The sequence below is a fragment of the Xenopus tropicalis genome, chromosome 1 (genome assembly GCF_000004195.4).
Source record: "Xenopus tropicalis strain Nigerian chromosome 1, UCB_Xtro_10.0, whole genome shotgun sequence".
In the NCBI taxonomy this organism is placed as follows: domain Eukaryota; kingdom Metazoa; phylum Chordata; class Amphibia; order Anura; family Pipidae; genus Xenopus; species Xenopus tropicalis.
The window spans coordinates 37,704,165-37,776,253 of NC_030677.2; the positions used below are offsets into that span (position 1 = coordinate 37,704,165).

The 72,089-nt window shown below is 38.8% G+C and overlaps 2 protein-coding genes across 5 annotated transcripts; one reads left to right on the forward strand and one right to left on the reverse strand.

The window, feature by feature from the left end:
- Window positions 1-401: 401 nt before the first annotated feature.
- On the forward strand, window positions 402-15,021 carry gnpda2 (glucosamine-6-phosphate deaminase 2). Of its 2 annotated transcripts, none has more exons than XM_031901152.1 (7): window positions 402-507; window positions 1,944-2,110; window positions 3,714-3,815; window positions 5,080-5,262; window positions 6,413-6,597; window positions 7,857-8,031; window positions 9,881-10,406. In XM_031901152.1, exons 2-7 carry the CDS (start codon window positions 1,987-1,989, stop codon window positions 9,967-9,969), a joined length of 858 nt encoding a protein of 285 aa, XP_031757012.1. In that variant the 5' UTR covers window positions 402-507; window positions 1,944-1,986; the 3' UTR covers window positions 9,970-10,406. The 2 variants fall into 2 exon arrangements, with proteins under 2 accessions (XP_031757012.1, NP_001096324.1); NM_001102854.1 differs by lacking the exon at window positions 9,881-10,406 and adding an exon at window positions 13,485-15,021 and having other exon boundaries at window positions 472-507.
- Window positions 15,022-15,699: 678 nt separating this feature from the next.
- On the reverse strand, window positions 15,700-38,055 carry guf1 (GUF1 homolog, GTPase). Of its 3 annotated transcripts, none has more exons than XM_012955693.3 (18): window positions 38,034-38,055; window positions 36,061-36,349; window positions 35,037-35,148; window positions 33,400-33,548; window positions 33,098-33,178; window positions 31,855-31,932; window positions 30,548-30,631; window positions 27,521-27,585; window positions 25,580-25,783; window positions 24,191-24,330; window positions 22,759-22,882; window positions 21,705-21,837; window positions 21,480-21,623; window positions 20,639-20,772; window positions 19,833-19,934; window positions 19,601-19,720; window positions 19,019-19,055; window positions 15,700-16,226 (listed from the first exon to the last, which is right to left on the reverse strand). In XM_012955693.3, the coding sequence occupies exons 2-18, from the start codon at window positions 36,244-36,246 to the stop codon at window positions 16,089-16,091; spliced, it is 2,031 nt and encodes a 676-aa protein (XP_012811147.1). In that variant the 5' UTR covers window positions 36,247-36,349; window positions 38,034-38,055; the 3' UTR covers window positions 15,700-16,088. The 3 variants fall into 3 exon arrangements, with proteins under 3 accessions (XP_012811147.1, XP_002933495.1, XP_004911270.1); XM_002933449.5 differs by lacking the exon at window positions 38,034-38,055 and adding an exon at window positions 37,805-37,994; XM_004911213.4 differs by lacking the exon at window positions 38,034-38,055 and adding an exon at window positions 37,707-37,789.
- Between the last annotated feature and the right edge of the window lie 34,034 nt (window positions 38,056-72,089).

Consider the following 72,089-nt stretch of genomic DNA (forward strand, 5'->3'; position numbering starts at 1 on the left):
AGTTGTATGTAACACAAATCTTGCATTGCAATACCTGTATTAAATTGTGCCTTCCTAAACACCATAAAAAAAAGTTCGTTTAAAAAAGGCATAACTTATAGGTAACCTTTCTTTCATATTTAGAAGAGCAGCTTTTTTAGTGTATGTATTTAGTTTATGTATTATTTTTCTTTTTACAGTACTACTAAATCAACCACTTTTTCATATAAGTTTATTAATGGATAATGTGTATGCCCACAAGTTTCCTATTAAACCCTGGTACACTTGGGTAAGTAGATTTCCACTGTCAAGTGTTAATTAAGGCAGGCGGCTGCACTGACAGCATTTAATTCACTCTATATCTGTATTCTCACTTCCGCCATCCAAAAACATGGCGGCTGCGTAATGACTACGAAATACGTTGTAATGGGCGAAGGTAGAATGTAAGTCACATGACAGCTGTCAGGTGATCTTCTGGAAGCGGCTGGTCGAAAAAGAGTTGCTGTAGCTGCCGTTCCTTCCATGTTGGTGGGTCAGACTTCGCTATGTTCAATTTCATTTTTTTTAAATAATTTAACTTATAATTGTAAAATTCCAATCTGCAGCAGCGTGGTTTGATCGGCTGGTGTTAATTTACAATTGCTAGCGATAATGGGATTTGTAGTTGCGGAATTACTAGAGAGCCGCAGTGTGAATAAAGCCTAGTTTGCAGGGATGTTGTGGGTCATATCTCATTACAGGGCAACTGGTACATAGCTGAGCTATCACTCCTGCCAGGCTCCCCATTGCACAGCAGCAGCAGCTGGCCTTTCTTTACCTTACTGCAGTGCTGCAAAGTTCAAGGCAAATGACACCTTATCTTTGTTTGCATTGGTGTCTTGTGTGAATCTATAGAATATGCTATTTATATTCATTATATTTGGTGAGAGCTTTTTTTGTATTTATATTTATATAGTGCTTCTTATGCAAGCAGCTCTGTAAAGCAGATAAATACCATAGGAGAACAAACAAGGGTTATTACAATAATAAATGTTACAGGGTAACCCTTTTGAAATAAAAAATAACAAAAGTGGTATAAAGGTGATACCTTTATTGGCTAACTAAGATAACCATAGCAAGCTTTCAGAACATTCTAGTTCCTTTTTCAAGCTGATTAAAATGAAGCTGTGCTGCTTTCTGATATATATACAACATTCAGCTCATAGATCAAATAACCAGAAAAAAAGAATATCTGTGTGGAAGGTGTTAACAAAGTCATATAAAGAGACACCGTAGGAGGGAGGTTGCTGCACCATAGAGCTTACAGTCTAAGTGGGTGGGTAACTTACAGAGGAGGATATTAGGTGCTGCATCTTTTTATTTTAAGAAATTATTTGTCTCAGCATTGGGAGTACAGGGATGAGACCTTTTATCCCAAAACCTATTGTGAGCACCAGAATGCCAGCAGTGCCATGTCCCATAGAGTCCAATTTAATAAATTATTTGTTTTAATGATTTCCTTTCTACCGGTAATAATAAAACAGTACCTTGTATTTGAGGGTAACTAAGCTGCACGAATCCATATTGGCGGCAAAACAGTCCGACTGAGTTTATTTAATATTGAAATGATTTTTAGCAGCCTAAAGGTATAATGTTCTATGTTCCCAGTGGCCTCAAAGTAGGTGCTCATTTTTGAATTTCTGGCTTGGAGGCAAGTTTTGGTTGCATAAAACCCAGTGTAAAGCCAAACAGAGCATTCTATAGGCTGCCAGTCCCCATAGGGGCTATCAAATAGCCAATTATAGCTCTTATTTGCACCCCCAGGAACTTTTCCATGCTTGTGTTGCTCCCCAACACTTTTTCCTTTTGAATATGGCTTACGGGTATAAAAGGTTGGGGACCCCTGATGTAGGGATATATTCTGGAGGGTACATAGTGCCTGTACACACGCAGTTCTTAATTTATTTTTTTCTTCCCCCCTCCAGGTTTGAGCCTTATGTTGTACTGTCAAAGAGATCTATCAGAAGAATGAGGCTGGTCATTTTGGATGATTATGCGCTTGCTAGTGAATGGGCAGCAAAGTATATTTGTAACCGTATCATTCAGTTCAGTCCTGGTCCAGATAAATACTTCACATTAGGTTTGCCGACAGGTACGTTCAATTAGACTTTTACTTTTTTTTTTTTTGATTATTTTTGATTAATCCCTCTTACTATAATGCACTTTGTAATGTCACAGTCCTACCATGGCCATAACTATAAATGTGTGTGTATGCTCTGCATGTTATATGTATACTGTTACTTTCTCTGATCAGATTCAGGAAGAGCTGTAATTGCATTAGAGGAATGGATGGATAAACCAGTGTAATGGAGAGCCATGGTCTTGGTGTACTTTGCATAGTAAATTATGTGGCCTTTGTCTAATGATTTCAGGTTGTGTCAGTGATGTATAAGGAGGTCTGTGGGTACATTCCATACTGAACTATCTATCTCTGCAAATCAATTCTTCAGAAGGACCATTCATATATCTGCCGTGACCAGCCTGCTTCCCTAATTACTGTAGCTCAGCCCTTCTCTCTATCTATTTCTTTCCTGAGTGAATGCTGACTCTGTAGAAAAGTCTGAACTGATTACAATTATGTCTGCCAGTAATTTTAGTCCAGTAACATTGGATTATTTTCCTTTTTATTTATGTATGTATGTTTTCATTTATATAGCATTACTTGTATAAACATCACTGCATTACATGATTTTATTCTTTGATCTGACATTCACACAAACAAAATATATCTATGCAGAGAATACAAAGCATTATAGATATTGCCACAGTATCGGATACTGCATGGAATAGATACCATATGGCCCCGTTTTAGATGAAGTGTACTTTAGTAAGAACCTCTATATGGCATGTATCAGTGGGGCTGGAACACCTAGCTGTAGCCTTAGGGATTTGTCTCATAAATGATGTATTTAGATGCTTGGTGGCATGAACTGTCTGTGGGATGCTGGGTATTGTAGTTCAGGTGGAGAGTAACCCCTCAGCAGTGTATAGTTTTCAGTACAATAGCTTGCAGTAAGTATGCCATTCATGACTGACCCATTTAACTGTGAAAATACATGCAGCATATCTCTCAATTAGTCACACGTTTGGGACCATACTTCTGTTAGATGTAAAAGTATTCATGACCCCTAGGGACAGCACACCATATCTTCTGGCTTGCTAGCCCAAGCCTCCCTTCTTGTCTTGTAAAGGCATTATAACACAATAGGAGGTCTGTGGGTGGCAAGCTATAAGCAGTGTCGGACTGGCCCACCAGGATACCAGGAAAACTCCCGGTGGGCCCAGGTGTCAGTGGGCCCTCCTGCTCCTGACCATTTGGCCTGCTTCATGCTCATTCCCTATTTCTGAATGGGAACAAAGAAGAGAAATAGATGGAAGAATAGATGCTACCATGTAAATAAAAGACTAGGAGAATAAAGAGGTTGGGCGAGGAAAGGAGGAAAAATAGTTTGGAGAGTGGGCCTATGGTCTAAAGATCTCCTGGTGGGCCCCTGGGGTCCCAGTCCGACACTGGCTATAAGACATTGGCTGCATAGCATGAATCTGAGCTAGTAACATCAGAACAGACGTTAGGATTAAAAAGCAATAGGAAACTAATTATACTGTATATTCGCCCTGCAATATTGAAGTGACGCAAATGGCAAAATTAGCACTGAACTCAGCGTGTATCTTGTCATTATTTTACATATTTGCAGGCAGCACACCCCTAGGATGCTACAAGAAACTGATTGAGTATCACAAGAGCGGGGATCTGTCATTCAAGTATGTGAAAACCTTTAACATGGATGAGTATGTTGGTAAGTATTGACTGTCAGAGGTAGGCCTTATGACTTTATATGGTCATAGAACTCCTCAGTGACTTATACAGGAGGTACATTATTCACTTTATATTAACATGGCATCTGTAATGTTGCTGCAGAGTGCTTACCCATCTTTGCATTAACCAGTTTTCTAAAAACTCATTAACTCTACTTAGATATTTCTCCAATAATGATATTATTCAGTGCCGGTCATTTCTTCTTGCATGCATAACTGCTGCCCTGTTTCATGCAGATATCCCCAGTACTTTGTATTATTTAAAGGAACAGTAACACCAAAAAATGAAAGTGTATAAAAGTAACTAAAATATAATGTGCTGTTGCCCTGCACTGGTAAAAGTTGTGTGTTTACTTCAGAAAGTCTACTATAATTTATATAAATAAGCTGCTGTGTAGCCATGGAGGCAGCCATTCAAAGGAGAAAAGGCACAGGCACATAGCAGATAACAGATAAAACACTATTGTATTCTACAGAACTTATCTGTTATCTGCTATGTAACCTGTGCCTTTTCTCCTTTTTTCCAGCTTGAATGGCTGCCCCCGTGGCTACACAGCAGCTTATTATATAAATTATATTAGTGTTACTGTAGCAAACACACCAGTTTTACCAGTGCAGGGCAACATTGCATTATATTTTTATTACTTTAAAGCTCTTTTATTTTTTGGTGTTACTGTTCCTTTAAGGCTAAGGCTAATCGTAATGCATTTTAAGAATCCCTCTCGTTCATACTGCAGGCTGCTATGTATTATTCTTGGTTTAATTGCCCAACGTTTGGATTTTCGCTTTATATGAGCAGAGACAAAGCAAACGTGTGCGCTGTAGCGTTTGTGTTGAGATGCTGGGAAATCTATATTTATTGACTGCAAAACACAGTGTGTTGGAGGCTTTAGACATGCTGAAGCTCTTCCGCAGCTATTGATCCAAAGGCTTCTGAGGCTAAGCTGTAACAAGAGGTCTTGGCCCACTAAATCTTCTGCTGTGGGATTTATAAATATGGATCAATTGAAAAGTACAATCCGATGTACGCGTAATGTTATCTTCTGGGACATGTGATCCTTTCTAAAAATAGTTGTTCTTAGTGAAAACTGAAAGTATTTAGAAATGCATTATTTTTGGTAGGGATGAACCAGCTCCTGTCATTTTTTGATTCAGCCAAATACTAAATCCATCACAAAAAAAAATAATTTCCGTGTCAATTAAACTTATCCATCATGTGACATGTTTCCCTGTATGTGTGCATAGGACTTCCCAGGGACCATCCTGAAAGCTACCATTCCTACATGTGGAACAACTTCTTCAAACACATTGATATTGACCCCAGTAATGCTCACATCCTTGATGGCAACGCGTCCGATCTGCAAGCGGAGTGTGAAGATTTTGAAAGGAAAATCAAAGAAGCAGGAGGGATTGAGCTGTTTGTGGGAGGTAGGGCCCCTTATACAGCTTGTCAGTGGCTCATTTTGTTTTCTATATAAGTGCCCATTCATACAGGTTACAATAGGCACATAGGTTGGTGCATTTCTTTATCCCCTTGCCCTTTACCTGACTGCATAACAAATGACATATTAATAACTTTAAAGGGGTAGTTCACTGTTTAAATATCTTTTGTATCATGTAGAGAATGCTATTGTAAGACAATTTGCAATTGGTCTTCATTTTTTGTTATTTGCATTATTTGAATTCTTTAGCTTTTTGTTCAACAGCTCTTCAGTTTGGAACTTCTGGGGTCACTGAGTGTGTAGAGGAAACAAAAAAATGAAGACCAATTGAAAAGTTACTATGAATAGGTCCTTCTATAACATACTAAAGGTTAACTTGATGGTGAACCACCCCTTTAAGTGCACTGACACAAAATGCTGCTGATCACTATAGGTCGTTTTCATACATTTCCAAATGTTTTTCCATGCAGAGCTTGTGTTTGTAGCAGTTATGGCCAGATCAGTGGCACTTTGCCTATAGCCTCTTAGTATCAGTACTAGTAGTGGTATGTCATTGGCCTTCATTAAATAGGTAGAGTCAGACACATTGCCAGACTGTTGTGCCAGGGACAAGTTTTTTTCCAAGGATTTGGACACAGTTACTGTGCCAGGTCTATGCAAGTGCAGTCACACCTCCAGCAGATCTGCTGTGCTCCCATCTACTGCGAGTAAAGTGATTGGCTGTCAGGTGGTGGTGAAGTTGTCCATTGCTTTATTGGCAAGGTTTGGTATGGTACTAGTGCAAGGCACAAGTATATATTTGTATATATACTTTTTAAAAATGTTTTAAAATGTTGCCTCTTTAACCCTTTCCCTACCAACAACAGAAGAGATTTAACATGGCAGGTTAAGCTAACGATGTAGTGCCTATATTTTCAGATTTAAAGTTATATTATGTGAAAAGGTTAAAGGAATAAGGCATTATACATCTTTACAAAGAAAAAGAATCATGTTTGGATTTGATCAAGCCTTTTTTATCTAATGTACAGAAATAACAACTTTGCAATCTGCAGTAGTCATGTCTTTTGATTGTGCCAAGGGCCTGTTTTTATTGCCAAAAATTCTAGGTTCTGATTCTTTTAATGGCTCTTTCCTAGGTATTGGTCCAGATGGACACATTGCTTTTAATGAGCCCGGTTCCAGTTTGGTATCTAGGACTAGATTAAAGACTTTAGCTATGGACACCATTTTAGCCAATGCCAAGTATTTTGACGGTGACCTCTCAAAAGTTCCAACCATGGCACTGACAGTAGGAGTGGGAACAGTAATGGACGCCAGAGAGGTAATGTCTTTATTCCTTCTGCTTATGGCTTCACCCTTTACAGTACATTATAATCATTTAATGATGAGGAAGTCATTAACATTATATAAAGCTAGGGTTCATTGCCAAAACTACAACTTGTCTTTCAGCTAAAAGATCTGGTAAGTTTACTTACTCGACTAAATAGTAAATAGAAATCATTGGGAACCTCACACAACTTTCACATGATTGTGAGACAAATAAATACCTGCAAAGCCATGACAAACATAGAGCATATCATGTTTTTCCTGTGCATCTCCAACTCCCAGTTACTGATACACCATATCCAATGCTTGCTTAAGGTTTCTGCCTAATCCCAAGATTTGTTACCATGTTTGGATTGGCTGAATCCTCACCACAATAAATGCTACCAGCCTAGAAATCCAGAAAGGCTTAAAATTTAAGCAGCACTCAAATAAAATCCTATAAAAACCTCCTTTATTGCATGTTTGGTCAGTGCTCCCAAAGCAGTATTTCAGGCACTATATGGCCCTCAAGTCATAACCATAATATAGTCACATATTTATAGCCTGTTGTACAGCGCCACCATGTGGCAGCTACACGTTACATTGTTTCTGCTGTTGGCTGCACCATATGCAATTAATGTAGGTTTCATCGATTTAAATGTTGTTCAATTTGAAGGGAAACTATAACCTTGGACATTAAGCAAGAAAGTAACATAAGTTAATAGTAACATAGAGCAACATGAAAGAGGAACAGTAAGGTGCAATGCAGTGAATATTCAGAAGTTATAGATCAGAAACTAGTTGATTCAGACCATATAGCTAAGGTGAATCCATACCCTTTCAGGCAACTGGAGGCACAATATTTTTGCTTATAAAGTCTGGATTTTGGCCACAGCCAGTAGTAATGTTTTCAAATTTCAATCAATTTTTTATTTGAGTTGGGTTGGCTACTCAGCCAAAAGGGATGCACAAAAATATTACGTTCAGTTTTGGGCAAAATTTGAATTCTCCCCAAACAGCTCATTTACTTATTATATTTTGAGCGCAGTTATTTTAAGGAATTTTCATTATATATAAGGCAATATTTCCTATATGCATCAGTTTTGAGGTTTCATCTGAATCCAAATCTTGCAAAAAAAAAAAAAGAAAAAATCTTTTGCATTCCTTTCAGTATCATACACTCATTTTATATGTGGATTTTGCCAAAAATCATTACTGCTCATAAATAAAATGAATGGAATGTTCATGTTGAGACGTGTCCCTTTCTTCCCTTAGGTGATGATCCTTATAACCGGTGCACACAAAGCCTTTGCCTTGTACAAGGCTATAGAGGAAGGTGTGAACCACATGTGGACCGTATCGGCGTTCCAGCAGCACCCTCGCACTATTTTCGTCTGTGATGAGGATGCCACTTTAGAGTTACGAGTAAAAACTGTTAAATATTTTAAAGGTGAGCTTAAGGTGTTGCAGTAAACCTCCTATGTGCCTTTCCCCAGACTCTGTATCCAAATGTAACATCAGGAATATTTGTTATTCATATTAGCTATGTGATAGAGCTGCTACTGGAACCCAGCGGCTTTGCCAGTTTCATTAATAGTCTGTATGGGAAATTGTCATGCAATTTATTATACTATTAAGGTCTATGGTTTAGTTGGTGCTTGTAAACTAAAGGGGAACTCCGGCTTCCAAACCAACATTTTTTTATGAGCCCCACACTACACAGAAACCCTTAATATACCTTCTGCTGTAATGTTTTTTTTTTTTTTAAAAAAAAGGTATGAATACCATTTTTATATGCTGAAATCCAGCTGCAAAATAGTTGTTCTCCTTCTGCATCATTTGAAATCCTGGCAGGGGAGGAGGGACTAAAACATTGATTATACGAATTGTAACAACTTCTCCACAGCTTACAGACAGCATGCAGGTGCTACATAACCCACAATGCATTGCGCTGTGATGTTCCTTTCCCTTTGTCATGACATGTTCAGGAAATTGTGGGATTTGAAGGACGCAGGCCGAAGATAGTGGACTACTGTCACATTTTTTTTAAATCTCAAAGTAGTCAGCCAGATCAGCAGGAGAACAGGGGGCCAGGCTTAGGTAACTGTCCCAAACCATATTATTACATTAAGAATCATTAAAAGGCGGCATATTTTTTAACTGATGTATATTGCTTGAAGTTTTAAGTTGTGTTTGGGTGGAGCTCCCCTTTAATATAGATAAAGAGAGATGATAATATCCCTTTTAAACTAAACACTACTAGTGAGTGCGTAGTAAGGGTTGAAAGCACAGTTGTGGTTTGGGTGTGACACAGTTAGGGATATAACTTTGCCACTTTGTACTTTATAAGGAATTGTTTAGGCTTTCAGCACAGTGAGTGAGGAGGAGCACCAATCCTAACTGCTAGACAGTAGGGGACTACAGCTAGACTCAGGTCAGATATACACAGAATGGGCTGTGCATACATATATAATGATGTTTATACAGTTCTTATTGGTGAAATATGTATTATTGTTGTGTATTTATTAAGTGCAAGCATATTCCACAGCTCTGTGTAACAGGTGTAAGGTGTATGTATCAAACAAAAAAAATATACTGACCAGTGCAGGAGGTAAGGAGGACCCTGCTTAAAGAGGCAGTATACCCTCTTGTTCAACATGAATGCAATTGCTTGTTCTGAGCAAACTTTTTGCCTTGTGTTTTAATCACAATAAAATCAAGGGTTAAAGCTACCCCATGTGAATTAAATTCTCAGTGCACAGATAATCCCCCTGCTAACAAAACAATTACAACGAAGGCAAAAGGCAAAAAAGTCCAGTCCAGCATAAGCCCTATTGATAGCACTCATGTTAAACAAGGGGGTATGCTGGCCCCTGAATATAGCGCAATATAGCTAACATTGTTTCCTATTCCCATTGCGTATAACAGCCTGTCAGTTTGTGGCACATGCATTTTAGCTTGTAGGAATATTATAAAGCTATAAAGGGTACCTCCCAGTCATAACTTATATTAACCTAAATATCTTCTACATACATTCAAGGGGGGGCCCTTCTGGCATTACCTTATGTCTAACACTTTAGCCTGGAACTGCAGAAAATCTTTGTGTGCCTTATTATGAGCATAATGTCGGGAAATGACACTTCCCATCAGACCAGGTAGTGGCCAGACACTGTATCTTTTACTGTACATATAATCTCACTCCCCAGAAGACTGTGCAGAGTAAGTTTAACATAGAATAACACCCAAATGTTGTTTTATTTGTTGCTATTTTCTGTCCCTGCTCCCTTTGGTGGGCCAAGCTTTAAATGGTAAGATCTTTTACAGCCTTTGGAGAGCAGCCGCCCATCTCTGTCAGGCCTATATCCCTATTCTCTCCTCCTATCCCTAAATGACCCCCTGCCTCACACATTGCACGTCCTCCCTGCCAAAAAGCATGCAGCCAATGCAGTCTACTCACTTTCAAATCCGACTAATGATACATATGTAGGAAAACTCTCTGGGTCAGCGAAACAAAAAAGAAAACCTTGGGCCAAAACAGCTCCATAGCATTCCCTTACCTGCCTGTTAGTGCTGAACTATACATTCCTCCCACAATTGCAGTTTCCTTTTTATATTCCTATAACCAGGGGGGTTATTTGTAGCTCTAGGAATAAGCAAGTAGTGTGAAGAAGCTGTGTATGTATGGCTGCTGGATATGGGGGTATTGCACACATAGAGGGAAGGTTCTGTGCGCACACTGACCCCTTATGCTTTGATGTAGTTAGGAAATGTAAAGAGGGGATAAACTTTATATAAGGGGTGGAGATTGGCCTTTACTCTTCTTAACTGGATGTTAGAGTTGTGCATGCTGCCTCGAGGCTTCATCCTGCTTTTACGCTGTGTGCATCTCTTATATCTCTGCTAGGAAACTCGCTATATCTATATACAGTGGTGTGAAAAACTATTTGCCCCCTTCCTGATTTCTTATTCTTTTTACATTTAACTATTAGTCAAAGATAACACAAAATGTAGTTTTTAAATGAGGGTTTTTATTATTTAGGGAGAAAAAAAATCCAAACCTACATGGCCCTGTGTGAAAAAGTAATTGCCCCCTGAACCTAATAACTGTTTGGGCCACCCTTAGCAGCAATAACTGCAATCAAGCGTTTGCGATAACTTGCAACGAGTCTCTTACAGCGCTCTGGAGGAATTTTGGCCCACTCATCTTTGCAGAATTGTTGTAATTCAGCTTTATTTGAGGGTTTTCTAGCATGAACCGCCTTTTTAAGGTCATGCCACAACATCTCAATAGGATTCAGGTCAGGACTTTGACTAGGCCACTCCAAAGTCTTCATTTTGTTTTTCTTCAGCCATTCAGAGGTGGATTTGCTGGTGTGTTTTGGGTCATTGTCCTGCTGCAGCACCCAAGATCGCTTCAGCTTGAGTTGACGAACAGATGGCCGGACATTCTCCTTCAGGATTTTTTGGTAGACAGTAGAATTCATGGTTCCATCTATCACAGCAAGCCTTCCAGGTCCTGAAGCAGCAAAACAACCCCAGACCATCACACTACCACCACCATATTTTACTGTTGGTATGATGTTCTTTTTCTGAAATGCTGTGTTACTTTTACGCCAGATGTAACGGGACACGCACCTTCCAAAAAGTTCAACTTTTGTCTCGTCGGTCCACAAGGTTTTTTCCCAAAAGTCTTGGCAATCATTGAGATGTTTTTTAGCAAAATTGAGACGAGCCTTAATGTTCTTTTTGCTTAAAAGTGGTTTGCGCCTTGGAAATCTGCCATGCAGGCCGTTTTTGCCCAGTCTCTTTCTTATGGTGGAGTCGTGAACACTGACCTTAATTGAGGCAAGTGAGGCCTGCAGTTCTTTAGATGTTGTCCTGGGGTCTTTTGTGGCCTCTCGGATGAGTTGTCTCTGCGCTCTTGGGGTAATTTTGGTCGGCCGGCCACTCCTGGGAAGGTTCACCACTGTTCCATGTTTTTGCTATTTGTGGATAATGGCTCTCACTGTAGTTCGCTGGAGTCCCAAAGCTTTAGAAATGGCTTTATAACCTTTACCAGACTGATAGATCTCAATTACTTTTGTTCTCATTTGTTCCTCAATTTCTTTGGATCTTGGCATGATGTGTAGCTTTTGAGGTGCTTTTGGTCTACTTCTCTGTGTCAGGTAGCTCCTATTTAAGTGATTTCTTGATTGAAACAGGTGTGGCAGTAATCAGGCCTGGGGGTGACTACAGAAATTGAACTCAGGTGTGATAAACCACAGTTAAGTTATTTTTTAACAAGGGGGGCAATCACTTTTTCACACAGGGCCATGTAGATTTGGAGTTTTTTTTCTCCCTTAACGTAAACCTTCATTTAAAAACTGCATCTTGTGTTCAATTATGTTATCTTTGACTAATAGTTAACAGTTTTTGATGAGCAGAAACATTTAAGTGTGACAAACATGCAAAAGAATAAGAAATCAGGAAGGGGGCAAATAGTTTTTCACACCACTGTATAAGTCTAACAAAACTCTAAAACCAGTCTGATTCCATACCTAAAGCTTAATCGTTTACACTCATGAACCATTTCCCAGCATCCCTTAGCCTCACAGTGTGATGAAACCCCTCCCTTTCCTTCTTCCAGTGTGAAGTGATTCTGGGTCTTAAATATCCATCTGCTTTCCATAGTGGGTGGTGCACAGACTCTCTGTAAAGCAGAGGTATTTCCAGAATCCATCATGTCCCCAAGGGAACAAGTAAAGGGAGGGACTGCATTACACTGTGAGCCTAGGGGGCTGGTCCCATGGTGCATGAATGCAGAATTTGTCGTCCGTTTACTAAAGTGCGTTAAAATTGTCTATGACTTTCCGCAGGTTAACGCAGAGAATATTCTTGCCCCAGAATATTCGCCGCATCAAGGTTTACTAAACAGCGATGTGTGTGGAAATCACTGTGATCATTTGCGTTAATTGGCCAAATGTACCAATTTACGTTGGCGTTAATTTTAGTGACTTGCGAATATTCTGGTGACAAAATTAGGTTTGCGCATATATCTGCTATAAAAAAGTTTTGTTTTATGGCATTTATTATGCCAATTTCTAATGACAAATATATGGGCAGATATGCTTCTTCAAAACTTAAGCAACTTTATTGAACTTTACAACCTGCCAATAAAATAGAAATCAAAAACAAAAATGTTTCTTAAAAACTTTAGAAACTTGACTATCTAAATGCAAAGTATAGCCAATCACTATGAAACCAACCCCCCCCGCCAATAGAATCATACACATAAATACACACATACATATAAAAAATAGTGAGTTATGGGATATTTCCTGTCCCCACTGAGAATTTTCTGGCGAAAAAATAAATTAACACCACTACCTTATGGTGGCGTTAATTTTTTGCAAATATTCTGGCAAGAATTTTGTCTTTAGGCGATTTCGCTGAATAGTAAACCTTGCGTTAATTAGTATGTAGCATATTTCCTGCCGAATGTGATAACTGGCAATCATATATATATTTGTGCCAGAAAAATCGCAAATTTATTTTTGTCGCCATTTAGTAAACTGGCGATAACATATTTGGCGTTAATTTTGTCTATAAATTGTTCGACTAATTTTAACGCATTTTAGTAAACGGGTGCCTATGTATGATTTCCTTTCTATTCGGAGAATTGGGTATGTCAGTGTATAAATTTATATATTTAGTTTTGGAAGTTCAGACACTGTTTATGGACCTTTCTAAGTTTAATTAGAAGAACTAAAAAAGGAGGGGGGGGGGGGGGGGGGCATATTTTCCTTTTAAAAGGCATACCAATGGAATTAATGTGTGTGTTTCAGACTGGGGGTTAAGCATATGTGCTGAAATACTCTCACAGCACAGGCAAACTTATTGCTTTTCTTTCTTTTCTCTCACAAGGTTTAATGCATGTACACAACAGGCTGGTGGATCCGCTGCACAGCATGAAGAAAAACTAAAGTGGAATTGATGGTGCAATGCTTTGGGAACCAGGAACCAATGTACTAATTGCTATGCAATGTTACTGCATAAGTACCGCACAGTCCAGGTCCATATGCACTGAGCAATTTAACATTCCACCTAATATATAGTCTGTATGGTTTCTATAAATTGTGTACTGTAAGAATTTACATGAATAGCCTCTCACTGCAGCTCTGCAGGGGACACCAGCCTATGGCCTGCTGTGTAGGGGTAACACTCCCTCATTAAATAGAGAGCGCAGCACTCCTGCACATTTATATACTCCAATGTTGAGTACCCATGTTGCTCAGGGTATGTGTCTGTGAGCCCTGCTTATAGAGACATGACCCCTGAAATACCCGGCTACAATAGTAGCTACAATAGAGCAAGTAATGAATGCTAAGCCAGTTCTGCTACACTAAGTATCAATGGGCTGTACTTGTACTGCCTTGCTAGGGCATGGGAAACAGTTATTACAGTATTGATTTCAGTTTATCAGATGTCATTTTTCATGTTGATCACTAAGTACTTCTATACTGTGGCCATTCCTCCATCCCCCATGAAGGTGGTTGTGTAGTCTTAAGATGGCTTTAATGAAGATTATTCATTTATTTAGTGTACAGTAGAGTAAGTCCAACTCCCTGCAGAGGTGCCGTAGATGCACCAGTAGTGGGGCAGTAGGCCCAAAGGCCAGACTGCTCACCATATTACCATGTATAAGGTGGGGCTTTTGCCCAGGGTGGTCTCAAACAATAGAAGGTGGCCCGAGTGCTTCCCATTGATGGCAATGGAAAGTGTAGCAAGTAGCCCAAAATCCCTACAGAGTCCCTTGGTATAAACTTGGGCTGACTGTCAGGGCCCAAGATCTCGCTCCTGAGAATGGAAAATGGTTTTTCTCAGACCATGAAATTGGACCAGCTTAATAGAACATTATGCACCAACAGAACCAAGTGCCTGTGTATCAATAGAATTGTTGCAAAATTTTCTGGTCTACTTGGTCCCAAACCAGGTTTAAGTTTAGAATATACTGCCCTTTAAAGCTAATTTACATGAATATGTATATTATTTTCATTAGTAGATGTTGGTTTCCCTTCATTTATGAGGCAAAACTGACAAACAGGCTTTACTGATTTAATTTTTTTTAGTCAAAAAGCACCAGTTAAACTTGCCAAGCTGTAGTGAGCATTGTATCCTTCTATCTGTTTACTTGTGTTGGATTTTTTTGCAGTTCTTTTCCCAGTAGGGATATTCCTGAATGCAGCTCATAAGGAAGAATGAAGGGGTTCTTTGGCATAGCCGTTCCTCTTGTGTGCAAGACTTTGGATAAGGGACATGGTGAAGGAGATGTTAAGCACATCTTTTCCCTTTTTCAAATTCTGCATTCTTTAGCTGTTTTCTTAAAATAATACCCAAGAATGCAATGTACACTAATAAACAGGTTCATATTAAAAGCATTTTTTTTTTCATTTGTCCTTAACATACAGCATGATCTGCGTCATTATTGCTTTCCAAAATGCCCAAGGCAGCAGTGTAAAAGAAAAGGAAAGTGTAAATGTAAGGCACCCCCAGTGATTCTAATCACTTACCTGGTACCCCTAGGAACATACACCTTTCTGACACTTGCTCACCAGCCATCCTTTGTCTCAACATGTCGGTTTAAATAAGGTCTTTCTGGTTTGCTGAACAGGGACCAAGAACAGAAAGCTAGATACTGACCTGTTTCATGCAAAAGACCACAAAGATGAATGTGGTGATAAAGTGGACAGGGCAGTTTGTAACTCTGTTTTAACAGAATCAAGTGAAATTATTGAATCATCTAACAGCAATCTCTGGCACTATTCCCAGCCTGGGCATGGTGCTAATTCCAGGCTTCCCTTGCATCAGTAGCCTCAACTGATTTGCCCCATGCAAATTGGATGTTGTTGCCACTATTAACGCAGTACACTGAAAAGGTTTCCACCAAAATGGCAAGAGAAATAGCATGCCCACAATTGTAATTCTAAGGAAAAACACTGCATTGTGGTGGGTAGTAAAAAAAAAAAAAAAAAAAAAATCTTTAGCCTGAATGTAACAAGCACTTGAGGTTCATACCCAAGCACATGGCGCTGTTCATCCCCACTTGGCAGATCTTCATTAACACACAGAATGCTGTATATTAATTAAGCCCACTGAATGTACTACACACCTCTGAGAATAACAGAAAGGTGTGTCATTTATTAGTAAAGATAAAAGCGCATTTGGTATGTAAATAATAGGGTATGTACATAATAAAGAGACCTCTTTTACAGATACTGTACAGTGCAGCGGCCTTCACATATTAAAAAAAAAAAAAAAAAACATAAAAATTCTAGAACGGCTCTGAAGATGCTTCCCATTACGATATGCAATTATTTGTTCTCCTTTCTTTCCTGTTGCTCAATTTAGAACCGGATTTACAAAGAAAGGATATGATAGATAAGTGGTTATTGATCCCCTGGTTACTTTTGTTTCAGTCCATATGGCAGTTTCAGTATCTGGAGCCACTGAGGCGAGTGGGTTGTACGGTCACTTGTCTGGTTTTCGTTTCAACACACTGATAAAAGCATCTTTTGGCACTTCCACATTGCCGATTTTTCTCATTTTCTTCTTTCCCTCAGCTTGCCTCTTCAGCAGCTTCATTTTCCTTGTGATATCACCTCCGTACTGCCATGAGAGAGAATCACCGTCACAATATTGTTTAATCATAACGCCAAAGAAAGTTCTTCCAATAATTATATACATCAGAAACCACAAATGGACAACATTCACCTTGTTGTTTTATCTTTAACAGTGTATTAACATCAACCATGCTGCCAACCAAGACTAATATAGGGATCAGAGACATTATGGAGAGCAAGGTTGCAGTGGCTCAAGAAGTGGACACTGTCAGTCAAAGGGGTTTAGGCTGATGTCAGACGTGGCATATTCTCGGCAAGCGAATACGCCCCGCTACTGTAAATGTGCCTGTACCCGAATGAATGAGATACGCTTGGGTGCAAACACATATAGCCGAAATACGCATAAAAAAGCAACCACAGCCCTTTAGCAGAGAAGATCTGTACCCCCCTAAGATGCCCCAGTAGCCCCCCCCCCCATCATCTTTTCTACTGATTCCCTGCCCATGCTCTGTGCGGCTGGCACTTACCTGAGCTTAGGGGCCCACTCACACTATACTGTATATATAGAATATAAATGTCACAATATAAAGGAAGATTAGTAAATAATTCAGATTATTACTAAATTGCAGCTCTGAAACCAGTGCAGTTAGCATCAGAATTTAATAGCCAGACCTTTAGCTTCAGCTTATTTGACAGGCGAACCTCATTTTCTGCTTTATAATTTGCTACGACACCTAAGCTCAGCTTCTCAACAGCTGCCCAGAGCCCACTGAGCATGTGCGTGTCACTGACACTTTCCAAGATGGGGAGTTCCTGTAACAACTGTTATGATCTATATCAGTGCTGTCCAACTTCTGTGGTACCGAGGGCCGGAATTTTTCTTGCCTACATGGTGGAGGGCCGATAATGGAAGCCAGTTTTGACCACTCCCCTTTTTTAAACCACACCCACTTCAAACTACACCCATGCTATCACAAGAGCTTTTAAGACCATCCCCACATTAATGGTGGCAACACAGCAAAACCCCAATGGTTGGTGCTCACTCAAGGGATATCACCCTTCATTTATATATGAAAGAATTATATTATGTCATACACTTAAATCGATATGCCTCCTCCTCTTCTGTGGATAGCACAGCAACCCCCCAGCATATCATTACACCCCTTGGGGACCATATAATGACTATTTCCAAATGCCAAACTCCAGGAACAAACCCCTGCCAGGTTCACCTTCCACAGGCAGCATAGGGCAGGGAGAGTATGGCACACACAGGCAGCATAGGAAAGGCAGAGTATGGCACACACAGGCAGCATAGGGGAGGCATAGAGCAGGCAGAGTACTGCTTGCCCTACCCCTCCTGTGTGTGCCATACTCTGCCTGCCCTCCCCTGCCTATGTGTGCCATACTATGCTTTCCCTCCCCTTCCTATGTGTGCCATACTATGCTTGCCCTCCCCTGCCTATGTGTGCCATACTATGCTTGCCCTCCCCTGCCTATGTGTGCCATACTATGCTTGCCCTCCCCTTCCTATGTGTGCCATACTATGCTTGCCCTCCCCTGCCTATGTGTGCCATACTATGCCTGCCCCCCTGCCTATGTGTGCCATACTATTCCTGCCCCCCCCCCGCCTGTGTGTGCCATACTATTCCTGCCCTCCCCTGCCTATGTGTGCCATACTATGCTTGCCCTCCCCTGCCTATGTGTGCCATACTATGCTTGCCCTCCCCTGCCTATATGTGCCATACTATGCCTGCCCCCCTGCCTATGTGTGCCATACTATTCCTGCCCACCCCTGCCTATGTGTGCCATACTATGCCTGCCCTATTGCACACACAGGCAGCATACAGTGACACAATGCTGGATGTGTCAGAGGGAATGTCTGAGGTGTGAACAGGGGAACAATGGGGGTGATTACAGCCTGAGCCTGAGGTGTGAACACTGCAGGGGGAAAACAATGAAGGCATTAAAAGGTGTGAACAACACAGGGGATTACATGATTAAACAATACAGGGGGATTACAGCCTGAATCTGAGGTGTGAGCAATGCAGGGGGGCAGTTAATCTCAGTACTGATACCATTTAAAGGTAATACACAAAGGTAAGCCATCAAAGCAGCCAGACAGGTGGGGGGCCACAAAGAGGGGGGCCCGCGGGCCGCCAGTTGGACAGCCCTGATCTATATCATTACTACTATAGAGATGCTGAAACTTTAAGTTAGTACAGTCAGTTTAGTATATAAAATATGGCATAGCCATATTTATCTTTAGGATTTAGTTCTCCTTTAAATAAAAATGGCCAGAACTGACTGTTGTTAAACAGCTAGGTTATGTTAAGTGCTCTCTGTATCCATATGACCTTTTTAAGAGATGAGTTTCTGTGCATCCATGTGTAGCTGAAAGCAAAGGCTAGAATCAACAATCATAATAATCACAGCATTTAGAATGTTCCCAGGCTAAACTAATCAGTAATCAATCAGAACATCTAAAACAAGCCTGCAACTTTTGTACATTTAACAGACCAAATACTGTAGGTGTGTGCTGCATCTCTGCATGGTACACAGCATGGAGTTCATACATTAATAGCCAGAAAAGTTCAATTGATATGTTCTTTATTTATGGCCAATACATTCCCAGTATACTTTAAGCTAATACATGGGTATAAACATGAGTGTCAGGTAAAATATTCACAGATAAAAGGCTTCCAAAGCCCTGCCATGTGAAGATATATGGAACCCAGTCTGCTCAGGTAGCCAGTGGCCAGCATGACAGACAGTTGGGAAGTGACTAGCAGGTGCTATTATTATAGACAGAGTTGTGCCGTAGGGAAAGGTTGTACTCACGCATTTTGCCAGGACATTCTTTCTGTAAGCTTTAACTCTGAGAAACAAAAATACACACATTTTTAGTTAACAATCCATCAGTATCCATCATGTCTCTCTCACTGACCTGCAAACATATGGGGTAGCCCCAATTATATTGCTTTCTAAAGGCAGTATGATGGGATGGTTGCTAGCACACGTTTCTATGGCAGAGATCACTACAAATAATGTAACTTCTCAAAACTGCAAATTCGAGACTGTCTCCTATTTTATCTTTTTTTCTATTCCCAGGCAAGTTTAATAGGAGGCAACCCTGCCATATTGAGAGAAGTTCTTTGTTAGAGACTTGGCTATACATAAGCTAGATAGAAGGGGATAGAGAACAGTGCTTCCCACTGAGGTACAGCAGCCTGGGAGGAGTGTAATTATGAAGCAATGTGTCCATTTCACAGTGTACCAACAAAAAACAAGTGGCACTCAGGGCTGCAAACAAGGGAACAAGCCCTTAAACTTTTATTGCGGATATGCAACGTTTTGGGGTCAGATAGCCCCTTTCTCAAGCATTTCACAGTGTGAAAGAGAGATATATATATGAATACGTACGTTTCTCTTGCTATGACTTTGCTACCGATAGAAGCTTGGATGGCTATTTCAAACAACTGCCTGGGGATGGACTCGCACAGCCTTTCACATATTGCCTTTCCAACTGGGTAGGCCTTTTCCCTATAAAAGACAACACAATTTTTCTCTTTTGAAATGAAGTTGTAGATACATGCAATCCCTTCACACGGGTCATTCTGCTCAACTGAGACACTGGATCACAAACTCATCCCACCTGTGGGCAATAGTGACCAGCTCTTCCACGGGGCGCCCGTTTAGCAGGATGTCCATTTTCACTAGGTCAGCTGACTGGTACCCTGCGTCTTCATAATCAAAGCTGCAAGAAGTGAATACAATTTTGGGGAGATTTACAAATCACGAAGAATCAATAATTGCATTTCCTGTTTTCTTCTTTGTTGCTGGTCAGCAATTGGGAGAAATGTAGTGACACAACAAGGGAAATCTACATAAACTGTGGCCAAACTTGTACAGATAAGGATCTCATTTTATTTTATTCAAGGGGTGTTTAGATTGTAAGATCTTTTGGGCAGGGCCATCATCACCTCTTGTATCGGTTGTATAAACCCATTTATTGCACAGCGCTGCATAATATTTTGGAGCTTTATAAATACATGTTAATAATAAGTGGCATCAGGAACCCCACCTGTACTTCACTAATCCAACAGGGCATTTAGATGTGTTTTAAATGACATGAAATATAATACATTGTTCTATGATTACATTACATTTAGCTTACATTTCCCAGTCTCACCTGCTGACTGTGGCTGCACTGACTGCATTAAAAGGAGAAGGAAAATAATTTTGGCATTTTACTGCCAATAGATTTGCCACATTAGTGCCACTTAGAAGCTTTTATTGCACAGATAAGAATAGAAATTTTTCATTAAACCATTATTGCATTGCAAATTTTAATTACGCACTGCACACTTGTAAGACACGGCATAATCTTTTTCATAATCTTATTGCATAATAATGCATGGTGCCTTTCAGACTAATGGATCCCAGCACGACAGCACATACCTTGCATATCCAGATGACAGAGACTTTAGTCCATCGTAAAAATCTACTACAATTTCATTCAAAGGAAAAAGATATTTCATCATGATTCTGTGATCGTCGATATACACCAGGCTTTTCTGAATTCCTCTTCGTGACTAAAGGAAAACTAGATTAGAGACACATACATAGCTGCAGTCTCTGATGCTCCACTAGCAATGCATGGGGCAGTCGGGCTTTTACCCCACATACAAGTGCAATGAGATCTCAAGATTTACAACTTGTACTGTAAACGCATTTCGTGTTCCCTTAATCTGCCTTCTATATAAGTCACCCACTGGGCCCTGGATATCACATTTATCATGAGGGAACAATAAGCTGCAGATCGACCTCATGAGAACACAAGAGAGCCAACAAGTACAGATATGGGACCTTTTATCCAGTATGATCGGGACCTGGGGTTTTCCGGATAAGGAGTTTCTCTGTAATTTGGATCTCCATACCCTAAGTCTACTAGAAAATCACAAAAAAACAATAGAACTTCTTTGCCTCTAGTAAGGATTAATTCTGTCTTATTTGGGATGAAGTACAAAGTTTATTACAGGGAAAAAAGTAAACATTTTTAAAAATTTGATTTATTTGATTAAAATGTAATCTATGGGAGATGGCCTTATTGGAGCTTTCTGGATAACGGGTTTCCAAATAACTTACCTGTACCTGTAGTTTAAAAAAATAAAATAGAAAAAAAGCTTGGTCTGTCTGCCTTGAAGTTCTAGTGCCTGAAAACTACTTTTATAATAAAAGACATACATATATAATATTGTAAAAGTGTGGAAAGTTACTTCCAAGCAGTGATTTTCATTACCTGACACAGAGATAGGATTTTGCTCATGAATTCGTCCGGTGAAATGATTGTTCCCAATACCATGGGCTCTAGATATTCCAACACCTGAGACTTGTCTGGGAATTCTGCAGGGTTTACTATTGTTATCTCCTTTTCTCCATACTCCTACAAATTACAATGACACAGCCCATGATACAATGATACAGCCCATTTATGTACAGGTTATGTCCTTCAGTGCATACAGACCTTAATTAGTTTGGGAGAAGAAAGGATGGCCCTGTATGGAACAGTTGGTGAAGTCATTATTACTGACGCATTGTATTCCTGCTCTAAGCGCTGGTTAAATACTTCCAGGTGCAACAACCCAAGGAATCCCAACCTACCCAAAAAGCAGAACAAAACTGCATTAAATACAATTTATTGGCAACAAGAATGGACAATAGGTAGTCCATTATCATTTACCTAGTCCTAGATCAATAGAGGCTACTGTATCATGTACACATAGGGCCCTTCACTAAAAAAGGAAAATCTGATATTGGAACTAAAGTCACTTTCTACTTCCTGTTCCCAACAAGCACAATCAAAACAAATCAGCAGTCCACTGAGAAGCCTTTTATATAAACAAACCCTTCCCTTTCCCCAGCTGCAGCCTGTTAGACTTTTAGATATTAAAGTGATACTGACACGAAAAAACAACTTTTTAAAATATAAATCTACATAAAAAGTTGCCTATAGGTCGTGTTGATCATTTTTTACTGATAGGGCTGCTTTTGTAAGTAATTGTTACTTGAAATCCCAAAACCTGACTGTTTTGCCAACCTGACTGTCCCTTCTCAGCCTGTCAGTTACAGCTTCTAATGCTAACGACCTCTTGCTGGACAAATATGGCCGCCCCCTCATAGAGGAACATGGGGCATCAGATAGGGAATGTAAAAGCTTGGACAAATACTTTTATGGCAAAATTATAAATAGCATGCACAGACAATGTTATGACAGATGTAAAAATGGTTTCATTTCTGGTGCCAGTATCTCTTTAAAGAAAGAAGCTGCTTATGGTGGCAATACATGGGCAGATTTCGCTGCCGGTTCGAGTCCTTCTGATCTGCTTGTTTGGAGACCTTGCCAAACGAGTGGATTTTATAGCATATGGCCACCTTTAGTAGACTGCTGATTATGCTCAATAGGATCAGGAAATGGAATGTGTTAAAAAGGCGGTATAGTACCCCTTTAAAGCCTGCAGTGCTGTAAGAATAGACAGCTGTAAGAATAAGAGACATACACCCCTTTATTAGCAGCTTACCTCCAACCAGCCCCAAGTGCAGCACTGCTGTCCCGATGCACTGTGACACTAGAGTCATTTAATGTCAGTTTCTCTAACGCCCCCTTCAAGTTATTGTATTCAGACTGGTCAACAGGATACATGCCTTTTGGGAAAAGGAAACAGGCACATTAATTCACTGAGCATTTACTTATCTGGCTGTAGATGAACCATTATAAAGAAAGGGACACATTTACCTCATATCATATGCCAACTTTTTACTGACTTATAACCTACAGATGGAGTCCAACATATTATACGTATCTCTCATTGTATACAAAAGATGGCAGAAGGGTGAAGAAATGGGGGCATGCTGATGTTGCTGTAGGTGGCAGAGAGCAGAGGATAGGAAGTCAGGGGGCCAGACATGGGAGCTGACAACCCCACCTACCGGCTACAGGTACAGGGATGCAGTGCCATTCTGGGAGATGTCTTCTGTGTGGATATGAAGAGGGTAGGAGGGCCTTTGCAGAAGACCTGTGGTTGATCTTTGGCTTTCTTTATAAATGCTGTTTATAAATAGGAACACATTTTTGTTCATAGTAAGACCTACTAAAATGCCTCTGTAGCACTGAGGATTGCTGCTCCCCTAGAAGCTACTGACAGGCTGGCAGAGCCACTTTATCCTATGTGCTGACTTGTTTCCAGCAGAAAATAGTAAGTCAGATTTCAGCTGCTTGTGAAAAACAAACTGCCACTGATTCTCTATCTGGTGCCAAAACCAATGGGACAAGAGGGCTCAGTGTGCATGAACCAAGCAAGGACAAGTTTCAGCATCTACAGAACTCCAGGTTGTAAGGGGAGGGGTTGTTAATAAAAAAACAAAACAAAAAAACAAAACAATTATTCCTCCAGGGGGCGCCTGCACCATGTAGCAGAGCATCACACTTGCAGTCTATTCACTGGCGATTTAAAGACCGATAGAAAGATGCTTGAATCATAGTTCCAACTATCTGCTGATAAATGATGGCGTGATTTGTTTCAATGTTACAGCATTGCAATGCTTCCCCTACAGAAACACATAATGAAATGACCAATCACCTCACAGCTCCATGACTTGTATAAAAGTACTTGGCTTGTGGCCTTGGAACTCCTCACTTCTAATATCACCTTGTGTTACAATAGGGATACATAATCCCCTGTGTATATATGCAGATATATAAGGCCCCCTGATGAAAATAATCCTCACATATCATGAATCCTTTGACTGTTGTATAAACTAGAAATCCACATAAAACATGCACTCATTGTTTGTCTGCCTGTTTATATGAATCAAATTCTAAATAAAATCTTTTTCTCTAACCCCTTTAAATAACATCTATTTGTATGTGAGTATTGCTTTAGTGAGAGCAAAGGGCTGCAGCTGAGCAGTTCTATTAGGGGTAGCAGTACAGACAGTCGGGTTATTTCTCACCAGCAAACACCATGGGCTTGGCAGATTTGAACCCAGGCAGGGGCTCTACCGGCTGTTTCTGCAGATACAGAGTGTCTCCTATTTGTGCTTCTTTTACTTCTTTCATCCCTGCAATGAGGTATCCCACCTGCCCAGCATATCTAAACAAAACAGAATTCTGCATTAGAGTTGAGAGAACCCTAATGCACCACTGGCTCCAGCTGCAAAACAATTGCCATATACAGCATTAAGTGGGATTTATATAAAACAATCACATCACCACCTAGTGGTATAACAACTGAAGTGCAATCATTGGAGATCCTGACAGCTCATCTAGTTTGTCATCTGTTTATGAGGCCAAAGGCAGAATTGTAAGGAGCCCAGAAAAATTAAAATACACAAAATAACTTCAGATTCTCTGTAAAATGTATCCTTATAAATGCTGCTAAGTGTTGGCACTAGAGCTAGAACAGCTCTAAGTAATGTCAGACGCTTCACATAACATAACTGAAACTAAGTTATTAAAAGATATGTTACCAACCTACATTAAAATATTAGACAGAAATGTAACTATATCATCTCTACCCTGTACAGATCTAATTTAATTAATAAAAAAAATATTGTCAAAATACAAAATCAACCAATAGGCTAATGACATACACTAAAACTTGCAAAGTTCAGTTATATGTGAATGTAATAAGGGAAAAACCTGAAAACTCAAATGCAAAACTTCGGCATCTAAAAGCTAGCAAGTTTATGTAGAATTCAAGGGATACTTTTAGTTCAAGATAATAGAGTTTTAATTTTTTACAAATTCGAGATATTTGTTGTTTTTATAATTTTTACACAAATTTTTTTTCTCTCTAATTCACTTGAAATCCTAAATCCTATAAAAAATTACATTCAGACATGTCTTACTACTTCAAGGGGGGGGAGGGGGGTTTAGTAACCCTGTTCCAAAGAAATGTCAGGCAGCTATTTTAGTGGTCCTCATTGTTGTTAGTGGGAAGAAACCAGTTTTATCATAGCCATTCAGAAGCAAAAATGAAAACCCTATATTAACCTCAAGCCTAATATGAGGTGGCCATAGAGAAGCCATTGGCACATTGATGTGTTTCTCTCAGAATCTACCTAGGCTGCCATTATGATCTGACCCTTGACCGCAGGGTCTAACAATCTGATCATCCTGATTGGCCCAGTGTGTTGGTGGCCATATCAGGTAAGGATCTGTTTATATGGAGTCCTAGCCAAATGAGTGGTCTTGTGTACATCCAGCTTAACAGTAATCATCAATAAAACACAAGGTAATCATTTCAAACAAAATATAATATATCTAGCATATATAAAATGGAATAGAAGTCAATAGCGATGAAGGAAGAAACTTGCAAGCTATAATGAGCATAAACTCACAATTTATCTGCTGGCACTTCTTCCGGAGTCAGGATACCAACTTCATTGACTTCATAGCTCTTCCCCGTGTGTGCGGAGAGAATCTTGTGGCCTTTGGTTACCTCCCCGCCAAACAGTGCAACATTAGCCACAACTCCTCTGTAGTGATCAAAGGTGGAGTCAAACAGTAAAGCTTTTAGGGGGCTCATTCTCTCCATCTTGGGCCTGAAATAAAAATGCATTTGCACGAGATGGAAACTTTTGTCAACTCATAAAGAAGAACTAGAACAACAGACGGATTAATGTCCGCACTTTTAAAACGATGTAAAGTGTGTTCACTATTACTAATGAATATAATAAAGTTATTGTGCCTGTGTTGTTACTGATGCGTAGGCCTTTCCACCGGAGACTCCTATTGTTACTGGCGGAAGGGCATTTCAGAGTAGTTATTCGCCTACAGTAGCAGAGATCTATCGCAAGCGACTAACTTGCTCTATGGGCCATCATCCTAAGAGGGTATCTCAGTGGAAAGGAAAGTATCCCATGGTAGCCAAATGCATGATATTATGTATGTCCAATTTATCCTCTAAGATAGCTGAGAGTGCATTGATTGGATAGATGTAAAGTCTTTCTTTTATCATTGTTAAAGACAGAGAGGGAGCTAGCCAATGTAGGGCTATTACCCAGCATGAAGCTGGAAGTATCTGGGCTACTAATATTCATTGCTCCGGGAGCAGGTTAGGGTGAGGGAGTAACAACAATGCTATTCCTTTGGTAAGTTGGATGGGAATAGAAATAAGTTGCAAGATAAGTTGAGATACTTCTGACCAAAGAGCAGCGGGACAATGCCACCATGCAGTACTATAGGTTTTAAATCAGTCCAAGTACCATTATTACAGTGATCTATTCTAAATATTGTTTTAATCTTGTGGAGCACAGGGTTTTGTCACATGATTGGTACTGGGTAACAGCCATTACTAGTTTTCTAGTACAGGTATGGGATCCCTTATCCGGAAACCCGTTATCCAGAAAGTTTCGAATTACGGAAAGCCCATCTCCCATAGACTCCATTATAAGCAAATAATTCAAATTTTTAAAAATGATTTCCTTTTTTCTCTGTAATAATACAACACTTGATCCCAAAATAATTCATCCTTATTGGAGGCAAAACAAGCCAATAGGGTTTATTCAATATTTAAATGATTTTTAGTAGACTTAAGTTATGGAGATTCAAATTACAGAAAGATCCCTTATCCAGAAAACCCCAGGTCCCCAGCATTCTGGAAAACAGGTCCCATACCAGTACCTTCATAAGGGCTATTTGTCAGATCTTTTGGAAGAATAAGTTAGACCAGGCAGTCTAGCCAGGCAGTGTGAGCTCCAGCATGGGCTGTGGGTGAGATTTCAGTACCAGAGTGATTTTTAAAACGGAAATGAAAATTAAGACTAGGTTCCCTGGAGTAAAGACATCCCTGGAATGTGGTAAAAGGGAGCTGCTGTGTGGCCTACTAAAAATTCTTTTATAAACAAGTGGGCCCTGCAATGTAAGGAATCCAGACATACCCATTCCCCTACTAAAGCAGTCCGGACACCAAAGAGATGAATAAAGAAAACTTACCAATAGGGGAATGTTAACTTCTTGTTCATTGGTAGTAATCTAAAGAGTTGTTGCAATTAACCAATTAACCTTATTTGCATTTCTCTTCCTACCTGGAATTGAAAAGTTCAGGTCAGTGAGTCTGGGTCCCCTTAATTAACCCCAGCACACAAGGCTGGCTACAGGGCAAATGGCCTGAAGATTAAGACTGCAATAGATCTTCCATGTCTGAACCTGTACAGAAGGTGCTTGTAACAGCTATATTTTCACTCATATTAATGCCACCTCCATATTCCAAAGGAAAAAACATTCTTTTTTACTAGATAAAAGCCAAGGCAGAAGTTCAGCAAGGCATACATACTCACGGGGGAATTTTGGTAATAACCTCTTGCAGAACCCGCTCCACATTTGTTCCAAATTTAGCAGAGATCTAAAGTAAAAAATATTGTAGTGATAAATTGAAAAGATAGTTTAGCGTACAGATTTTATTGCGTTTAGAAATTGCCTGCCGCACCAAGTAGAAGATGATATTCAGAATACAGAATAGGCTAATGATCAGAACTTGTGATATTATTAAGTTAACTGGTGCGTACAATTTAAAGGGGAAGTATGTTGGGAAGTGTAAAGTAGAACTGAACATATAGCACATTAAAGCAAACAGTATAAAATGAAACAAAGACATTATGTCTATTAAACTCCTAAGCACATAGGGATTTCTGTGTAATAATTACATCTGAATAGAACGTTCCTGGGAATATTTCATTGAAAAGCTTGGGTTGTAAAGTCAGTCTATGCAGGAATAAATACATTCCTTTCACCCTGTCAATTTTATTTTTTCCTGACTTTGATGCATGTTTCAGCGCAACTGATTTCATTTTGTTCTGCCTGACTAGACCCACAAGGTTTCAGGTCAGCACATTTTAACACAATATACAGTATGCATTTCAGTAGATGCATATGCCCCTGTGTAAGGACCCTTACAATATCCATTCTGAAAGTAATTCAAGAGGTTCACATAGTTCATTTCTGCCTTACTCCGTTTCTAATTCTAGGCACTACACAATGAAGGTTACCTTATAATGATGTGGGATCCGTAAAGGATAAAAAAAAAAAATTACAAATCTACAATTTATGCGAGTGCTACTCTATACTCACTTTTGCAATTTACATTTCTGATTTTTTTCAAGGATTTTAAGGATATTGAGAGGTACAGTGGAGGAAATAATTATTTGACCCCTCACTGATTTTGTAAGTTTGTCCAATGACAAAGAAATGAAAAGTCTCAGAACAGTATCATTTCAATGGTAGGTTTATTTTAACAGTGGCAATTAGCACATCAAAAGGAAAATCGAAAAAATAACTTTAAATAAAAGATAGCAACTGATTTGCATTTCATTGAGTGAAATAAGTTTTTGAACCCTCTAACAAAAAAAGACTTAATACTTAGTGGAAAAACCCTTGTTTGCAAGCACAGAGATCATCTCTAAATCCCTAAGGTTTCGAGGCTGTCTCTGTGCAACTCTGAGCTTGAGCTCCCTCCATAGGTTTTCTATTGGATTAAGGTCCGGAGACTGACTAGGCCACTCCATGACCTTAATGTGCTTCTTCTTGAGCCACTCCTTTGTTGCCTTTGCTGTATGTTTTGGGTCATTGTCGTGCTGGAACACCCATCCACCACCCATTTTCAGTTTCCTGGCAGAGGGAAGGAGGTTGTCGTTCAGGATTTCACGATACATGGCTCATTCCATTTTCCCGTTAATGCGAATAAGTTGTCCTGTGTCCTTAGCAGAAAAACACCCCCAAAGCAAAATGTTTCCACCCCCATGCTTGACGGTGGGGACGGTGTTTTGGGGGTCATAGGCAGCATTTTTCTTCCTCCAAACACAGCGAGTTGAGTTAATGCCAAAGAGCTCTATTTTGGTCTCATCAGACCACAGCACCTTCTCCCAGTCACTCACAGAATCATTCAGGTGTTCATTGGCAAACTTCAGACGGGCCTGCACATGTGCCTTCTTGAGCAGGGGGACCTTGCGAGCCCTGCAGGATTTTAATCCATTGCGGTGTAATGTGTTTCCAATGGTTTTCTTGGTGACTGTGGTCCCTGCTAATTTGAGGTCATTAACTAACTCCTCCCGTGTAGTTCTAGGATGCGTTTTCACCTTTCTCAGAATCATTGACACCCCACGAGGTGAGATCTTGCGTGGAGCCCCAGAGCGAGGTCGATTGATGGTCATTTTGTGCTCCTTCCATTTTCGAACAGTTGTCACCTTCTCTCCCAGCTTCTTGCTAATGGTTTTGTAGCCCATTCCAGCCTTGTGCAGGCCTACAATTTTGTCTCTGACATCCTTGGACAGCTCTTTGGTCTTTCCCATGTTGGAGAGTTTGGAGTCTGCTTGATTGATTGATTCTGTGGACAGGTGTCTTTTATACAGGTGACTAGTTAAGACAGGTGTCCTTAATGAGGTTGACTAATTGAGTAGAAGTGTCTAACCACTCTGTGGGAGCCAGAACTCTTAATGGTTGGTAGGGGTTCAAAAACTTATTTCACTCAATGAAATGCAAATCAGTTGCTATCTTTTATTTAAAGTTATTTTTTCGATTTTCCTTTTGATGTGCTAATTGCCACTGTTAAAATAAACCTACCATTGAAATGATACTGTTCTGAGACTTTTCATTTCTTTGTCATTGGACAAACTTACAAAATCAGTGAGGGGTCAAATAATTATTTCCTCCACTGTATATACATACTGTTGATTTGATTGAATTTTGTTACAACAGTGCCACCTGCTGGTCAATTTCTGATCATGATGTAGTCAAGGAAATTGTCAGGTGAAAGAAAGAAGGCTGAGCCGACGTTCGTTTGGTTTGTAAAACATTAAAAATGTCAAATAACTTTTCTTACGTCTTTCCTAACCAGAAGAACATCAGACTAGCCCTCTTTCTTTATCTCAACAACTTCCTCAACAACATCTCGATCAGAAACAGACCAGCAAGTGGCAGAAGTGGGTTTGTAAAAAAATTAATTCATATTAACAGTACGTATTCCCCTTAATATCTCTGAATCTTAAAAAAAAATATAACACTCTCATGAATTTTAGATTCACTTATTTTAAAGGTGTACTTATCCTTCAAAGAGCAAATATACCCCCATTTTTTACATGAATTCATTCAGCTGGGCTAATGTAGAAAGCCACGCCTGTTTAAGTAACACCACAGGCAGGCACATCCCTACTCCTTCATTTCTTCTCTTTCCTATTCTTCCCTTCTCTTCTTTCTCTTTATGTTAACTCACAGACAACTGTCTCTCTACATATGGCTTAGAAAATCTATAAAAAGTCAACTGATAAAGGAAAAGCGATGAAGATATAAATTCCCCATAGTCGCATACACACCCTTATGCAGTCACTTCTTGGAATGTCAAACATCTTTTCAATTTGCTTTTCTGCTCTTTCAGGGTCTGCATTCTTCAAATCAATCTGTAAAACAAATGATAAAAGGTATAAAATAAAGTAAAAATTAGACTGAGAAGGCACAGATAAATAACTAGATTTGGTTCAGTAAGTGGACCACAGTGTTATTTTGGCTTTTGGAGAAACTCAAATTCTGGTCGCAACTGTCATTTCTATAATAGAACCATCTGGAGACAGTGCCACATTACTGGAGGTCTATGTAACAAGCAAAGAACTTAAATGGTGCAGGTCTGATGCACAGCTTATCCTGTGGTTAGCTGTAATTATAGGTAACAGGGGTGCTATTATAGTGTAATTATATGCAAAGTCGCAGTGATCATTTGTATCTCCATTAAGAGCTCCTTTTTCTAACAGGCCTCATACAAGTGAAAATTTGGGGCCATACCAAACCATGTTTTTCATTACAATACTGTGTTTTGCTCTGGTGTATGAGACAGTAACGGAATACAGATCCTAAACTAAAGTCTGTTAGGGTTATGGAATAAAACAATTTCCTCACTAAACACAGCACTGCACTTTATAAAACAAAAGAGCTAATTTACCAATAAATTCCCCTTTCTGGCTTTGGTATGTACCTTAAAAAAAAATCCATTGTGAGTTGCAAACAGCACCACCAAATGATGCCAGCCCTGTCCTCACCAACTGCCTTAGGGCAAGGCCCTGTTAAAGTCTATGCCCTCTGCCACGCTCTAGTTGTGTAGCTGATTGATGTGCAAGTAGGGTAATTTAGGTTTAGGGGCTGGAGGGGGGCAACTACTTGCCTCCCCTTGCCTGCCCCTCATGATTACAGCATTGTTGAACACAGGCAGCATTGCGTTCATGGGGGTACCATAGGTCTCTCCGTTTCAAAACAGAGCACAGAAGCCAGCATCAACTGTTTACACAAAGAATGCAGTGCGCAAAGTAGCAAAAATTGCACACTGCATCTGTTTTTTGCACTTTGCACACGGCCTTCCTAATAATTAATAACCCCTAACCAAGAAAGTGTGCCACCAAATAGTGATCCTCTAGTCATGAGGTTAAAAGGAGGGAGATTTATCACAGTAGAATGGTTCTCTGAGCAACAGCTGGTATTAGTAACAACCAAAGTACCTGCCACACTTTTACAAAATGATTTGGATTCTGTGCCCTTTAACAACAACAAATTTAAAACAGTCCTACATTCTGCTGCATGGTGAAGGGAAGCTGTTAGCTCAATCGCTTTGGAGGTTGCTGTGAGTGCTATTTACCTTGTTTATGACGGGAATAATTGAAAGCTGTGCTTCAAAGGCTAGGAAGAAGTTTGCCACAGTCTGTGCTTGAATACCCTTAAGAAAAATGAAACATGCTTATTAAAACCTGCAAATGCGAGGTTACATCAAACCTGGTGAACTGGCAAATTAATTCACTTTTAGAGTGATTCTAAATGCCGGCTATTCAGCTAGAATTCCAAATAAAATGTACATTCTGTTTGATTGCAATCTTTTAATTCAAATAAAAAAAAAAAAAGTCATCTCATTCTCTGCTGCCATTCCGGATGCAATTTCAATTAGGAGCTAGAAGTGGGTTCTTTTTCAGCTCAGCTCAGCTCATTTAAAGGAACATGAGGCTGTAGAGGAGAAACTCAACTGAAAATTAACTTTTGGGAGAAACAAAATGATGATCCAACTCATCCTCTCACTACCCTGTGCTGCTCTGTTGCATAGCTGCAATATGACCGGCTACATATTTTTTCAAATATATAGGCAGTTCTACCATTCTGCACTGCTTTGGGTTCCAAGGCAAATACAAGGAAAGGAGGCAGCCCCAGGAACAGAGATTAATATGTTTGGGGTGGGAGACCTGTACAGGAAGTCACTTTTTTTTTTTTTTTAAAGTGATAAGTAAAGGTTATTAATTAGTTAATAACTGTAATGAAGGAAGAATGGTGGAAAAACTGAGACAAAGACAATTTGAATGAAACAAAAACAAACAAGCCGTACACTAAGCATTCATTCAGATATCCTTTTATTTGATAGCAACTAGAAAGCAATTAAAGGAATATAAAACACAGTCATTACAATTCATACTTAACGCCCCCTTAACATAAATTTCTAGTTTGCTTCCTTTCTTTATATGCTTATTACCTTTTGCATAAGTCACTTTGCCTTGTCACAGATCCATTTACTAAAAACAGGCCCAAAACAGGTTCAAAATAGGCCCTGGTATTCCAAGTACACAGAGGCCCAAACAGAAAAACAGGTTGGCCAGTGAGCTTCAATAAGGTTATCAAGTAACCTGGAAATAAAACTGAGCCACATTTCCGACCAGAGATCCAACAAACAGAAGATGGGCCAATCTGTCAGTTCAGTATGTTTTAAAAATTCACCTGTTGCCAATGGCAATTGTATGTCTAAGCCTCTTTAGGGTGCATTAAATGTATCTATATACACACGATTTACAAAATCTGTTCCTTTTGCCTCTATAAAAAAAAGAAATAAGCAATAATTTTACCTCATTGGCATCAACCACAAGCAAAACACCTTGACAGGCAGACAGGGACCTAGATACTTCATAGCTGAAATCCACGTGACCCTAAGAAATAAAAAAGTATTAGTATTTACTGTGCCACTGATAGATAAATGTACTATACTTCCATTTGCAAGTACACGGCATGATCTGATGTGATTAGAGAAGACCATATACATTTCTGGGGTAAAATTATTTGGCATATCAGTACTTTTCAACTACATAGAATTGAATTTGCCTTTAGTGTTGGGAGTGTAGCTGTATAAAAAAATAAGAAGCAAACTTACTGGTGTGTCTATCAGGTTTAAGAGGTACTTTTTTCCTTCAAAAGTATAAAAGAGAGACGCAGTCTGTGCCTTGACAGTAATTCCTCTCTCTCGCTCCACCTGGAGCTTGTCCAAAACTTGTTTATTTGAATCTGTTTTTGGAATCCGCCCTGGCAAAATATGAAAATTAAATGAAAGCGTCATAAAGCCAGTGATGACCTAGTTCTCTGCTGTAGAAAATGCTAACAATGCAATCTAATACCCTTCTGTAAGCAACAGCTTGTAGTTACAACAGCATAGGAGTCACAAAATTTAAGGTAAAAAACACAGGACAAAGCACACACAGAAATTCAATATTTAATTTGCTTTGACTACATTTTTTCAGAACCCCCAACAGTACCTTTACTACTAAGGATCATTACAAGTCATGATCAAGTTGCACTATGATTAGCATTGAAAGATTTAAAGAAAAACTAAATCTTAAAGGACAAGGAAAGGGGAACTGACTGGCTTTGCCAATGTTATGCTCCACCCCTCAAAATAATCCAATCACTGGGTGCTCCTTTTAGAGAAAAAACTGCACTGTCCAAGCCACCATCCTACCTTATTCTTATGCATCTGTGGTTTGTACTTTCACATGTGCACATATGTACCCTGAGGGTGCCCGCGCCTAGAGCAGCAGCCCTCGGGTGCCTATAGAAGTCAGTCCAAGACAACCACAGCCCTTTTAGCAGTAAGGATCTATGCCACTAAAAATGCCCCCAATATCTTAGTTATTTGCTGATTTACAGTACAAGCGCTGGCCCTCTGTCAATAACCTGAGATTAGGGGCCGACTCACAATACACAATTCAAACAGTACATATAGTATAAAAGTCACAATATATGGCTAAGTAATTAATTCACAATAAATGCTATCTCAGATGCCAATGCATTCTGCAACAGAGCTTTATAATCATGCCTGTAGTATCAGACGTAATCATTTTATGGTTTGTGGTTTTCGATGACTCCTAATTATGGCTATACGCAATAAGATCAGCTCATTTGGCGAGATCGAAAAAAAACACAAAAGAATCGTTCAATATGCCTACCTAAGGTGGGTAATATGGTTCTAATCCGATCATTTGCAAACCATCAGATTACAATAAAGTGGATAGGAGCCATCAGAGCAAGGGCCACATCAAAGAGCCAAAAATCAAGCCTGCCTGCCTGACTGACATCTGCCTGATTTTTGGCCTGATATTGGTCTGAACCCACTGGAGGGAGCCATACGTGGGCAGATAAACTGCTGAATCTGAAATATGAAGGATCCAACTCAACAGCTTAAATCTGCCCCTGTATGGCCACAGTGTCACAGGCAGTGTCACAAATACCCCAAAAAATGGCCTAACATGATTCAAGAGGGTGACCTGCTGTTAACAGTTTGAAGACATAATTAACTTATTATATCATTACAGTTTTTGGGCTTTTAAACGGTTACAGTGAGACTACAACAAGAAAATAAAACATTAACATAAAGCCATTTTTAAGCTTTAGTTCCCTTTAAAAAGAAAAGCTGTGTGCGTGCATAAGCTATGCAGTCAGTATCAATACAAATACTAATGTGTTCCCATGGCACACAGAATATGAAATTTAATAAAAAAAAAAAAAAAAAAATACCTGTTATTTCAAGCAGTCTGTCAGCAAGAGTACTTTTACCATGGTCAACATGGGCAATTATGCAAAAATTCCTTATATAGTCAACTGCATATTCACTCATGTCAAGTTTTTCCTGAAACACACAACATTGAGAATTAGCTAGTGACACAACAGAAAGGGGAGAGGTCTGCATTATGGCAGTTACAGATAAAGACAACAAAAATACAGAACTAGATGGGGTTTTCCATAGCCCTGGGCAGATGCATGTAGCGCAAAGAAGCTTTTTATTGACTTTGAAGATTTTCATTCACCACCTTTTTATTGTTTTCTGTACTGTGCAAACTCCCAGGGTATGCCTGGGCCACTGGGGTGAACCTAACAACTTGGCAATCCCCAGTGATTCCTCCTTCCCTTCTCCTTTAAGAGAGGCATGATTGACTGGGTACATTTATCAGGAGTCAGTGACAAAAGAAACAGTGGCAAAGTTGGCATGGAAATATAAGGGAAATCACCTAGGGGCACCTATGAAGTAATCATCAAGTGGTATACTATTGTTATGTAGTATAATTACACCTAAAAACGGTGGGGAAACAGGCACTCGACAACTGATCCATGGGTGGATCGTTCACTCATTATGCAATGATGACAAAGGCCAAAGGAGGACTACAGTTTTCAGTGGTTGGTTACCATGTAGAAAGGTACTGGAGGCTGGATTGTAATGCAGAATATTTACTTGAATTGGTCAAAAGCAGAACCACTGACTTCCTTAATGGGCAAGTTAAACACCAATAGAAATTAATCATTTGGGGTAATCACCTTTAGCCTATGGTAAAGCACCTGTAGTGGGAGTGGGCTATCCACTGGGCATGACTAGTTAGTAAAACAAATAAGCGGTGGTGTCCCATTCACCAGATCATAAACCAACTGAACACTGTACAAGACTCTTCCATCAAGACCCACAAAGTGAAATGTTTCTTTTTAGAAGGAAAAAATGGAATAATAGTGAATGTAAGTGAACAGGGTGCATTATCCCCAAATCCTGTACCTTCTGAGAACTAAATTGCCTTGGACTCAGAATATTCATAGGGTTAACAGTTTTCTGCAAGTGGTGAAGGCCAAACAGAGTGGTACCGAACAAGTTCTGAGATGCCAGGTGCCTCTGCTGGGCAGAAATCGTGTGTCTCCACAAGCGCAGACATTTTGAAGTAGAATGAGGAAACAGGGAGGACATCTTTCCAGCTGTTTATATCCAATTTAGTGGCACTGGAAGCCAGACCTCCATGCAGACAGTGTGACCCTTCTCATCCTTTTACATTAAGATGTTTACTTTACACCTAAATCAAAAAATACAAAAATTGAAGTCTTAAAGCATACACATGAATAAGAGCCACCCCTCCCACGGACAACTCTGTAATAAGCCCAGTGTTTTTGAGTGTGTATGTGCCCACCCTAAACTATTTGTTGGCTTAACATCTTATCCATGTGCTATTTTATTTTCTTGGGCTGTAGAATCTCACAGTACATATTTAGTCCTACTCAATGGCATAACGCGCATACGGCAGAACAACGGAGGGAGAGTAACCAGTAAGGACCCACATGCTATCTACCCTGCACCATTTACCTGCCTCCACCCTGTTTCTGCACTCTCCCTCCTGCCTGAGTGATGTCAGTGAACACCGTAAACTTGAATTATTGGTCCTTTGTAGACTCCAATATAGCTGCCCCACTTGGCAATAAAAGAATATCAGGATGCAAAGGCTTAACGTAAGGGGAAACACACCATGTGACTGTTAAAAGGGTTCAGTAAGTATAGAGGGCCAGGCAGGACACCGACAGTATATGTTTGTATATGCCTTGTTCCCGAAATGTAGGGGCCGTAAAATACAGTTGCTAATAGGTCTGTAAACTTCTACTTGCACCACTTTCAGGATGAATTTGTTCAAAGGTCATCTACATAGCATAATAGGCAGCACCAGATAGACAAAAAGCCAATATGGGTTATTAAACTTAGGAGGGTGCCCTGCTGGAGCCCTTTTAAATAAAATAATGTTTTGCTGAAGTGACTGCTCTCTGTCTATGTGCAGCTCTATAATATGAGAGAAACAATAATGAAATAAAGTATACAGATGTTAGAAGGGAACTCTGGACATAGAAGCTTACAATCTAAATGGGGATAGAAAGCATGCCCCTTTTGACTTATGTCCTACTGTCCCAATCTAGCAGGCACACCCCCCTGCAGGCATTATTAATGAAACATATAAGGACCCTACATGAAGTAGAGAGCTGCTGCAATGAAATTAAACTTCACATACAATTTCTCTCTCCTTGCTGAAACATTACCCAATGAGACACAAATACACATAGCTCATTAGTGCCATTAGCTGTGCCATTAGCTGTGCCATGCAGGGCTCCATCCCTACTGAATAGCTTTATGTGCCACACCACTGTTTGCTGTGCAAACCAACAGCCTCAAGTCATTTTGTTGAGTTCTGTCATAAGTCCAGGAACGGGTCACATGGAGAAAATAGCAGCCCGACAACCTTCAGCAATCCAGAACTACATATCCCGGAAACAGCGGCGGAGGCGAAGGAACCATGGGAGTTGTAGTTTTGTAACTGCATAAGCGGCAATGTAAGTGAGTGTGTGTGTGTGTGTGTGTGTGAGGGTTAAGAAGCAATACTCAGCAACTACTTGTTCACTGTGCCACAGCGGGTGGAGGCATCCCAGAATTCCCATAATTCCGCCATTCCCTGAAGTAAAGTCAGTGCCCAGCTGCCCGGCACACTCACCCGCACAGCCTGACCCCAAGCGATACAGTACCCATGTGGGACATTCCCAGCATGCATTGCAACACTACAGCTTAAAGCGGCAATGCCTTAAAGGGGAAATGCTGTGTCTGAGAATAGACGCTGAACAGTTAAAAGCTGTACGCCTGACAATCATCAGCTCCCCCCCCAGTGTTTTGCTGCTTGCTCCCCAAACCTGCTTGGCACATTAAAACACAAAACAAAAACTCACTCCATTTCTGCAATGTCCTGGAAATCTTCTGTTCTTGCAAGCTCCGTTCTGCTGTGCTCTGATTGGATCTTTCTTGTGGATTCTCCAATCAGGGCACAGCTTTCTTGACAGACAGTAAAATTGACCAATCAAGGCACAGATGCAGACAGGGCTCAGGAGATATTACAAACTGAAGGCAGTGCAGAAATAAAACTGAACAGAAGAATCTGCAGCTGTAACTTTACCTAAGGACCAACTCTCAAATTTTGCTACAGTTTTCATCCCACAGGCACTATACACAGGTGCTATACACAGGCGCTATACACAGGCGCTATACACAGGCGCTATACCCAGGCGCTATACCCAGGCGCTATACGCAGGCGCTATACGCAAGCGCTATAAGAAGGCGCTATACGCAGGCGCTATACGCAGGCGCTATACCCAGGCACTATACGCAGGCACTATACACAGGCACTATACGCAAGCACTATACGCAGGCACTATACGCAGGCACTATACCCAGGTACATATACGCAGGTACTATACGCAGGCACTATACGCAGGCACTATACGCAGGCACATATACGCGGGTACTATACACGGGTACTATACGCAGGCACTATACGCAGGCACTATACCCAGGTACATATACGCGGGTACTATACACGGGTACTATACGCAGGCACTATAAGAAGGCGCTATACACAGGCACTATACGCAAGCACTATACGCAGGCACTATACGCAGGCACTATACCCAGGTACTATACCCAGGTACATATACGCAGGTACTATACGCAGGTACTATACGCAGGCACTATACGCAGGCATTATACCCAGGTACATATACACGGGTACTATACGCAGGTACTGTACACAGGTACTATACGCAGGCACTATATGCAGGCACTATACGCAGGCACTATACCCAGGTACATATACGCGGGTACTATACAGGGGTACTATACGCAGGTACTATACGCAGGTACTATACGCAGGCACTATACGCAGGCACTATACCCAGGTACATATACGCGGGTACTATACACGGGTACTATACGCAGGCACTATACGCAGGCACTATACGCAGGCACTATACGCAGGCACTATACGCAGGCACTTTACGCAGGCACTATACGCAAGCACTATAAGAAGGCGCTATACGCAGGCGCTATACGCAGGCGCTATACGCAGGCACTATACGCAGGCACTATACGCAAGCGCTATAAGAAGGCGCTATACGCAGGCACTATATGCAGGTACTATACCCAGGTACATATACGCAGGTACTATACACAGGTACTATACACAGGCACTATACGCAAGCACTATACGCAGGCACTGTACCCAGGTACATATACGCGGGTACTATACACGGGTACTATAAGCAGGCACTATACGCAGGCACTATACGCAGGCACTATACGCAGGCACTATACACAGGCACTATACGCAGGCACTATACGCAGGCACTATATACAGTTACTATACACAGGCAGTATACACAGGTACTATACACAGGTACTATACATGGGTACCATACGCAGGCACTATACGCAGGCACTATACGCAGGCACTATACGCAGGCACTATACGCAGGCACTATACGCAAGCACTATACGCAGGCACTATACACAGGCACTATACACAGGCACTATACGCAGGCACTATATACAGTTACTATACACAGGCACTATACAGTTCTAAAGGCTGATTCACTAGCTGAAATTAAATTGTTTTTTGCCTGACCTGACATCTATAATATCCCTATCCCCTATCCTAACAGACGGATGGTAAGTTAACTCTTTCCCCTGAAAAAGCTCATTGTGCTTTTATATACTTGTTTTTTTTTTTTACTTTTGTCATTGTTTTTTTCATTTCTAGTTTGTTACAGGGGAGCCAATGTTGTGTATCAGTGCCAGTGTTATAGTGCCAGGGCCTGAATATCTGCCATCTGTACCCACTGCCTCTCACTGCATATAATGTGCTGGTTTTGTAAATACAGACTGCGTCTCACTGCATATAATGTGTTGGTTTTGTAAATACAGACTGCTTCTCACTATATATAATGTGCTGGTTTTGTAAATACAGACTGCGTCTTACTGTATATAATGTGCTGGTTTTGTAAATACACACTGCATCTCACTGCATATAATGTGCTGGTTCTGTAAATACAGACTGTGTCTCACTGCATATAATGTGCCTGGGATGTCAGTACCCACTGCTTCTCTCTCTAAAACTAACGTAAACACATCTAAAGGGGTTGTTCACTTTTAAGTTAACTTTTAGTATGTTATAGAATGGCCTATTCCTAGCAATTTTGCAATTAGTCTTTCTTATTCATTTTTTTTTATAGTTCTTGAATAATTTGCCTTTCTCTTCTGCCTCTTTCCAGCTTTCAAATGGGGGCCAAAACTGATTGCTCTGCGAGGCTACAATTTTATTAATATTGTAATTTTTTATTACTTATTTTTCCATGCAGGCCCCTTAACTATTCATATTCCCATCTCTTGTTTAAACCACTACCTGGTTGCTAGGGTAAATAATACCCTAGCAACCAGATAGCTGCTAAAATACCAAATGGAGAGCTGTTGAACAAAAAGCTAAATAACTGAAAAAACATTAAAAATAAAAGAAGACCAGTTGCAAATTGTCTCAGAATAACAATGTCTACATTATATTAAAAGTTAATTTAAAGGCAAACTACCCATTTAAGCTAACTGATCACAAACACAAATGGACAGTAGTGCATGTATGAATACTTTTACATCCTAAGCATTTTAGGGTAAAAAAAGCCTTCCCACCCGCACTTTTGCACAGTATCCCTGGAAGTCAGTGGGAGGTTCATTTTTTACACCAGCAGCGAATCCACCAAGTCTTACATTAGCTTTAGATCAATCTATGTATGGCACATCTTTAGGCTCCCCAAACAAAAAAGTCACCCGCACTCCGTCCTCCAGTCCAAATCACATTGAGATTTATCCATTCAAATAAATGTGGGAAAACATGACTGTGGGAAAAGACACAAAGGTTAATGAAATCTGGTGTGAAAATCAGATGCTGTGTAAAAAACTGTGGGAACTGTGTTTATACATAGCTGCCTTTATGCCATTTTTAATGGTAAATTTTACTTGCTGCCTGCGGGTTTCCCATTAACATTAAAGGTTTTGAATTGATATAAAAAATGGTATAAAATAGAGTGATTGGGTGATGCAGAAGAAAATACACACTTTTCTAACACAACTTTTTATATAGCTTTATAAATAAGTCTCTAAGTGTGACCACTGGGCAAAAACTGTAATTACATATGGTTACACAATGGAAAATGGTGCTGCAGCTGTACGGCTTCTGCCATCATGATAAATGATAAGTTAGTAGAGGTGATCAATCAGCTGTCATTGAGGTCAAGGGAAGAAAGAAGTGCCACATGATAACTGAATCCTGTATTGCTATTGTTCATTCTGTCTTTCTACTGAGATCTATTCACAGATGTTAGGTATAGCTGGTTCCTGACCCACACATCTAGATGGTCACAATGCCCAGGTTGATACAAGTGACTTGCTAAGGCCATATGGAGCTGACATAAGTCATGTAACTTATGAAAAGAAAATATAATTAAGTGCCTTTCCAATATACCGTTATTAAACATTTTGAGTAAATTTAAAGTTACCGGTATTTGTAAATAGAATTGCAATTGGAAGCATTGTCAGTCTCCTCCTTTCTATTGCCCTGCTATTTGGTAGTGCTTACTCTGTTTTTTTTTCTGTATATTGGGTTTTAAAATACGGCACAGGTCTGAATGTCCCCAGACTACCACCTGATGGCACTATTGCTCTATAGTTTATCAAACACTGCAGTAAATGTAGTCTTATTATTAGGAGCTAAGGTTACTTGGATTTCACAAGAATACCACAGTAATATAAATATATAGAAACTGAAAGCAGAAAATGGCCTATCAGTCTCTGTAGCATGGACATTTTACTTTTTGATTTATCTGTTGCATCCATGTGTGAATTCTTTACTGTATTAATCTCCTTCATACCTTCTGCAAGGCATGTGTAATGTGAAATGGGGTTTTATTGTGTATTGCCATGTTGCTCACCTGCTTTCTTGCTGACAATGCTTTTGGTCTTTGGATCCTGGAAGTGAAGAGGATGCACCTCATATCTGCCCTTTCAGCTGGTACTTACCTCTGAGTATAATGCTTACAGGAGCACTAGGGTGCTACACTGGCTCAGTCTGTTTGTCCATTTCTTCAGTAAGATTGTTCAACAGTGGAATAGTTCCTACTGATTGTAATAAAAACTGCTGCACAATGGCAGCTGGATAAACAAATGTGGGTAAATCGCTGCACTTTCGCCTGTGTGGGGTTAGCTTTGAGGAAACAGGTACAGTTTATCTAAATTATCCACTAATTTTGCACAGGGACTGATTTTAACCTGCAACTGATTGCTTTCAAGGTTAAATAGTTGCCATTTTATAGGCCAAGGTTTTAACCTTGAAAGCAATCAGTTGCAGGTTAAAATCAGTCCCTTTTCAAAATGTATAATAAAGCAGTAGAATTCTTAATAAATCAGAAAAAAGTAATTGTAGGACTGGACTGGCCAGACCAGGGATGACTTTGATGTAGTTGGCCAGCTTGAAGTATATTGCAATATATGGACAAACAGTTCTTGTTTAGAGGAGGGCATTTCTTAGTAGCATAATGCATAATGTTCTATATATACTGATAATGGTTGAGTGCAGAGGATCACTTGTTGCTGTCTATATGAATTTTTTGAATTTGTGGTCACAGCCTCGTTGCACCGTCGCATTATGGTTTAAAATTTAGTGGTGAGCACAGCTTTCCCTTGGTTGCTATTGTATGTATATGAAGCTCCCAAGTAAGTTGATGTTCAATTCTTTAACAAAAAATTTCAAGACTTTGCAAATTGGAACAACGCAATGTTCATTTGTGACTGATTTTTTGACTCATTTGAGTTTTTTCTTTACTAAGCCTGTGATTGCTAGGGAAAACATGATTGTGGAAAACAGACACTTAAATTTAGCCGTGATTTTTCTTCTGTAGTTTTTTTTTTTTTGCAGTGAAAACTAATAAACTGACCTTTCCATATACATGTCTATACACAAGTATACTTAAGTGCTATTAAGGCATGAGTTTGTGTATGCAGCAGTATTTGACATTATTTCATAAAGGAGGGATGACATTTTTATAGCTACAGCAGCCCAAGAATAGAGACAGGACTCCATCTGGGCAATGGATGATGGGTAGATGCTTGTCATTTCCTTTGGCAAGGAGTCAGGTCTGTGTATTCAGACTCCCATATGTATAAATACAGCAATTTTGACCAAACAATGTGCCATTTAAATAGAAATCTCTGTTTCAAAACCTGGCGACCATATGCATAATATTTCTCCAGAATGTTCTGTTTTGTGGGTCTAAAGGCTTCTCTTCTGTGCTGCTCATTTTGCGATTGATTCTTTTGTCTTCCTCTTTCCTCTTCAACTTTTCAGTGCATAATGTTTATTTCCAATCAATTGGATGTTCTCATAAATCCAAAATTAGACATTTTTAAACTTTGATTAATGAGGGAAAGTTGTGATATTTAATTTCAGAGGCTAGGCGCCTAATGGGAATAGGATTCCTTCATGAAAAATATATATAAATGGCTTTACCAAGGATTTTAATGGACAGTAATTTGAATAAAAATGGTTTCATTCACAGCTAAAAAGAATATTTTTTACAGAGTTAAGTAAAGCTAAAGAAGAATAAACTCCAGTAGAGTTCACACTTCTCTTCCTCAAAAGGAACAAATGGCAGTGGGGCTCACAGAAGACAGGTACCCTGGGCAGGTGGATTTATTTTAAAAAGAGAGCACCTGCCCAGGGTAGGAGATAAGCATGACACCCACAGCAGTGCCTGGCCAAGTTGCTAAGACACCAAGCCGTCCTCAATTGGCACCTGCTTCTGCCCCCCCTTAGGGTTGCCACCTGGCCAGTAAAAATGATGCTTAATGCCAATGTTATTAATAGGAAAGAAAGATAAAAATATAGGAAGGCCGGTATTTTTTTCCAGAAAAGGTGGCAACCCTTCCCTTCCGCAATTTATCTAGTGGTGTAGTGGTTGGTGCAAAATGCGCTCACTCCTCATACTGGTCTGATTTACCTCCACCATCCAATTCCCCATTTGGCAAAGTCTGAAATGATAGGCAGATGGAAGAGGTATGTGTCTAGGACCCGCCTGTTGTTGCGCCCTAGGCTCATGCCTCTTCGGCCTACCCCTAGTTCTGGCCCTGACCCACAGTGTTTCTAACATTCCTTAGGAATTCTAGTGTTTTTATAGAGTGTTTCCAATGAAATGTTGGACTATCTGACACCTGATAATATTATTGCCAGTAACTGAGGTATGGCAAGGGGTCACCCACTCTACTCTAATACACTGTAGTGGCTGCACCTTGCAAATAATGTTGTCAGAGTAGAAGGGTAATTAACTGGCTTCTGTACAAAAAAAATAACAGGAAATATATTTACAGTAGTAGCGACACATAATATATTTAAGTTTGTTATATGAAGAAATCCCATTTACCTTTTTTTGTTCTGGAGAGGTAGAATAAAATATACTGGAGAGGGACCGATGCATAACCAATAGACTTAATTATGTATTTTCCATGACTGCACCTTAACTGTACAGGGGTTTCAACTGACATACCGTATATACTCGAGTATAAGCCGAGTTTTTCAGCCCCAAAAAAGGGCTGAAAAATTAAAACTCGGCTTATACTCGAGCCAAAGTAGAGATCTTACCGCCTCCCCTGCCAGTGCCAGAGCCGCCGCTAGGCTTCCTAATACTGCGCTCTTCTGCGCTTCTAGGCGGATGTGACGTCATGCGCCCCCCTTCCTACACGCTTCTGCCCTGCCAGCGCTTCCCATTCCCGCAGATATCAGCAGCCTTTGCAAGTGCCAGAGCCAACAGAGCCGCCGCCAGACTTCCTAATACTGCGCTCTTCTGCACTTCTGGGCGGATGTGACGTCACGCGCCCCCCTTCCTGCACGCTTCTGCCCTGCCAGCGCTTCCCGTTCCCACAGATATCAGCAGCCTTTACCACCTGGATGCACCTATCTTATTGCATACCAATGTATGCGCTAATGGAGACCATCACTTCTGGATATTCTCGTGCCCAATGGGAGTGTGGCAGGTGTGAGAGGGATGGAGCATTTGTACGGTAATTAAAATTTGAGATTCTCAGTTATCTGGTGGCTATAGTTGTGCCTTTTTTAATGCTGATTAAAAGCAGACATTTGCAACAAATTGTTATTGAATAGAGGAAGGGGCCCCTTTACCTCCAGACATGTTTTTATGGGTTATATTTTAGGTATGCCTCAATAAATGTAGGTTTTTATTATATTTCAAGACTGTTAATCATAGTGGCTTGTTAAACAGGGTTATTATATTTTTAATTTACCAGTCCACAGATACCGGTAATCCTCTAGCATAATGGAATTCTGCTTATCTGTGCACTAGAAATCCAATTATTTACCTCGCAAGGACCAAACTCGGCTTATACTCGAGTCAATAAGTTTTTCACGTTTTCTTAGGTAAAATTAGGTACCTCGGCTTATACTCGGGTCGGCTTATACTCGAGTATATACGGTAAGTTTCATTTCTGAGATTTGAAAGAGACAGCTTTTCCTTGGGGTTAAGCAAAGACCCCAGCCATCGAGAGGTTGCTGAAAAAATATTGCTATAAGAAATTTAAAAAATGTGGTAAAAATGTTAATATTAAACACTGAAATCATTTAACGTCCTCGAGGCACTTGCACGGCTGTAGAATTTCTACAGTATATTTCTAGTAGATTCAGCTGTGACTTGTGCTTATAGAGATGGTAATTTATTCAAAGTAATAAACCATTTGCCTTTCTTTTGATACATATTATAAATGTATTTACAATCCTCCAAAAAAATTTAATTCATATGTGAAATTTACATTTTAACATGTCTAAAAAATACAATATATATGATTTTTTTTGGGGGGGGGGGGTGGTTTAATAATTGTTCTTTCTAAAATGAGGTCCTGTTGTATTAGGAACTACTAAATATTTAATAAGTTAGTAACAAGGCCCCGGGTTTACGCTCCCTAACATGCCACCTTATCTTGTTTATTGGAATGGTTATCTAAGTTGCCTTTTGATGCTGAAAGCTGTATGTCATCCTTAGCCCCTTTTACATGTACAGTCATGATCAATTCCACTGATCATTTGCAATCACAGCTTGAAAAGCTGCTGCAGGTTTTTACATTTTCGTAATCATTTATCGTCTGCTGCTTCATGCTGCCAATCCCTACAATGCTACAGCTCCTATTATTATTATTATTATTATTTTAATATATTAGTATTGTGTCATTATGTCTTTTTTATTTTACAGCAGTGCATAATATTTCATTATAATACAGAAGAGCCATGAATATCTTGTAAATGATATCCTTATGAATGGTGCTTAGTGTTATAATTGGAGCTTAGTAAATTCTTTCACATGACTCACTCAGACTTGTGTATTATAATAAATAATGTACACCCTGTTGAACAGTATGAGGATATTATAATAACCATATACAGATCATGGAACTCTGGTGACTTATAATAATAATCTTATATGTTACAACAAGGGGTACATTATTCACTATATTACATACTACTTAATAATGATGATTAAAAAATTGCATATGTAATAAACCTATTTATAAGGGCTCATTATAATGGGCTCAAAGTTCAGTAAAAATGTCTTTGGCCACAGTGCCCCTCTCCCCTTTGCTGGCGCGACTGTTTGTGAATGAGTTATGCCTGTCTGTACATGCCACACAAGGGCAGTACATGGGCAGGATGTGGGCATCCTCTAGCCTCTCCATTCCACATGCATCATTCCGGTGCAAGAACATGTGTCCAGGGCAGGTGCAAGGGTTATTTTATGAAAGGTGTGTGCTAGTAATGGGCACGATTCACATAACACATGCATTGATTCAGATCTGCTGTGCTCTGCACCATCTTGCTGGTTGTGTAATCAGCACAAGCTGTGGAGCTCACATGAGCAAGCAAGCCCTGTACTTAACACCGGCCCTGAGCTTGTGTTAATAAAGGGCTGTAGACCATCTTGCATCCCCAAATGCAACCTCCTTGTGCATGATTTATGAGGGAGACCCACATCCTACACATGCTTTGCAGTCTAAAATATATGTATATGCATCCTGATTTACTGCTCAGACAGATCTCAGGAATTAACCCTCAAGCCTAGAGAGTGCAATGGGTCCTTTACCACTCAGTGGTAAATGCACAAGGTAGGGCTGTGCAAGGTGACACCAAAGTCCCACTACTGTGCATTTCCTTCTGTATTCTCCTGCAAGTTTTGTTTTTGACATTTACAGAAGACAGTTCCAAAGGGACCAGGAGCATTGTGGTTAAATAAACATGACACTTCACACCTTGCACATTTAAGATAAATGAGGTCCCTTGTACCCACAAAAGCTGCAAATTGCACTGCCTATGGGTGCAGCACAAGCACTTTGTATATAGAACTTCAGCTCTCACTCCTTTTCGCAGTATATGAGCTGTATTAGCATGTCTTTTATGGATAACTACCAGCCAATTGACTACTGAAATTCTATATAGGGCCATTCCTGCGTCCAGCAATGAACAAAAGTCTGTAACAAATAGGTTCCCTTATTAACATGACATTTGGTTTAAACTGAGGCTCTACCAAGAGTGAGAGACAACTCTAGAATATGATGATTAGTTTGATTTTATGTTATATTAGTTGAACTGTGAAGAAATATTCTATGTACTATTTCATTCTATTTTTATTAACCGCTATATGCATCATCATTTTCTTACCCTCATATGAATGAGATGATTTAGTTCCTGAGTGATTGTGCCAGCTAATAAATGAGCCCTTGTGTCCCTTATGGCTGATGACTGAACTTTGGAACCATTACTTAACTCTCTTTACTGAGAAATAAAAGACTCAAGAGAGAGTATTATCGAGTAGGCTTTAACATAACTAATTACATCAAACCCCAAATTGCTTATAAAATCCTGCAAGGCTCAACATTATTCAGACCCATGTTCCATTTTATTACTTGTTTCCTTCTATTCTCTTACTCAGCCACCATAAGCCATATACACAGTAGTGTCCCTCTCTCCTCCTCCTATAATTTAAGCATTACTTTTTCTCCTGATGTTTTTATATGTGAATTCTGTCCCCCCTCCCCATTTACCTAATCTCAGACTAAGGAGATTGACTGCAATAATTTTCCAGAAATAATAAAGGGATCTGTTATCTAAAAACAGAATTATGAGAAGGCCTTCACAAAGTCAATTTGAAGGAAATAATTCTATTTTTTTAAAGATTTCCTTTTGCTCTGTAATAATAAAACAGTAGCTTGAACTTCATGGTATCTAAGATGCATGAATCCATATTGGTGGCAAAACAATCATTTTGGGTTTATTTTATGTTTAAATTATTTAAAGAATTTTAACTTGAGATATGGTGATCCAAATTAGAGAAAGATCCCTTATTTGCAAAACCCCAGGTCCCACATATTCAGGATAATAGATCTTATACTGGTAGAGTTTTCTTTTCTAACACTCCCATGAATCATACTTTTACCTTCCTCGTTTTTTAATAGCCTCTGATACCCCATTCAGAAAACCCTAACAGGCATACTTTCCAAATGTTTCATTTTATATTACCCTTTTAAGGCCAGTGTAGCTGGAGCCTTCCATTCACTTACAGTGAGTAGGTTTGTTGATTTAATTTGGCATAAACAAAAGTTTTAATAAAGAAAAGGTCTGAAACAGGCACAGGTTTAGGGCAGGCAGCAAACAATCAGGAATCCAGATAACAGGCCAAGGTTGAAACTGAAGAGTCAGAATAAGAATACAAGGGCAGAGCAGGAACCAACTTTCAATATTCTTGACCTCTGGGTAAAGGAACAGGAATGCAGGAAACTCAGATGGCTAGGTCTCAGCAGAAAGGATCAGGGAGTTCCTGACAAGATGAAATTAGTTTCTTATTCTGTACATTTTCACCTATGGCGGCAAAGGAGAGAAGCCATCCAGGCCTCTTCTATCAGAAATATAATTTACATAATTCTTCAGTCCCAGTGATTCCATTTATTGAAACAAACAGACTTTTGTGCTGCATATTGCTTTCAAAGATGACTTGTAAAATGTTCCGGAAGAAAGGATATCCCAATTTATTCCACAAAAAAACATTATCAATGCCTCTAGATTGTAATGTTTCTCTGCTAGCAATCCTCCCTGATCTTACAAAATGTTAAATTCATGTTTCCCCTGTTTGTATTTTCATCTTTTATAAATCGCTATATATATATTTATAGGTAATGATGTGTACAGATTTATTTGTTTTCCTCTTCTTTGGTACATTAGTTTCTTCTTAAGGACTCAAAATAAAAAGAAATTGTTATAATTACACTTCCACAACTGACATGCACACAAAATGTAGAAATATTTCAAGAGAAATTCATTTGGATAACACACATCTATCCTGTTTATTTTGCTGAAAAGCAAACAGGGACATTAACACAGGGGAGGTACTACAGTAATTGCTGCTAATGCACAGTTCAGTTCTATGGCAACTAAAAAACTAAAACCTCTCTGCCTAGCTAGTCGTTAATGTCAGATCCTCTCTATTATGGTTCATTTTTGACAGCACCACATCAGTTATGTGATCACACTGATGATATCGTCTTACTGCAGTGATGTGCTAATATAGTGTTGCAGCCATGCAGTAGTGATGGCATCATACTGCAAGGAAGCCTTGTTGACCAGCTTAATAAATCAGTTCCCTTTTGGCTCTTTGATCGTTTTAGACTTTACCGCTTGTAAGCTCCTGGGTGCATTATAATCAAATCTTTTGGGGTCTATTTATTATGCTGTGTAAACGTCGACAAATTTCGCCACACATCACCAGCCTTCGATGCTTAAAATTTGTTTCTTCTTCCACTGTAACTTACGTAAAATAACCATAAAGTCTGGTATTCGGATGGCAAAATTCACCATTTATATTACACAGCTTTTTACACCATTTTGGTGGCAAATTTAGTTTTACACAGAATAATAAATAGGCCCCTTATTCTCTGTTTCCCATCTTTTTGGTTTACTGACTTGGTTCCCTTCTGCTCCTGACCACATCTTGTTTTCATGATTTAATTGACTGCAATCCACCCTGACTTTCTGGAGTCTTCCTATTTCCTGCAATTGCTGTTGTTTCCTCCTTGTCCTCTCTCCCCAGTAAGGCTTATGAAGTTACAAATACCTTTAGGGTAAACATTTGACCCTGTGCTCAAGAGCTGCTGGCCAAAGTGTATTGGAGGGCTTAACCAAAAGGATGTTACCAGCGGTTGAGAGATTATAACAATTCAAAATCCAAAATTGGAAAGCAGTTATTATATCAGATGATATGGTTGGAAAGAATAGACCAGGGCATCACTAAGGTTTGCTCCATAATTCACAAACAGGTATTGATTTTTACGGTTTTTGTATTAAATTATTTTTCAAGGACCTAACCAAATTAAAAGAAGACATTTTGGGGCCACCTCAGTCATAACGGTCTTTGTAAGTATATACTAGTTCTATTATATAAGATAATCATAAAGGTAATAATAAGAATATATGTAACCTAATTTAATTTGGGTTGAAAAGTATCATTACTTTAACAATGGCTTAAAATTATTGGAGCATCTAAGAGATCCTCTCTGGCATGTCTGTGCTTCTAGTGAGGAGTTGGCATGGCCTAACCTTCCCTCCACAGAAACACAGTAGGACATGGGTAGCCAATCGCTATTCTGCCTGCATGCAGAAAAAGTGGTTCACTGTCAGGTAGACCTAGTTGATGGCTGCGCACCCTCCAGTCGGGAATTGGCTGGCATTCTACAGGGCAACACAACAAGAACCTTTAACTCTCCTGCACAGCCTGAAAAAGCAACCTTCCACATGGGGAACTGCAGATGCTTGCGAGGAAGTAACTAAAATAACTGCTGTTCAGCTAATTGTAATATAGAAAAAAAGGTATGTTATTCTGAGGGCTGTACAGGGTAATTTTAGATTAAAAAAGGGTTTACTAATCATTTAAATTAACCCAGCAGGATTGTTTTGCTGCCAATATGGATTCATCCAGCTTAGTCGCCATCAAGTGCAAGTTACTTTTTTATTACAAATTTTTTTTTCTTTAATTAGATTTATTTGCTTAATATTATTAGTAATTTGGAGCTTTTTGTATAATGGGTCTCTGGATAAGTTATCCCATATAAAATGTAAGTGTAACGGACTTCATGGGAATTTTCTCACCTAAAATGCAGTCTTCCAACTAGTTCTTTGAAAATTAAAGGTGGCCCATATATTCTGTATGACTAAATGTAATGCAATTTTTAATAAATCTGTGCAATATTTTTGGGTGGTTTGTTTCGAAAGAGGGGTACAGTGTAAACATAGTTGCATAAGCCTATCTAACAATGCAGTCATTAAAAATGTAATCCAGTCTTTAATTAATTCAGGACAGGTATAAAGATGTTTGTAAATACTTTGTGCCCTATTTTTACCATCCCCTGTGTATCTTAATCTCATAAATTGGCTCTTGAGTTGACATGCTGAAGACAGATGGAGTAGATGCTCCATCATTAATCCCTGTTAAGTGCCACAGGCCTTTTTATTGAATTGGGGGTTAGTAATACCATTGGTGTACACACTGCAGTATAACAGACGTTCAATATTAGCTGCACTCCTTTACCATTAGAGCTACTAACTCCTGATGCATGATTATTTATTGCTACTTTCTATACTGTTACTGCCATCTCTTATTGTATAGTGTATTACAACCATATCAGTCAATCTATTTGTGTCAACATTTGTACTAATAAGACACAATAGCACAGATTTTGCTCTGAGGCTTATTGGTGAATTAGATTTTCTTTCAGTTCAAATAAACTCAAAAGTAGCAAACAGGACACTTTGCTTATTTATTAAAAAATCAGAATCTAAAAACTTGTTTGAATTAAACCATGAAAAACATTACATTTGCATTCTACTCATCATTTTCTATAGGTCTACAAACTCTCAAAAATCTTGATTTGAAAAAAATCACTTTTGCCTAGGAAACTTCTCCCACTGACTTCTTCATAAATTCACATGTTTATGCCAAAGTTTAAGTTTTAAAAGCCCTAATGGAATTCATTAGTTTTATGAAAAAAAAACAAATCGCAGTAAAAATTTGAATTTAAATGTTGGTAAATAAACCTCTCTGTGTACAATATGTGTTTAAATAGTTATTCCTTTTAAATTTTAATTATTTGTCTGACACTGTGGGGGTTATTTATCAATGTTCATATTTTTTTGCGCTAACAAGCATATATTTGAATTATGGTATAAAAATCACAATGTTTTAATAGTTATTAAGCAAAAATAACATGAAAGACTCTAATGTTAAAGTTTGGCATCTGAAAGGTTGTGAGTTCATGTAGAAGTCACTGGGAACTGTTCTGGGCAAAATTTAGTCATTCAGAGCTTTTCAAATTTTTTTCAAACTTTATTTATTGGATTGTTTCTTTATTCAGATTTTTAAATAACCATACTTGTTTTTAAAAATATCAAGCTTATTCAAAGCAGAAAAAAAATATGAAAATTACATAAATAGAATTTTGATAAATAAGCCTCTACGTACTGTATACATATACATGTGTGTTTATTGGGGATGCACTGAATCCCGGATTTGGTTTGGGAATCGGCCAAACCTGAGCCATTTTAAGCAGGATTTGGTTGAACCCAAGAATCTGGGCAAACCGAAGTCCGAACCCTATGTAGTTAAAAACTTTGCAGAGCGAGCTTCTTGTGCGCAGCATATTTTGAATTTCTGCCTTGTGTGAGGGTTGTAGATCAGTATTTGGATGAATCCATACTGAGGGTTTCGGTGATTCAGCCAAATACCAAAAACAAGGGTTCGGTGCATCCCTTGTGTGTTTGTGTGCGTGTTGAAGGTAAAAAAGAGTTAATCTTTCCGCTCATGGACCAAGTTTTGGAATATCAAACTGATCTTCCTGTAGGCCATTGGGTAGGTCAGTATGGGTCAGCTGTTGACAGTCATTGATGGTTTTAATAAACTCTAGTAGAATACAGCAGAATTTGGTCGTCCATAGCATTCATTTACGTGTCGATGCATGAAAATACAGTTAGAAACTGCATGTTGTTCTCTATATTTAGATGGTAAGTTCTTGCCAGGTTTTTATATCATAATAAAAAGCATCTTTGTCATATGAATACCAGATACTTATCACACCATTGTGAGTATGTATACTGTCTTATTAGTAATACAGCCACTATATCACAATAGGATTTGGAACCAGTTCTGGTCACCCCATCACGTTAAAATGTATTAAAGCTAATGTCACACACAGACATGTAGCTGGCTATGATCAGTTTTGAAGGCAATTTTATTATATTTTGAAATCTAAATTGTTTGCTTCATTGGACACAATAACACTGTGTCACCTGACATATTGGACAGGAGGGGCACACATTCATAAGGAAGGAAAACAGAGCCAAGAAGTAAACAGTTGGATCAAGATCACTGATGGGAGATGGGGAATTATAAGCTTTGCAGTTATACATCACACCAACTGTAGACAGATATATATTATATTTGTGATTTTTATACAAAAACATGTGTTGAGAGACTAAATCTGCAGTTCAGTGATAAAAATAATTATTTTTTTATTTTCATAGACAGAGTCAGGCACAGTGCAAGGAGGGCAATATATCAAGTCTGGTAGATATAAGGTAAGTGATTGATTGTATTCACTTTAGGCCAGAGTCCCTAAGGCATATACAGTAATTCAGATCATTAACTGTATAAACCAATAAGTGTATGAAAGCCTTTATTACTCAGGAGAGATAAATATGGGTGACAAACACATGAAACACAAATGTGAATAATTAATTTAAAGATTGAATAAAAAAATTAAACAAAGCTGGCAGTGGCAGCGTTTTGCTGTAGTTAAATATATATACAGTATACATATAACTACAGCTAGTCACTGACAGCTTTATTTAAGAGTGCCTATCTGTACCTCTGTTTTCTCTTGCTGCCCCCAGAATAGTTTCCTTTAGATTGTAACCTCCTGGTCCTCCTATTTTGGACTATGTAAACCTTGTTTGTTAAATTAGAAAGAATACTATTGTATGTACCATAGAGTGAAGATCTTAATTTAGGGTCCGGGTGTACATGACCCAGAAATGCAGCTTGAGTCAAAATTTGAAACCAATATTTGTTATAAATTCATGGAAAGGGTGGTGTAACTTGGTGGCACTATGTAAATAAATGATGGTAATAATTATAATGAAGTTGTGATTCTTGGGTGCATTCCCTATATTATATTCCTTCACTAGGCATTTGCACAATGAGTAAATCACCCTGGCATGTGAATAAACAACTTAGTCAAACTAAGCTTGACCCCAGAGTTCTACCTTGGCCTGAGTAGAACCATTCATGTCTACTCGAGATACTAACCAGACAACTTTTCATTAATACAGAGTATTATTAATGCCTCATACACTGTTAAAGCTTGTGACAATACAGGGGGACATCTTCCAACACAGCATTTCATCTTCTATGTGTGCCATCCAGTCATCATCCTTGTTTTAAATAACTAAATCTATCCCTAAAGGTATCTGTGCTTCTGAGGTCATTGGTAACTTCCTTGGCATAGCCCTAGTAATACTCATGACAGGAGACAACATATGTATTCCTTGTTCTGTACAAAATTCTAAGACCCAAGCAAATATAGTGACCATTAACCCCAATTCTAACTCTTCTAACTCTTTGTTCTTTGATAACAACCAATACAAAATTTCATGGCCTACATTTAAATATCTAAAGACAAATATCTACACTAATTTATTCAACTTCATACCAAACTTCATAATCTGGAGACAAAAAAAGATATTATAAATATTGGTGTGTGAAGTATACAACACTTGAAAACATGAGGACACACACACTTTTTGACCACACCCATAAAACCACTATGTCCTAAACATCCCTGTTATAGGTAGGAGACCTTGCTTACCCAATAGCTCCTGCATAGGCAGGTAGACAGGAACCCCTATATTTCCTTAGTTAGCAGCCTGTATATATCCACATTTGACCTGAAACCCAATAGTGTTTCTCACCATAGGGCCCATCATTGTAGGGACTACGATGAGCACTAAAATGCAACTTTTTTGGTAATTTTTTTCACATTTGTTTATATTGACATCTGTGTACCTGCTAAATGTTTTTATATACTTGAATTTACATTAGCCAATACATTATACCCAGTATGAAAGGGGGGTGCACTTTATGTTTTATTTCTTTCTTCTTTTTCTATCATTTTTATTGGTGTTTCTAGTACACCACAATTAATTGGATATTTGTTTCTTTCCACTGAGAAATAATATTTGCAGTTTGGCAGGTTTTACTTTACTGCCTAGAAAGAATGTAATATAGTTTTAAAAATTGTACAGCAATTTCAGTGTCAGGCACAACACAGTAATTGTCTGTCAATTATATGCTTTTGTTTCAGTCATACCCAACATTTATTTGCATCTTTTCTGCTAAATATTTTTGTAGTGTATGAATTTAATTATCCATCCAGCATCAATGAAGTTAAGGTTGATGGACAATGCAAGAGGAATGTATGCAGTATATGAATGAATGCCAGTTAGATGGCCTAACAAGACATAATGTGCCAAAGCAGCTCGGGTCTGTCATTGTGGCTTCTGATAGTTTCCTGCTGGGCTGTCTGTTGTTTACAGCTAGGAATGTCATGGAATTTTATGTATGTACACAATGTCAAATTACAGTACTTTATCTGGAGATGACATCCTTTCACAGTTACAGTAAGTGCGATTGCTTATGCTCTCAGATAATGTATATATATGGCCAGTGGTGTAACAACAGCGACAGCAGGCCCAGTGGGTGTTGGAGCCCCGTTTATAAATAATAATAAAAAAAAAAATATATATATATATAGCCAAAGGAGGATATTCACTCTAAAGAATATATTGTCTGCCTGGGTGTTAGTAACAAATAATGTATTAGTCCCACAAAGTACAGCACTCAATTTACAATTTGTAAATTAAAAAAAATATATTTTTGCTGTTTAGGTCTCAACTGTCTGTTCAGTTTCACCCTTGTGAAACCTGAACAATTATCTAGCCAATAACTGAAAAACATTTATGTATTAAGATACTCGACATGGCTTAATTATCATCAAGTACAATTCATTTCTTATTACAGAAAGAAAAAGCAAATTGATCAAAAATGTGGATTTATTTTTTTCTTTTTTTTTTAAATTAGCATTGCTGAATTTCAGAGCTTTTTGGATAATTGGTTGCTGGCGATTGCCACATCTATGTTACTGAGTCTGGACTGGTTTTCCTAATTAGGGAAACTGGGCAGGAGGTTATGACCTGGGCAACCCTTCCGAAAACTGGTCTGTCTGGTTCAAAACCAGACACGTGGCAACCCTATGTTTTTCAAAGGGATGTCTGGTTTTAAGTTTTATAGTTATTTATATTTTGAGTAATTGAGTTCCTCAACCTAACATTTTTTCTAGCTGCAATTAGCACGCTCATACCATTTCTCATCTGTTATAATTGGCTGATTTCCTGAATAGGAAAGGCAATGTTAGTTTGAGATAGCACCCCATAAACCATTTATATCTCAAAAGCTAAAGGGAAAAAAAGAAAGCATCTATTACAGTTTGGCTGCATGATTACATCAATGACACGTGCCCTTCTAGCATTTACCAGTTAAGTAGTTTTGTTATTTTGCTAGTAGTGCTAAAGACCACTGAACCTGAAGTTAAAGGTAGATTATTCACAATGCCACTGCCAAATCCAGACATTTTTGCCCAAAGATCTTAGGCAAACTGCAGTTCCCACTTCCCTGAAATAATCAACCTTTTTGACCCAGCTATAGTGAAAAGGGATATTGGGGTCATGAGGATTAACCCCACTGCTTTATTAAACCGATTGGTTATTAAGCTTATAGGCCATTCCTTTGTGGAATATAGATGTATATCTCCTACGTCAGATAGTGACAGATATGTCAGCAATCACTCTGGGGATTATATAACCTAATCACTGGAACTTTTGATGTTTTACGCATTATGGCGGGACAATTTCATGTAATCATATCTATTCAGCACAGTCAGAATAAATAGCTATCAAGGGCCCTGCTGTGAATGTTGACTTTATGAATATATCCTATAGACTGGGTTTTCATAGAAAGAGCTACATGAGAGCCTAAGAATTTAAAAGGGAACAGCACCATTGAACCTTTAGTTCACAGAAAATCAATAAGCATTAAAAAAGCAATGTGCATTTGAATCACAAATATGCTCTTTTCCAGAACAAATAATGTTGAAGTATATTTTATATTTTTGTATATATATTATTTATTCATGTTCATTAAAAGAAGCTACTGCCAGAGATTTCATCTCAGACAGCAAATGTTTTGGCTGCAGCACAGGTCAGAGCTGGTGGTGCTACTATCCTATTGCAGAATTTGCCTCCCAGCATGGCACCTGCAATATTGGGAGTTACAGTAAGTGAGGCAGAGCTTTCAAAACCATCTTTAAGATGCAGATTCCCAGTCCATCCCCAAATCACTAAAGATGGAATTTTAGTTTACTGTGAGCTGTCAAGTAAGTTCCCCCTCAGCATTTACAAAGAACGGCAGTGGAGGTTTAAATAAATACATTTAGATACATTTGTATATATATATATAATATATACACACACACACAAAATGCCCAGGTGCCATCAATAGGTAATATACTAGATCATTAGTTTAGAAATGCACTTAAAGTTTCGGCCTCCTTGTAAGGCCTTTCTCAAGATGCACAAAATAAATGTAGAATTATTTTATTCATGGGGTCTGCAATCCCCAACTTCCCTAAAACCCTGATCATCCCTGGGCACAAAGAGGTCTGCCACCACCTTTTTAAGGCCCTACTAAGACCTCCTGCCCCAAGCGCTCCAGTAGTCTAAAGAAGTCTAAACAGACTAACACACTTTTCCTCCTTTTTACAGACGGGAACAGGATCTTCTTTTGCTTTACCTTGGTCAATGAGAATACCACCCACCCAGAGGACATAGGTCAGTACCGGGGGACTTCCTGCAAGGTAGGGCAATGTTTCCTCCTTACATCCCCCATATACTGTATATACAAAGAGAAAAAAAACATAGTACTGTATATTTTCCCTGCAAACAGCTTTATCCTGTAAAACATTTTTAAAATACACCATATTTTATCTATAAACCTGCTGCTTGTCTTTTTCCCCTGCCAGAGTACATGATGCATGATACTGTGATACTTTATATAATGGGCATGCTTGCTGAGTGCCTTTAGGATTTTAGAATGTTCAGTGAAGGATTCCATTAAATCATCAACTACTGTCAAATTTACAGTTTTAAATAGAAAGAAACTGCCCCTCAGACAAGCAGTGTGTAATCCTTCAATAAATCAAATGTGTGAAGCAGATAACATTATCATTTTATGGTACAAATGTGCATCAGCATGTTGTAAAATATGATTTACAACCCAACTTGTACTATCTCTGGGCTTGCCACTAAATTATAAGTGAAGGTGTGTTGCAGCCATGCATACATGATGCGTTCTAGTTAGGAGCCAAAATGTAGAACGTTTAAGTGCTGAGAGCCTTTTTGTGTCAGCCACAGGCACTTTTGTGTCTTACAGTGAGTATGTACAGTACCCGTATGCTTTATTTTAAGAAGCATTTTTACAAAATTAAAAATAAAATACACGCTATTAAAGGGGACTGCACCCAAACACAACTTAAAGCAGGGGTGTCAAACTTAATCACATAAGGGGGCCGAAATCTAAAACACAGGCTTACTGTGTAAGATACTAAGGGGTATATTTATCACAATGTGTAAAAAGTGGAGTAAGATATTACAGGTGATGTTGCTCATAGCAGCCAATAGATGCTTTGCTACTATTGAAATCTGATTACTGATTGGATGCCTTGGGCAACATTACTGGTAATGCTTCACGCCACTTTTTACACAGCATGATAAATATACCCCTTAGTCTTAGTTACTATGTGAGGAAAATGGAAATTGATCAGGCTGGATGGTCAGACACACTCACCAAGGGCCACATAAAACAGCCAGGTGGGCCGGATTTGGCCCCCGGGCCTTGTGTTTGACATATATGCCTTAAAGGGATACTGAAACCTAAAATTAAACTGTTTTTAAATATATCATAACATTGCTTTTGCATGAACTTTTACATTACCTATCTGACCCCCCCATGTTCCTCTATGAGGAGGCTGCCATATTTGTGCAGCAGGAGGCCGTTAGTATTAGAATAACACAAGAAAAAGGGAAAGTTGTGCTCAACCACTAAATTGTAAACCATTAGGCGGGGGTGCAATGAGGCTGTGACCACAAAATACATATAAACAACCGCAAAAAATCCTCTGCACTCACCCATTATCAATATGTAGAAATAGGACATTAGGACATTTCTGTGCATTCAGCTACTAAGAAATGCCTTCCCTCCCCACCCCAAAAAGAGGGATTGTTTGTCCGTACATTGCAATATACTTCAAGCTGGCCAACTACGTCAAAGTCATCCCTTCTGGCCAGTCCTACACTGACTGACCTATATAAGTAATTTAAGATTAGTACTGAGCAAAGGGACTAAGTTTTACCTGCAACATGCTTGCGTATAAGGTTAAAACTCCCATATGGTTGCCCTTTTATTGGCTCCATTGGGATCACCTGACTGTAGCTGGGAATAGTGGGGGCTACAACATGGAGCTGGCCACTGCTCCTGTATAAACAATACTAATCTTAATTTACTAATCTTAAATTACTTATATAGGTCAGTCAGTGTAGGACTGGCCAGAAGGGATGACTTTGACGTAGTTGGCCAGCTTAAAGTATATTGCAATGTACGGACAAACAATCCCTCTTTTTGGGGTGGGGAGGGAAGGCATTTCTTAGTAGCTGAATGCACAGAAATGTCCTAATGTCCTATTTCTACATATTGATAATGGGTGAGTGCAGAGGATTTTTTGCGGTTGATTATATTCGCTAGTATTAGAAGCTGTAACTGACAGGCTGAGAAGTCAGGTTGGGACTTCAAGTAACAATTACTTACAAAAGCAAACCTTTCCATGAAAAATGATTAACATGACCTATAGGTAACTTTTTAGGTACATTAATATTTTGAAAAGTATTTTTTGTGTCAGTATCACTTTAAGCTTTTTGAAAAGTAAACATAATTTCAAGCAACTTTGCAATATATATCAGTTGAAAAATGTGCAACCTTTTTATGATTTTTAATATAACTATAATGTTTGGAACAGTTACATAAGCTTGGCCCCCAGTTACATAAGATCTGGCTGACTACTTTGAGACTCAAATAAAATGTAACAGTAGTTGCCTGTCCTCTGCCAGCCTGCATCCTCCCAATCCCACAATTCTCTGCACACATGATGTCAGTAACAAAAGGCACATCACGGTGCAATACATTGTGAGTTATGTAGTTCCTACATGCTGTCTGTTAGCTGTAAAGAAGTTATTACAATTTGTGACATCAGTGTTTTAGTCCCTCCCCCACCACCAACAAATGATGTAGAGAGGGAATAACTGTTTTACAGCTGGATTTCAGCATATAAAAATGTATTTATTCATACTTTTTGAAGGAACAGATTACAGGGATAGGTATATTAGGGGTTTCTGCGTTGTGTGGGGCTCTTTAAAAATTTTGGTTCTAAAGCCAGAGTTGCCCTTTAAAAAATAGGCGTACATTTTCTTTCTTATGAGCATAGCTTATCCTGCAAATTTGCATCTAGTTACTGAACACCAACGGTTCTTCAGGGAAATTAAATATTGTATCATAAATATACAGAAACTGCACAACTTTCAGGGCCCCACTGGGCCTTCTACAGTCTTTAGCAACCATACAGTCACTGGGTCTACTTCTCATGCAGATCACCACTTTGCAGGTTAGCCACAACGGTCCAGGACAGTGAGTGGGGATATGTTTACTGGACATTTTAATGGGAATACTGTGGGAAACGTTAAAGTCGCATTGTGCATTTCTGGTTATACCTGTAGTATGTTATTTACTGTAAGTCACTAAATTCACAGAGATTCTCATAATACAAAGTAACAGCATTTGTTTGTCTTTAACAGAGACCTCCAGTTTGTAAAGGTGCAATATACACCTAAATACAGTATACACCCTTTTCAACACAGGCAAAATAAACAGAATTGATGCTGAAAATACATCCTGCCTTTTACCAATCTTTGACTAGGCAAAAGGATCTTCCTATGCTATACCTGGGTCAGTGGGTCAATATTTAATCCTTATTGGAGGCAAAACAATCCTATTGGCTTTATTTAATGTTTAAATATTTTTTTAGTAGACTTAAGGCATAGTGATCCAAATTATAGAAAGATCCCTTATATGGTAAATCTAAGGTCCTTGAGCATTCTATATAACAGTACCCATACATGTGTATAAATATTAAGTAAGTTTTCTGACTCTTGATATATAAATACAGGTACTTGTTTTTCTTCCCCTTAACAGGTGGCCAATAATGGCAGGCTTAAACATTTAGAAGGAAATTCCAATATGTCTACTGAAAACTATGAGATTAAGCAGTCGATTATATTGTCCCACACATAAAATACATACAGAGGCTAATGGTTGTGGGATTGACTGGATAAGGGTGGAGGCATTTTATTTTATGGAAAGATGGGGTATTCATTTTTGTGTGTTTTAATAAGATGCACCAATCCTGGAACCTAGGAAATATCACCAATTCCATTTCATACATGGACACCCCGATAACCACACAACTGTATATTAAATTTTCAGTTTACATGTAAGAGAAAAGTTTTTAAAAGCTGCAATTGTCTTTATGGACCCTTTTCTGATAGACTACGGGTTGTATTTAAGAAGGGATCACAAAACCTGATGGGCAAGAATTAAATTAATATGGAGGGAATGAAGTTGAAATATTTCCTAAGCAGCAAACATATCATTCGCAATCAACAATAATATTCAGAATTTGTTCTTTTATACATTCACATCTGTCCTGCAACTACTACACTTACCAGAAAGCAATCCAATGAGCGAGATACAGAGATCGATTACTAATTTTACTGGCTAATAGCATCATCAATCCTGAGGGAAAAATGTCAATAATGCAGGTCAAAAAAAGATTTCAAACAGTAACTATGTTTGACAAGTGTTATATAGTTTGCAATCTGTTAACATCTACAAAAGCAATCAATACATTTCAAATAAGTCAAGTTTATAAAAGTCTTTTCAGATTCTGTTCTGAGTCTCTGGTTACGCCTGAGATAAAAGTGTAAAGACCCAACTCCCTTTTCTTGTTTGACATTGATTCTGATATGTCAGTAAACAAAAACTTGCTCTAATATGAGTATTCCCCCCCCCACACACACATATTAATTTCAACAATAATTACAAGTATATTTGGCTATTAAATACATATCCCCATATATATTAAAAGTTCCACCTCATTCATCTCTTGTATACATTACATTTTTCATTTGAAAACTGTCTCAAAAAGGGACATGATAATACATATTAATTGTTTGTTGTTTTCTATATGTTGTAAATGTCCAGTATATTTTTGTAATACAGATATTGACATCTTTTCATAGACTACAATTTTCACCAGCTGGTGTATGTTGGCAATAGTGGAATTGGCAAAGGTTGCTATACCCTAGTGATGAGCAACATTTTTGCCAGATTTTGCTGTGAAAAAAACATCCATGGATTCCAATATATTGTAAATAAAGAATTTGTGCAGCTCGCAGAAAAAGTCGCCACGAAAAAAAGACTATTGACTGTAATAAGTTTTGCTACCATTTTGCTTATAACCGATCACTTAATAGTTCTCAGCTTTTGCACCCATATTAATTTTGTTGTTTGTCTAGGCCAGTGGTCCCCAGTGAGTGGCTCAGGAGCAACCTATTGCTTGCCAACCCCTTGGATGTTGCTCCCAGTGGCCTCAAAGAAGGTGCTTATTTTTGAATTTCTGGCTTTGTTGCAAAACAACCTGGTATAATGCCAAACAGAGCCTTCTGTAGGCTGATACAGGGGATACCAAATAACCAACCACAGCCCTTATTTGGCACCCCCAGGTACATTTCATGCTTGTGTTGCTCCCCAACTCTTTTTACATTTGAATGTGATTTACAGGTACAAAACGTTGGGGACCTTTTGGTCTAATCAGTAGCAAAAAAACAAATACTTATTTTCATCTATATAATAGGATAAATGCTTTCAGTATGAATATTGACCAATATAAAGTGCAGGAACTTTTACTTTAAATTCCATTTGAAGAGCTATTATTATCCGGCACACTGCAGTGCCCTGGCTAAGGCTATTAAATGACGTTCCTGTGCAGTCTACATCATTTTGCTTTTCTCTCTTTTTACCTTTTCCCTACTAGCACAAAGTCCAGCACCAGTTGCACTGACTAAAATTATTATCATCAAAAAACCATTTAGAAACCTCAGGGAAATGAAGACAAATGAAAGAGCAAATCATACTGTGCAAAAGATGGGTTTGCATCTTTCATCTTACAGCAATGCCTAATGTCCAGATATTAGTTCTTTATAAGTGTTTGTTTCTATGGTGAATGCTTTGGAAGTGAAGATGAAGCATTCATTATGTGGCACACAGCTACAGCAGTAACTCATTTATGGCACAATGTACTGCCTCCATGTGCAGCTGTCTAATCCCTTAAAAGAAAATCAAACAAATATTACATTTAGCTTGGTTTTTTTATGACTTCTGCTTGCAAGTTGAAGCATTAGCACTGGTGACCTGAATTTTATCAGTACTGCAGTTTATGTTTTGCTTTCTATTTACTATGTTTTATATTGTTTACCTGTACATGTTCCATTAACCAATCCAATTTCACCTTATTATAAAAACAACAAGGAATAACATTTGTCCTTGGCTCCCAGGAATCCCCCCTAAGGGAATGTTAATAAAAGTACAAATGACATATTATATTTATTACAGATTTATATTTAGATTATATATATCAGGGAGGGATCTTGTGGCAACTCCTACCATTCAACCAAACCTGTCAAGGTGTAATGAATAATATTTTTAAGGTGTGATGACCCATTGAGATTTCAGAGTAAACAGAATGACTATTTCCCAGCATACCGGTATTTTGATTATACAGGTATGGGACTAGTTATCCAGAATGCTTGGGACCATGTCTGTGCCAGATAAGGGGTCTTTCCGTAATTTGGATCTCATACCTTAAAAAATTTACTAAAACATCATTTAAACATTAATTAAACCCAATTGGATTGTTTTTCCTCCAGTAAGTATTCATTTTATCTTAGCTGGGATCAAGTACAAGGTACTGTTTTATTATTAGAAAGAAAAAGGAAATCATTTTTTAAAACTGAATTATTTGATTAAAATGCCCTTTTTGTAATTTTGGAGCTTTCTGGATAACAGCTTTCCAGAATCCCATACCTGTACTGGTAGGCACAATACAAAATTCCATGTGGCAAAAAGCTAGTGTTACCTATAGTTCAAAACCTACCTTCATGAACACATATCAAAATATGCTAAAACGTCACCTTTAAGATCATTAATATGAGTAATAAGAGTTCAAAATCAGGTTAACTTACATAATTTTTGTTCTACACATCTGCATCTTTCCACCTTTAACCAATATCGATCAAGTCAAGAGCATCTATGCAAGAGGGCCTATTTTAAAGGCTTACATATTTTGTAGAATGTGGTTAAGTGATACCTTCGACCTCACCCAGGAATACAACGTATAATAATGCAGGATTGACCCTGCCCCAAACTATGGAGGTGTGTTGAGAAGATAAAACCATGTGGTACTGTACCTGCTCATTTTTACCCTACTGAAGTGAATGCAGTGGAAATTATTATAATAATTTCTTTAGTTTATAACCAAACTGTACATTCCATGTCCTTGCCATAACAGAAAGAGGCCTTCATATATTAGTGGCAAAATCATTTTGGATGACAGGCAAATACTTTGATCCTTTCAGCTTTCGATTAATATGCAAGGTCATGCATTCTTTTGAAATTTTTTTTGCATTTGGTCAATAAAGTCACTGGTTGCCAGGTAAATTACAGATATGCATACATGCAACCATGCACACATTTGTCTCACATCAACACAGCTGCTTATTCACATTTACAGTCAGCTCTAATCATTATATTGACTTCTGTTGTATATTGCAAGTTTCCAACATTCAGAAGCTCTGCTGTTGTTACAAGGAAGGCTTATTGCACCTACTCATGTATCAGGAAACACACAGAATGGAAATATTAACAGTGCATTAGTAAATGGTCAATATTATAAAAGGAATTAGGCAGACTGGAGAATTTCAAAGAAAAAAATTTAACTGTCAGCCACCCCAACATATTGAGCTAGTGGCATTAAACTTTATTCCCAGTCTCATATTTCTTTTAATATATACAAAGGGACAGGCTCTATGCGATGCATGTAGTGATTTGTGAACCAAGCACACCATTTATCTTAGTGAGTTGTATAGCTTTGGGCTATTTCTCCTCATAAATACAATGTTATTGCCATTTCTGCTTGATGCTTCATTCAAACAATATTCTCAAATGCCTTATCATTTAAGGAATTCTGCTGCTGTCTATGCTGTGGTTATTGTGTCATAGTGCAGGAGGGGATCCACCCTGAAATGTTGTGTTTCCTCACAAAAACACTGGCTTGTAGCCTTGTTCCTTTCCCAGCAGTGTTGCTCTATAGCTTCTTGGTATATATACAGCAATAAGAACTTGTGGCATTCAAGGGGCATCTGTACATAACAGAAGAAAAACCCACTGTCAAGCCTGACAGAGGATCAGGCGTGACCATGATATGCAGTCCACACTGACACCAAGCTGTCCTGAACAGCGAGACAATGGAGGGGAGAGGCTGGTGAGGTCTAACTGAGGTGCCAAGGAGTAGGCAAGTGGGGGGCAGACTGGCCGGAGGTCAGGAAAGTAGCAGTCAGAAGGTCAGGGCAGAAAGCAGTCACGGAGAGTCAGTTTAGGCAGAAGTGAAAACCAGACAGGACACAATAGGTAATAGCCAGAAAACTAGAAGGAAACCAACTTGATAACCAAGCAGTGCAGTATCCAGAATCCTTCAGTAGGCCAGAGGAAAAGATGCACAGTGTCATGACACATGCATACTGTATCTAGACGCAAGCAGTGTCGCTTTACAAAGCCGATGCACCATGCGTACGTGATGTGGCGGAGGGAGTCATGCATATGTGCCAACCCACACACTGGGTACACTGGGACTGCATAGAGGAACGAGCAGCCAGGCTGGTTTTCTTATACCTGTGCTCTAATTAAGGGTCGGTGTAACCTGCATCCTTTACATCCCATTACACCACCATAATCATTGCAAAAATACTCTGTGCACCAGTTAAAGGAAAACTATACCCCTCAGAATGAATACTTAACCAACAGATTGTTTATATAATATTACGTGGCTTATTAAAGAATCTTACACAACTGGAATATATAAAATATATAAAATTAAGTATATTTTTTATGAAAATGGTTTATTTAGATGAAGCTGGGCTTTACATACAAGCTGTTTTGTCCAATATATATTTATAGAGACCAACATTGTTTGGGGGAATAATTTTAATTTAAAGATGTCCAGAATAGTAAAACACTTATCCAGATTTTTCCCCAAAGTTATAACCATTTTATTCATTTTGCCAAAGACATAGGACCCCCAAGTGGGAGAAGCATGATATACTGGTCTAGTAGTATTCCCGTAATATGGCTCATGATTGGCAGTATATGCCATAATCTGAAGTAGCAATCTAACTTGAGCTCATTTACTATAAGGAAACCAAATGAGCTATTTTAAAAACATGGGCCATTATTTTTCGATTATTTTTAGTGAAATCCTGTGTGTGCTACCAATGGGCCTTCTGGTTACAAAGCTATGAGGGTTGACTCACTAAAGTGCGTTAAAACGTGCGCTATTTATAGCATGCGTTAAAAATTTTATTGCGTCTAATTTTTCGCGTTTTAAGACACGATTCACTAAAAGTATATTTGCGTTAGTTTGGACGCAATGCTGTGTGCCTTATTTAAGTTGCAGTATTTGACGGAACACGCGATAATCAACGCGAAAAAACGCACGCCATATTAGCCATACACGGCATTACTTTCATAAAACTACTTTTATGAAAATGCCCATTTCCCTGCAAACTGGAGGCTGCATCACTCTAGGGCCAACACAGACTTGAGTAAATCACACTGCAAAGTCCATATTGTGTTGCCAAAAGCTCATGAACTGTACTTTTCTATAATTACCGCCTGCCCCAAGTAGGTGTTAATTTTCGCACAGACAAATGCGATATTTAACGCGTCTAAGTGTTTGTCAATCGTGCGTTAGTGTTATTTCGGCACGCAAATTAACGCATGCGGTAGCGCGAAATTGAACTCACGCGATAAGCAACTTAACACATGCGTTAATACTTTAGCTTCAATTTTGCCGCAAAAAAGCGTGCGATAAAACTTATCGACCTTTAGTGAATCAACCCTATGGTCTCATGCAGTCGGATAATGTGGAGTGCTCTGTTCTGTGCAATACAATGTCTCCAGGTCCAAAACTTTAAATGCAGGTAAGCCTGGCATAAATGTAACTTTACATTTCCTTTAAAGGGAAACTCTGGCTTCAGAACCAAAATTTGTTAAAGAACCCCACACAACACAGAAACCACTAATATACCTACCACTGTAATCTGTTCTTTCAAAAAGTATAAATAAATACCATTTTTATACGCTGCAATCCAGCTGCAAACCAGTTCTTCTTTTTCTCATTCACATAATTTCAAATCCTGGCAGGGAAGGAGGGACTAAAACATTGATGTTTCACATTGTAACAACTGCTCCACAGCTTACAGACAACATGCAAGAACTACATAACCCATAATTCATTGCACTGTGATGTTACTTTCTTTATTGACATTACGCGTAGAGGGGATTGTGGGATTTGTAGGATGCAGGCTGAGGACAGTGGACTACTGTTACCTTTTATTTGAATCTCAAAATAGTCAGCCAGATCAGCAGGAGAACAGGGGGCCAGGCTTAGGTAACTGTTTCAAACCTTATTATTACATTAAAATCATGAAAAGTTTTTTAATTAATGTATATTGTATAGAGATGAACAGAAGAGGCCAATCATTGATAAATGCACAGTATGACACCTACAGTACGATGACTCCTTGATGTTTAAGCATTGCTTGGATCAAACGAGAAGCCTGGAGTTTCTAATCAGAAAATCTTTTAATCTCTAAATTATTTAGCTCATATTGACTATTGTGCTTAGGAATTCCATCTCAGTATTCAACACAAGCCCGGGGCAGCAAATCACTGTAGCATAATCAGTTACTGCCCCTTTGTAAATGAAAGTATTAATATTTAATTGAGTCTATTATGTACTGGCATTCTAAATAATGTTTAATTGTTCCCATCTAATTATATTGTGGGCTTGTGCTGTACAGTGTGTGTAATAACAAGGCTGCACGCGCTTTAGTGTTCACACACACAGTGACTGATTAGCTAAGTGCATTTAAGAGCATTGACAACTGTTAGAAAACAGGAATAAATCTAGTATACTACTAAATGGGAAGGTAGGAAATTTGGAGCAGGGGTTTTAATGGGTGAATAAGAACAAACCGGTTAATTAAATTGAATCTGTTGTGTTAGGATAAAATGGATATAACTGGGATTTGTATCATGATTTACACAACTTAACACTTTCAAGATGCATAATTTTTTTTTTGGCACAGAAAGTTAATCAAAATAGTGTCAGGGGGTGCAGCTCAGCACTGAGGCAGGCAGTAGGGATAGGGCCAGACAGGCTGCACCCCCTGATGCTCCTAGGGTTGCCATCCAGCTAGTATTTTACCAGCCTAGCAGTATACAAATTTACCAACAATGTTGGTAAATTTGTGATTCTTGTAATATAAGCTCTTGCCTTCCCCTGATCATCCCCAGTTTTACCTTTTTTTTTTTTTATTAATCCTCTCGATAACCCGTCCTCCTTCTGCCTGTGTGCTGCCCTCTTTACTTCACTGCCCGTCCCCCACCAATAATTTAGAAAAGTGGCAAGCTTAGATACTCCCTAACTTGCAGATGTAAATGACATACAAGTTGGGGACACTAATGCACTCAGCACTCCATCAACGGGGCATGTCGCAGGTCTCTGCATTCTATAAAAAGGAGCTCAGGGGCTTGCAGCCATTCTTCACATGCTCCAAGTAGTGTGTGCAAACGGCAAAAAATGTCAGATTGTAAAATGAACCCTACAGTGTGCAGATTGCATTTGGAGGTGCAAATTGATATTTTTCTGTTGCCACAACAGCATCAAATGAATGCAATAGTGTTTGTGTAAAATCATGTGCAAGTTGTGTTCATTTGCCAAGTGAACATTTGAAAAGGGGGTTTGCGTCCAATTCACAAGTCTAGTGCACTTATTGGGGTAACCTGCTGTGGGAGCCCTTGAGATTCCAGCAGGTCCAGGGTTGCAGTAGCTATGGGTAGTTTTCTGCTAATCACCAGCCTGGGGTGTCAGTTAAGCAAATACAATTACTAGAGGTGCCTAACTTTGGTACTCACCAGTGATTACAACCCTTCCTTCTCCTTTAATTTAGCTACATTTAGTTACATTTATGTCTTTGTTTGCAGAGTCACACTCACAGAGTCACACTCACAGAGTCACACACACAGAGTCACACTCACGGAGTCACACTCACGGAGACACACTCACAGAGTCACACTCAGAGACACACTCACAGAGTCACACTCACAGAGACACACTCACAGAGACACACTCACAGAGTCACACTCACAGAGACACACTCACGGAGACACACTCACGGAGTCACACTCACGGAGACACACTCACGGAGTCACACTCACGGAGTCACACTCACGGAGACACACTCACGGAGTCACACTCACGGAGACACACTCACAGAGACACACTCACAGAGACACACTCACAGAGTCACACTCACAGAGTCACACTCACAGAGACACACTCACAGAGTCACACTCACAGAGACACACTCACAGAGTCACACTCACAGAGACACACTCACAGAGTCACACTCACAGAGTCACACTCACAGAGACACACTCACAGAGTCACACTCACAGAGACACACTCACAAAAGCCCTTTAAACCTGCCAATAATTTGCCCATACCTTAAGATTCTCTGTAAAGATGACACATCCTGCAAAAATCTTCTCTACACAGATCTACACCATCCAAACCCCCCAAATATTGATTTCTATTCAATAATATAGGGTCACACCTAATGGCCTGATAATACTCAGTTTGTTTTAACCGCCTTTTAAATGATTTAGGTGTTTAATTTAATGCCTTTACTAACATATTAATAGCATTTCATCTTACATCATATCCGTGTTTTTCTCCATAATGGTTTTTGAAACTGCAATATTACATAAAAAGATTTTATAGCCCTCAAGATGGTGCTGTTGCTATTTGCATAACTTTGGTCATTAGTTCCTTTTTTATTTTATCATCTTTTTTTAAAGATAAAAATATCCTTTATAAATTTGGTTAACTTAATTTGTGCAGTGTGTTCTGTCATGTAGCTTTGCATTATGCTAACACTGAAGTAACTGGATTAAATGAAAAGGGGTAATAAGATACTGGAACACAGAATTATGTAACTAATGGAAGAAGCGTCCGTGCAATTAGCATAATGTTAAAGCATCATGTAACCAATACAACTTTCTATCAGAATGCTGTAAAATAAATGACCTTCGAACTATTGATTTAATTGGAAGAGTGATATATACTAATTACCCTATGACACTCCAGAAATAGAAATGTTGTTTTTTTACTTCTACATTATTACATTGAAAAGACCATCAGCCCTTGAATAATGCTTCACAATCTAATATAAAATAAATCAATTATTTATTATTTGAAAGATTTTTTTTTAATGTCTTTTCTAAATAAAATTATTAGTTATTTCAGAAAAAGGGCAAATAGACAGCCAAATGACAATTGTCTACAGTTTAGTGGGACACCTAGAAAATAGAGGCTTGAGTATTTAATGTTGCCCCTGCCCCTGGACTTCACTCAAGTTTCAAATTATTCCTGTTTTATTACAATTATTTATATTTAGCACTATTAATAGGGAAGATTTTTTTTTGCATAAAAGTCATTGGCATCATCATTATTTTTATAGCAAGTTACGCCTTGCTTTACATAAATGTATAACAAACATGGGTCTTACAATAATTTAACAACACAAATGGGATTTAGAGGGCCTTGACCACAGGAGCTTACAATCTTAAATGTATTTTTAAGAAACATTTAATTCCCACAATGCCTTGCATGTTCTGTGATTAGCAGCCCTGACAAGTGCACCTGCACTTGGACCATGATCTCCATATGGAGAATAACAAGCTTATGCTATTGTATTTTTTAAAAATTTCACAGCGGGTTTATATTGTCCTTACTAGTGCATCTGTTCCATTTTGCTTTACGAAATAGCAAAAATTCATGAAATTTATTGAAATAGATAGGAATTTGGGCATTATATGTTGCAACATTTTCCATACTGTGCAACTTTTTGTGGCCATTGGAGTCTATGGGAGTCTTTGGGGCCTTGAGAAAGGTTATAATTATTATAATATAAAGTAGTGCATATCGGTGATAAATTTCATTACAACCAGGCTACGTTTCGGGCAAACAACATGTCCTTTATCAAGCCAAAAGGTTCAAAAATATCTACAGAGTCACATGGTTTATAAGGAAAATTACAGGAAATTAACTGGAAATTGCCTATCATCCTAAAAGGGATGAAACACATAGGGGCACATTCATTAAAGTACAATTGAATCCAAATACAAGAAAATCGTATT

Bases quoted from the DNA above. Each gene is read 5' to 3' on its own strand.
- gnpda2 (XM_031901152.1), top strand. From the start codon at position 1,987: ATGAGGCTGGTCATTTTGGATGATTATGCGCTTGCTAGTGAATGGGCA. The intron at 2,111-3,713 runs GTACGTTCAATT...ACATATTTGCAG, and splicing joins CACATTAGGTTTGCCGACAG to GCAGCACACCCCTAGGATGC. The intron at 5,263-6,412 runs GTAGGGCCCCTT...GCTCTTTCCTAG, and splicing joins GATTGAGCTGTTTGTGGGAG to GTATTGGTCCAGATGGACAC.
- guf1 (XM_012955693.3), bottom strand. From the start codon at position 36,246: ATGTCCTCCCTGTTTCCTCATTCTACTTCAAAATGTCTGCGCTTGTGG. The intron at 19,056-19,600 runs GTACGTATTCAT...TTTGTTTCTCAG, and splicing joins AAAGTCATAGCAAGAGAAAC to AGTTAAAGCTTACAGAAAGA. The intron at 16,227-19,018 runs GTGAGTACAACC...CTCTCATGGCAG, and splicing joins AGAATGTCCTGGCAAAATGC to TACGGAGGTGATATCACAAG.